The sequence below is a fragment of the Nesoenas mayeri genome (assembly GCF_963082525.1).
Source record: "Nesoenas mayeri genome assembly, chromosome: 20".
Classification (NCBI taxonomy): Eukaryota; Metazoa; Chordata; class Aves; order Columbiformes; family Columbidae; genus Nesoenas; species Nesoenas mayeri.
The window spans coordinates 274307-342731 of record NC_137569.1 but is presented as its reverse complement, the minus strand read 5'-3'; the positions used below and the strand labels follow the sequence as shown (position 1 = coordinate 342731).

Below are 68425 nucleotides of genomic sequence, written 5' to 3'. Positions count from 1 at the left end.
TGAGCTATTCGTGGCATTTGGGTTTTATTCTGCATTACAGATTGAACCTGTTGTTAATCAAAACACCGGTGACACTATCAGAAAGACAATGTGACATTTCCATGCCGTTCTACCAGTTTAAACAAGACTCCATGAAGAAGTTGACCTTTTCTCAGTCAAATTATGAATGCCAAAACTGCAGGAATCCATCTTTCAATTACTGTCACCTTGAAAGTGAAAAATGCTAGAGGGATTACACTTAAAACGTTACCAAGCCCGGATATATTTCAAATGCAATCTTCCCTTTCAGGATGGATTCATTTCTGAAATGCAATGAATCTTACGCACCTTTTCCACACAACGGTGACAACACTGCAGGTTAAGCCTAGCTTTAAAGAGGGGAGCACTGTGAGCATTTGGGGCACCAGCAGGAGCACGGGCGCCCGGCAGCGCACGCAGCACGGCCCGCGGCACCCGCGGCACAGCCTGGGGGCGGCAGCACCGGACACGGCCCCACAGCACGTGAGCACGGCGGGACGGGACAGGCGCAGGTCCCACGGGCAGCCCAGGCGTCCCCAGAGCGCACCAGGACGAGCCGCAGCGCGTCTGGACGAGCAGGGGACCAGGCTGGATGTGGCTGTACCTGCGGAGCCGCTTCCATGAGGACTGTGCAGAGGTTGCTGCTTGGGGCAATTAATGCCCCTTGCTCTGGCAAAGACAGACCAGACTAAGGGTTAACTGGGAACTCTCAATTAGCAGGATCTTCCCAGCTTAATAGAGAAGAAAAGATGCATGTTTTGGTCTAATCCTGTTCTTTTTAAGGGGAAATGCTGCAAGGAATAAATGATGCAGAGCTCTTGCTGCACTTTAAAGACAAGCTGCATTTTTCCTTTTGCTTTCTCACTCCTTTAAAAAGAACAAGACTGCAAATCCAGCTTGTCAAAAAGTAGCTAATATTTTTGTTCAAAGTACCTGTGCACACCAGGGTTCAAAGTCCACAAAAGCTCTACTTCTATTTCAGCTCCATTTTATATTTCAAAACAGGATCTCTCTCTGCAGAGGTGAATGTCAAGTGTTTAATCCATCTATCTGTGTCACTGTACACCTGTCCCACTATCCATACATCCACACAGTTAAAGGATGTTCGCAATCATAATATATACATATATACACCAAACAATCTGTGAAGACCCCTAAATTTCAGTTCTTGCATTCCATTTCCCAAGGCAGGCACATACTGCAGTGCTAAGTGACAGCATAGAGCCCTTAGATAGACACATAATCGTTTATCAGGTACCTCCTGGGCAGCCAGAAGCCCTTGGACACACATATCCTACAATTAAACTACTTCTTATGAATCATTAGCATGGTCTGCAGGTTTATTGAAAGCACCACCACGTATTAAGAAACACCTGTATTTTCTCTTCCTGTTCTTGCTTGTTTTATCCCACCTTTCTCATTTCTTATTCTTTCCTCTCATGGCAGCAACGCTGAATACTAACCAGACACATGCATTTAACCATGCTCAGTCATTTCCATGCTAGTTAATTCAGGTTCCAATATCTGCGTTTTGTGCAGGTTTGGTAAATCCCCCTTAAATCGGTAATTTAAGCCCAAATCATCTCCCCCAGCAGAGAGACCGTTTCTGCTCCTGCCCGCCGCTGCCTGCGACGCCAGCGCAGGGATCATTTTCATTAAAACGCCAGGTGAGAAAATCATTAGAAAGATAACAAACGGGCCAGATCACCCGTTACCCGAGGCTGGTAAATATATGGGATTCTAATCCAATTTATGAAGCTTTCAAGCCAGTAAAACAATTAGTTTTAAAATGCATTTCAGTCAAGATGAAAAACTACTTTGTTGTGTGCTTTTTTTTTTCTTTTTAAGGTGCAGGATGAATAAGTCACCGAAGACAACAGAAAAGCATTTTCTTCTCATTTTCATTTATTAATGACACAAATGCAGTGATTACTCCTAAATGAAATTCATCAGAAGTCTCCTGGCTGTTTACATACAACGAAGTTCAAATCAGGTCTAGTTTGGAGTCTGATGTCAGCACTCCGCATCCCGCTGCGCCGCACCAGCCCGGGACGGCCCGCAGGGCTCCGGATGGCCCGCACGCAGGGCTCTGGATGGCACGCAGGGCTCCGGGCGGCACGCAGGGCTCCGGGCGGCACGCAGGGCTCCGGGCGGCACGCACGCAGGGCTATGGATGGCCCACAGGGCTCCAGCAGCTCTCGAACCCTTCCGAGACTAGTTACTGACATTGGTCAATATGAGACCACTGTCCAAGTACATAAATATCATTACCTTACATTGTGCATTTCACTGAGGTCAAAGTTGTAATTATTATGTTGGGTTATGTTACTATTAAAAAAAAAAAAAAAAGGGAGGAAAAATAGAGTGATGCAGCAAAAACCCCTCTTTACTATACAGTATTAAGTGAAAGTATCAAAAAACAGGATAGCCTGTAATTAGACATAAAGTGTATCCAAGCAGATGTTTATGGTCTTCATTACAACTCAGGGTAGTAAGTCACTGACGGCAAAAAAACCCGCTCCAAATGCAACAAAAGTCACCGTCAATTTTGCAGGCCAGAGGAACCTTTAAAGGGAACAGAAAAAGATCATGTCTTTCTGCAAATAAACTTCATCACAAAAGGTTATCCAATTGCGATCTATTCCATTCTTCCGAGCAACTTTGCTGCGGTTTCTCAGCTTTCTTTCTCGGCAGGGCGCGCAGAGGGGAGAAGGAGCGGAAATGGAAACAAACTCCCCTTCACCCAGCACGAAAGGTGTTTCGTGGAAAAGGCAATTAGGGACAAGAGGACGAAAAAAAAGCCCTATTTTTATGCCAAAGCTATATCCTAAAATAATAGTTAAAGAACTCTGTATATTCGTAACCTCAGTTTCAGTACAAATGCTGTGTTCATTAAAAAGAAATACAGGGTAGCCGGGCTGGATTTATCACTGGAATTTGCACACTGCCATAAAGAATGTCCTCTATTAATGACAACAGCTGTTGGTTTAATAACCCTAGAAAAGATCATTAAATTCCTTCACATTTCCCAGAAACAGATGGAAGAAATGCAAAACTTAAAACATACGGGAGAACATATTGAAAGGCAGCGCGGCCCCGAGCCGCCGGATCCCCGGTTCGCGCTGCTCTCCCGGCCGGTGCCCGAGGGCTGCACCGTGGGGACCACAAGATTGCACTGGGTTTGTAAGTCTGACCTCAAACTGAGAACAGCAAAAATGTTGAGAGCAAAGTCCAAGTTTGTTCAAAAGCTAAAAGAGGGAACGAAAGAAGGGTGCTTGTCTGCGCAAGAGCCCATCAGAACCGCACTCTGCCCGCGCGGCAGCTGCCGGAACGCACCGCAGACACCGAGACGGCTCGCGCCAGGGAACCTCGCAGGGTAGACCTTGGACTCCAAACGACAGGCCCGAGTTACAGAAGATGCAGAGCCTGCAGGAATCTCCATTCCATTTATTCTTGTTTTAGGGGGCTGGTGGTGCTTGTTTTCCAGCTAATTTGAAGATTACAGTTTGCAACCCAGCAGGCAGCCAGTTGACAGAAGAAAATGAAGTGCAGACCGAAAACAGCCAGAGCCTCGGTGGTTTTCCTTTCAAGCATAGTCTGGAACGCATCGTGGGCCAGCAATCCCACAAAATAGATGATTTTTCCCCCCCGCTCTGAACATGGTACAGCAAACAGAGTTTTCCTTAGGGCATGAGAGACAAGCTTCAGAGTTCTGCTGCTGACAGCAGTGTAACTGAGAATTACGAGCTGATTTTGCCATATTTACCTCAAGGTATGATCAGTGAAACAATTTTTAATGCCTCCCCTGCAGAGGAAAGGCCTCTGTCCTCTGTCCTGCACCCCCCCGGGAGGCTGGGCTGCCCGGACACCTTTGCTGTGTGAGCAGAGCAGCTGCCCGCGCCACGCGGGCCCCACGTCCACGGCACCAGCGGGAGCCATGGGTCGGTTCAACGGGCCGAGAACGTTTTAAAGGAGGAACACACGCATAACAGCAGCACTTTCATTTTAAGGGGTACCAAAATACATAAAACAGGCCTTCTATTTGGGATAGAAAACACTATCGACAACACAGAGAAAGGCATTTTCCTCCCTCTGTGTTCCCCAGCAGGTCTAATATCAGTACACCATAGCCCTCTCAAATGATTCATTTAACCTTCACAGTTTAATCATGACAATATTTGTCCTTTTCTCACAGCACCTGATGATTGCTGTATTCATTACGCTAGAGCCGTACATCCTCTGAAAGGAAGCACTCAGACGCTACTCAACCACAAGGCATATATTTTCTCCCCAGGTGCTAGCCAAGTGTTTGGAAATAACGTTCGTAATATCCAGTAACCACTAGACTGTAACAGCTGTTGTTCAGCTGCCAAGAAAGGTTATACAGTTTGGCAGGGATTTGTTCTCAGCAGATCCCCCCAGTTCAGAGGACACTCGCTCTCGCTCCGCAGTGGAGCTCCGCGCAGCGCCCAGTGCTGGGCTGCGCCAGAGCTGCACCGGGCACGGCCCGGCCCCCGCGGGCTGCTCCCCGGACAGCGAGGGTGGCCCAGGCGCCTGTGAGGCGGCCAGGCCCCACCGTCCCCCGGCCCCGGGAGCACATCGCCTGCGTCCGGGTAGCCAAGAAACTGAAAGTGGCTTCTGGGCTGCGACTTTCTTGGAGTAGGTTCAGCATCTCATTTTGGAGATGTAAGGAGAGTAAGAGCTGAAGCCAGACCCTGTACCCATCCAGCGCCTCCGCAGGCTCCAGCGAGGAGCCCGGGTACTTGGTGTCATCAACGCCCCAAAGCAGCTGCTCAGTCGTTCCCATCCGCAGGGATGGGGAGGCTCCATTTTTCACATTCACAAAGTCCTCCCAAAACAGCACAAATAACCTGCAAGGCCACTCCATTTGTCCTCGGCAAGACCTCTTTTCTAAGGGGCAGCAGTAGGTGACAGGAGATGGGAACTAGCCGAAACTGATGTCTGACACACTGCCCTCTGCAATTACTGCGAATAATAACTTCTCCAAAGATGACATATTCCTAATAACAACGTGGGCGAGGGGGCGACTCAGAGGACCAAGCACGGAGCTGCAAGCAGCTGTGCCAGCAGCAGCCGTGCCGTTGATAAGGACGCTCAGTGACAGCCGGGTCCCCAGGCGGTTTGGCAGCGCTGCCATATGCCCAGCAGCGCGTGGCCACGGCAGAGCCCCCACGCAGCCAGAGCACCAGGACGGGACAGGACAGCGTCACCAACAGCCCCGCACCGCGGGCTGCGCCGTGCCCCGGCCGCCCAGCTGCACAGGGCCCTCTGAAACACCCTTTGTGGCGTCAGCCGCGCGGCCGCGGCCCTGCGTGGGACACAGGCGCCAGCGACACGCGCGCACACGCGTGTCCGAGAGCAGCCCCAGCCCTTCGCCAGCTGGGCCGCAGCTCACCGCGCCTCCCGACCGCGGCTCCCGTGTGCCTACACAGGAGCCTTCATAAACTTTTTATCTAATTTGCAATAGATCTTGTTCAATTTTGTATCTCCCCAGTAAGCTTGGCACTGAATGCGATTCCCACATGAACAGTCTGACAGGCACTTTATAAGCCATCTACAATACACTGCACCTTCTCTGTGCACACAGTTACAAGTTCACTCTTTCAAAAGACTTATTTTTCCTCAGAAAACCCAATTACAATATTAAACCATAAATCTAGGTCTTGTCTCATTGTTTATTTATGGTAATTTCAATAAACAAATTATTCCTGTCATCTCTAAATTGATAGCACAAAATGAGCAAGTTTATCAAAGTCATCCCAAACTATGTATAAAGTAATTGTGCTTTTGTAAATCCAACTCAGGTATGTAATTATCGCAAATAATATTTCCTGCATTACTCACTTGAGCAGAATGGCATTTTGGTGAAATTTTGGCTGGTAACTGATTGTTTCAAAACCACATTTCAGTTCGCAAGGATACACGCAAGTTTGCATGGTTTGTTTATATACGCACACTTACAGCTGCTCACACCAGACATCAGCAAAGCGGCTGCTATACACCACACCGCAGTGACCTGAGGCTTGACCTGTTTAGGAGTTTTATGCAACAACTTTCCTGCAATAATCTAAAAGTTGTGAGAGTAAGAAGAAAATGTAGACATCCAGCCACCATCACCATTAAACTGTTTAATACGCATGTCATCTTGGAGCATTGCCTATTTAATTATGTCCTAATTAAGAGCCCTCCCTACTCCCTTGCCTCACCATGCCCCGTGCTCAGAGAAGGCACGAGATGAGCTACACGAGCAGTAACAAAGCCCGCGAGCCGTTCCGCTCGCTCACGCACAGCACCACCCAGCACCAGGCACCCAGACCTCGGGGCCAGGCCTGGCTTACAGCACCAGCTACCGGTGCTTCCAGAGGCCCAGGAGAGTGTCACATCACACCGTGGGTTACACCCGTTCAGGATCTACCCCCAAAGAGGATTAAAAAGCAGAAGCTGTGAGGAAGCAATAGGTTTGCCTCCTTTTTCATTTTAATCCATTGTTGAAGGCTGAAAATTCTGCGAGTTTGAGAATTCCTTTAAACTACAAAGACTTGAAAAAGCATTAGAAAAAGGAATTATGAAAGTCTCAGATAACTCTGCAAGCTGGAGCTTTCAGAAGAAATATCAAGTATTGCAAGATTTTAATAAAAACGACAAGACATGGCACCACTGCTGCTTTGGTGTCTTCCCGTTCTCAGAACTGACCCGGGAGCGCGTCCCTCCCCGCGCTGTTCACTCGAGGACACAGAGTCACAGCCGGGCGCCAGCACCCAGCTCCTACAGACCCCGCCCGAGCCTTCCCCGCGCCGGTCTCTCCGCAGACAGGGGCGTTCCTTCCAAGGGCAGCCCCGGCCCCTTCCAGTTCACGTTCCCAGGGCGGAAATTCTTGCACAGGATTAAAAAAAAATAAAATAAAAAAATAAAGAAACCCCATAACCAAACTCCTCTAATAAAACCTGCATAATACAATCTTATAGTGCATGAAAATAATAATAAAGATCCGAGCTTTTGTAGAAATCAATGTATCTCCTATTTCAGAAGCTTTTGTGCAAACAATATTTCCTTGAACTTACACAATACGTTGAACTGAAAATGTTAACTTTAATGTAATTGCATCAATAGAGCAGTCATATCCCTCCAAACAGCTACTCTAAAGATGAGATTTTAAAGCATGGTTCATAAATATAGGGACAGAGAACAAAATAGCTCCTTTTTGATAATTAAACAGTTAGCAGCTAAATTGCATTGTAATTGATTGGAAAATTGCTTTTTTAATGAGATTTAGTCACTAGGAAATGGCTTTTTTCTTCAATATGCCCAATGTGCATTGGGTCATTTAAACAGCAAATTGCCTTACTAGCCTCCTATTTAGACCATCGAGATTCAGCCTTCTGTAAGACAAGATGCACCACCCAGCACTGAGTCGCAGCCGCTGCAGCGCTCGGAGCGGCCGGCAGCTCCGGGACTGCGGGGTCTGGGCAGCGGGCACAGCTCTGCGGGCCGAGACACAGCCGGTGCCCGAGCAGGAAATCGAACCCGCGTCCCGCAGATTTCGCACCGTTTTGCTGCAATATCAGCTAAATTCCCTCCCAAAGGCAGCGCTGCAGCCCCCAAAATGAGCTCCGCAGCGCCGCGGTGCCGGCGGCTCCCGCGGGCAGGGGACACCACTGCCGCCAGTCCCCTCGGGCGCCGCACCGACCTTCTCTCTCCTCCCTCGCTCTCAGCTTTGCTCCAAAGCTCAGCAGGTGATGTTCAGCAATCAAACACTGACACTACAGTTTATTAATGCTGTAGCTCACAGAAGCTCCTTTATGCAAGCACAACATACAGCCCTTCCTCAAAAAGCCTGTGTAACCTAAATTGACGAGACAGACAAAGTGTGGGAGAAAGTACTGAATTATCTTTTAGTATCTAAAATAATAGATCCTTAAAAAGACTACTACGACTAGTACAAGGTTAGAAAGAAGAGAGTAACCTTTCTTTGAAACTAGAAAGGCTGTTAAAATAATTGTTTTCAAGGATATACTCAGGAAACAGCGCAAAAGAAATATTGTCCAGCTGTGTGAAGAGCCCTGGGTGAGTATGAATTGAAAACAAATTATAATTTGACAACCCTTTAGTTAAAGGAATTTTCCAAATGTTTCAGAAACAAAATATTTGAATGAATTCTGATTATTGTGAACAATGTGTTATGTACAACAACAAATGCAGTATACAGTTAAGTCAGATTTTTATTGTTGAGGTTCCAAGCTCTCCATTGATGTGACTTGGATTGTAACATAAACAGCAGTGATTGCAATCATCTGCCGCTACCATAGCAACAGACAAAATTAAAAGGGCAAACTACAAAGCTGAAGTGGCATCATATTTGTAGCTTCTAATTGCACGACAGTAAGATGATGTGCACAGGGCGGCAGCCGCGCTTGCGGGTACCCATGAAGCAGGTTTGCTCGCAGAGATCAAAGCCATTTAGGTCAGGTTCTGAAATCAAGGACCAACAGCACCTCTTATGTTTCTACCAGTCTCCTCTGTCTCTCTCTGTCTACAGTTTTAAATATCTGGGGAATGAAAACAGACTTCAAAGCAATCTTAGGAGTTTTTGGTTATTTCTGCATCCTCCAGTTTTCAAATTTGAACTCAGTTTTGACTATTATTCGCTGGTTTCGTCCCTGATTTTGGAAAGCAGCAGAGAACCAATTTCCCTCCTACTTCCCTCTGCCCACCCCTCCCAAAAGAGCAAAGAAAAAAGGAAGAAACACGCTGCCCCGGCCCAACCTTGCGGCGGGCGCACGGGGGGTCCCTCCCGCAGAGGACAAGGCCCCCGGCCACCCTAAGTACCAGGAAGCTGCATTTGAGTCCATAATCGATTGTCACACACGTCCAGCTCTCAAGAACTGGCCAGGGGACCTTCAGCTTTGTGACTTATCGCCTCAAAGAAAACGCGACCTGTGAGCACACTTGACTAAAGCTTAGCTTAGCTGATATGGGTACACACCGCTTTATCTCAAAAATAAACGGAAGTACTCTCAAATACTTAAAAAGCAATTTTAAGCGGTCACAAAGAAGTTCCGCTTTACCTGCACGCCGGAATGGCGCGTCGCTGTGGTCCAGGGGACAGAAAACGTCAAAGCAGCGTCAGTGTCTCATCTGAACAAGCAAATCATGTTTTCTGAAATGACACTACAGCAGCTCTAACTGCAGCCTTTTCATTAGCCCTTCGTTAACGATGAGAATAAGAGGAAAATAATACCGCCTAAAGGTACCCCAGCCATGAGTGACAGCAGACACAGTAATGTGCATAATTACAATATTCATAAGCAAGTTTTCATTATAATTAACAAAGACAACTGTCTTATTTTGTTCTGATTACCTAAAGATATATTAAAAGTAAGTTTGCATAATTAATTACCAAAGGTAAGGTTCCTTACAAATCCTTGGAGGTTATTTCAGGGAGCTCGTTCAAGAAAGTCATCTCCATAATAAACATGATGTGTCACTTCTGAGCTTATAAATTAATCATGGTGACGTAACGAGAAACGCGCACCCGCCCCGTCCAGCGGAGGCAGCAGCACCCGGCCCGGCGGACGGAGCGCCACGAGCCCGGAGCCAGAGACACAGCTCCGGAGTCACCGCCGGTCAGCCCACGCGGTCACTTCTGACACACAGGGTACTTGCACATTTACTGAGCTTCCTTCTGAATTGCTGGGAAAAAGGTTCATATACTGTACCTATCCAATAGTTTGATCAGGTTTTGTGGGGTTTTTTTCTAAATAATAATTCAAAAAAATAGTTGGGCTCAAGTTCCTGACAAGTTTTATCCCAAAGTGACTCAATTCCAGCAACCCAGAAAGCCCTTCGACAGCAAATGAAGAGCTGCCCGTCATAAGGTACTTTGCAAGTTACATAGTTGGGTAGGGTTTGTAAAAACTATGCTGCTTATTCTTTCTCTAAACATGCTGAGTGGTGTGGGGCTGGCGCTGGCTCTTCGCTGATGACTTTTACCCTCCGGATTACTGAAAATCCGGACCCCATAAAAGCCAGCATTAAGTACCGAGAGCCCACATTGCCTTTTGCAACAGAACCACCGAGAAACAGCAGTGGGCAAATCCAGAAACAGGTCGCTCAGCGTCTCCCCATCAGCTCACCGCGGGCTGTACTGGCAGTTTAACTTCTTCACGTAGGTCCTTCTGCTTCCCGTAAGAATCACAACAGTATTTCAGAGCAGGTTCGTACACACAAAACTCTGCCTTCAAATGAGATTAACCTTCAAGCAAAACGAAGATACACAAAGCCCCAGTGTAGCAGAAGAGAAGCCACAAACATACAGCACCTGGAAAAGGACAAATACGAGGAGTGCTTCACCCTACTGTCTCGTAGAGTTGTATTAAATTTGCACTGTGACAAAAGATTGCTCACAAACGAAGTGCACGCAGAGGCAGTAGGTAAGCACGCAGAGGCAGTAGGTAAGCACGCAGAGGCAGTAGGTAAGCACGCAGAGGCAGTAGGTAAGCACGCAGAGGCAGTAGGTAAGCACGCAGAGGCAGTAGGTAAGCACGCAGAGGCAGTAGGTAAGCACGCAGAGGCAGTAGGTAAGCACGCAGAGGCAGTAGGTAAGCACGTAGCAGGGAAGCAGGGTCGCCCGGAATTGGATTGCCTCCTGATCGCGCTAAAGAATAAACATGTATCCTAAGATTCCGGGTAACAGACTGAAACCCCAGCGTATTGAAACATCAGCGCTCCGAGTACCTGCGCTAGCACGGCTGAGCTTCCTCTTCTTAATCAGAATTACACTTTTAATCTGATCATCGTTTTCTGCTTGATAAATCCAACCTATCTGATTTTTTTTAAGACACAGACAATAACAAAACAAATCCCAATTGCCAAGCAGAATGATTGCATACTTGTTTTCATGGTTTCTCTAGTATCTTCCAGGTCTTTCTCCCAGGGCAAATCCAGGCCAAGCGCCTACAAACTTTCCCTGTGGAACCGGGCAGACCACATTGATTCTTTATCGCCATCTAGCGACCACAGCTGTTCCCACTTCACTGTGGTGCACCCCAGCAGGCAGCCGGACAGCACACAGCCGTCCGGCCCCGCCTGGCCGGCGGCGAGGAGCGCACAGCACCACCGCTCTGCGCCGCCCGGCCGGCCCCGAGCGCGGACCCCGGGCACGGCCCCCCCCGCCCGGGCACGGGCCGCCCCCCCCAACCCGGGCACGGGCCGCCCCCCCCAACCCGGGCACGGGCCGCCCCCCTCAACCCGGGCACGGGCCGCCCCCCCCCAACCCGGGCACGGGCCGCCCCCCCCCAACCCGGGCACGGCCGCCCCCCCCCCGTTGCCGCGCGCCATGCCGCGTGCCCCGCCGCGTGCCCCGGGCAGCGCGGCCCAGCCGCCCCGGCCGCGTCCCCTCCCGCTCGCCGCAGGGCGCGGGGAGAGCCGAAGGGCCCTCGCCCGGCTGCAAACGCTGCTCAGCAACAACTAAACCATCGGTGTGTTACCCATGTTATTCTCACTTAAATCCAAAGCACAGCACTACACCCGCTACCAGAAGAAAGTCAGCTCTGTCCCAGATGAAACCAGGACACACTTTCACACCAAGTGGGATTACAAATCCGGGGAATTTTGAAATCAACATGAGGAAAAGGGAAGGAAGGCTTGTGTCTCACCCTTGGCTGCACGCCGCCCTGTCCGCATCCCTCGTGGCCCCTCAGATCTGCAGCGAGCGCTGGCCACTGCTGCTTTCATACAGTCCTGGGCAAATTAGTAAGTCCATTGCCCTCTAGAGCTCAGCAATTTAGAAAGAGATCATTCTGCAGAAAAGAACAGCTGTTTTCTCCCTGAAGAGCTGGTGGAGCGGCGAGCAGGGCGAGCACAGCACCGCCAGGACAGCCAGCGCCCCGCGGAGCTGCGAGCAGGGCGAGCACAGCACCGCCAGGACAGCCAGCGCCCCGCGGGGCGGCGAGCAGGGCGAGCACAGCACCGCCAGGACAGCCAGCGCCCCGCGGGGCGGCGAGCAGGGCGAGCACAGCACCGCCAGGACAGCCAGCGCCCCGCGGGGCGGCGAGCAGGGCGAGCACAGCACCGCCAGGACAGCCAGCGCCCCGTGGGGCTGCAGCCGCTTCTTCCTCAGCCCAGGAGGGGCCAGATTGTTCTCAGCTGTTTTCAAGAGACTTCAGAGAGGTGTTTTAATTTGGCCGGTATTTTCTGGGTGCCCACAAGTGGCTCTTGTCTTGATGAGACAAACTCTCCCCAGCTGCCTCTCCTGCCTGCTCACAGGCACCAAAGCAGCCCAGGAAAACCTGAGGAGCACCCCAGCCCTTGGGCACTTGCTGGTCCCGTTATCCAGATGCTGTTGCCTTCAGCCCAGCTGGGAGCCTCCGGTAATCAGTGCCCGGCGGTGGCAGTGTCGCGGGCGGTGTGGCCTGGAGCGCCGGAGCGGGCCCGGGGCGCGCTTCCCGCCATGGCGCGGCTGGGTGCGGCCGCAGCGCCCCCGGGCTGCAGGGGCAGCGCTGGACTTACGCTCTAACGCAAGTTTTGTGACACTTTCTGCTTAACAAGGCAGAAAGTTCAACAGTTCACAGCTTGCAGCCCAAGTAGACTTAATTACTTATGCTAAGAAGGTATGCTAAGCGAGTTCTCTAAGAAGCAGTGTAACAGGTAATTCAATAAGCTAAGGCAGTCTGTTCCTTAAGGTGCATGAGAGGAAAATGGCACCTTGTAGTAAAACTGTTAACATGTTGTAGTGTTTATTAACGTACGATGCCAAGCAGCAAAGGCTTCACCAACGTTCACGGGCGCTGGTAAACGCCTCCAGGCCCCTCGTGTCTCTTCCGCTGGGCTCCCCCCGCTCCATTTGTGTGTCAGACGAACACCCTGTCACCCCGGACGTGTCCGCAGCCCCCAAGGCCGCGCTGTTTGCGCCAGCCCTAGTTTCACGGGGTCACTGAAGTGGAGGAGAGCAGGATTTAATGGTTTTTTATTTAACTGGGCCATGCCCTGAAAAACACTAAGGCCTCAGCTCTCGGTGAGAGCAAGGGGAATTGGTGGCACTCGACATGACAAGGAATTCTGAATTCCTCATTTCCTTGTCTCCCTCAGAACAAACATTTTAAAATATGCTGCTCTCCTTGCTGAAACAGGTGAACAAATACATTCCTATGGCAGGCTTGCTCGGAAATATTTCAAATAACAGCTGTTGAGTCCCCATCACTTTTACAGTGATGACTTTTTCTGGTAAAACCTTTTGAATGCCTCTCTTGATAAAGAATAAAAGTCTGAGTCACTCTGTGTTCTTGATATAGAGTAGCAAGTCACTTTTATTTGTCGATAAAGCTATTGCACTTTCAGTGCCTTTTGCTAACGCTGAGTTGAAGCTTCAATCTGAAGACATGCCTTTACTTCCAGATTCCCAGGGTTAACGCTGCGTGCTGCAGAGTCTTCTGTAAAACAAGCCAAGCCCAGTTATGAGCATTTTTAAAGTTTCAGTTTTAGAGCCTTTTCATGTCATCACTCAGTTGAACGATATAAAAAGACCACAACGCAATCCAAATAATCCATGTAATTACCATGTGCTTACTTTTATTTCAAGACACAAGTCCTGTAATTCAAAACTAGACAACCCCCCTATTTATCACTTTGGTGCTTTCTCTCTTTAATTTACCAGGAGAAGAAGGTTTTACAGGCAGAAGTAATAACTTATTTACTGAAACAAGCAGGAAAAGGGAAGATTGAGAACAACTGCTTTTAGTTTCATTTAATTAATTGGGTGGGGCAGAAATGATGCTGCTGAGGAACTGAAAAGTGGAGGGGGATGTGAGCAAAGAAATAGTGTGAAGATTCACAGCCTGTTTGGGACAGGCTGAGGAAACGAGTTTATGTACTGACTATGGATCGGTGTAAGCTCAGCTGAAGGGATTGTCTGGCATAATTACATCAATGCTTCTTCTAACATGCAATTTTTACTATGGAAAAAAAATAATTGTACTTCTTGTCTTCTGAAATTATTCTTTGAGACTCCATTCAGTGTGGGCCAGACAGGCCGGGACACAGCGTCTGTTGTGTGCAATCCCCTGCGCTGGTCGCTGCCCCCAGCAGGGAGGGTACTGAGTTAAGACAGTGAACACGTCTAAAGCAACGCTTGCCTAATGCAACCTCTTGAACCAACCCTGTGTTGGAACATAAAGTGCTTTGTGATATTCTGAGTATTAGCTTTTCCAGACACACTTCCTCTGCAAAATATCCCATTGTTTCTATTAACCCAATGTAGATAATCCTGAATGACAAATTCTGTTCTAAATTTCTGAAATTCTGCAGTACCTTTTTCTCCATGGCTCTATTTTTTTTTCATCCCAGCATTTTTCAAAGATGTCAAACGTCGGCATTTGATCTAGAAAAATAAGAAAAAGTCATATCAGAGGAGAATTTAACATTATATTCAATATGTAATTATATTCAGCAGGGAGGCAACTGAGCCCCTCTATTGGAATGGTAAAGTATGCAGAACTCCTTCTGTGCAGCTGAGCGATGGTCACACTATTCGCTTAGCGGGAACAGCATCAGCCTTCAGCAATGACAGTTGCTGAAGACTTTTCAGGATTTGAGCTTAAAATTAATAGCTTGAATTATGGTTATTATTTTCCTAAAACTCAAGCAGCCCATAGGCAATGGATCTTGTTTGTATAGATGTGAGCATAAATAGTCAATGGAATTAATACATTCCATGCTTTAGAGAGAAAGTGTCCCTATGGCCAGTATTTCCAGCAGCTGTGAAACCCAGCGGCGGGCAGCGGGACCCCGGGCAGCGTGCAGACAGGGGCTGACTGTGGGCATGGCCCTTCGCGTCCAACCTGTCATCCTCACCTCGTGTCTCTGAAGGGTTGGAAGTGGCAGAAGAATGTTGCAATGGGCACAGGCCACCAGCATGTCAAAAGACTGGGTGTCTTTGAGAGCTTGAGGTGGTGTGGGAAGTCCGCCTCTTGTGGGAGAGGGAAAGCCAACCTTTTTGTTCTTTTTGGGTTTGAGCAAGGCTTTGGAGGTCAGTGGCTGGTCCCTTTTCCCCTTGGGACGGACATCCGTCCACGCCGTCGCGTTCTTGGAGCAGGGAGAGGCAGCCAGGGAGGAAGACGACTCTGGTGGATCACTGCTGAACTTTGAAGTTGACTGGTCAGCAAGAGCTTCTGTCAGCTTATGGGCTGCACTGCATTTGTTCTGTTAAAAGAGAGCATGCGTATTTGAGGTGAAGATTGGCATTACAGCCAACTGGGTAGGATGCTGTGATTTGCAGCAGACCTGAGTCACGGGGACGGTCAGTGGACACCACCTCACAGTGATGCTTCAGCTGGGTAAACTGTATCACAAAACTATAGTTTGAAGACCCAAGACATACAGTCCTTTCTTACCTAATATATAGCTTTTCAGAGAAATAACCTGGCTGGAAATCAAGCACAGGCCATTCTCTTGTCCAGTTTCAAATGTGCTTACCAGATGCTGGGAGTACTGGTCATCTGAGAAGGACTTATTGCACTTCTGACAAAGATTGCCACCAGTACCTTCGGAAACAGAGAGAGAAACACAGGCCTGATGCACGGACACTTGTCATCTAGACAGGCTGTCAGATCTACATCTGACCACTGGTTCTGCAGAAACAAAGAATGCTGATTGCACTGGCCAAGAAGGAATTAGAGCTGCGACTGCGGTTTGCTTTTGGCACCACTCAAAGCCAACCCACCATCCCTTCTCTCAGACTTCAGGATATTTGAAATTCCCCTCCAGCCCCGTGTTTTGTGGCTCGAGATGCTTCCCTCCCACCCTGGCCTGGCAGTGCGGTTTGCTCTGGGTTCTGCTCTCTGTCGTTCATTTTGCCAGTCACTGCTCTTTTCTGGAGTCAGTGACAGGATTTATGAATTTTTTGCCTTGGCATACTCTGTCCAGTACTTTAGGCCTAATAAAGCTGCTCTCAACTTCAAGAAATCAAGGTATGCTTCACTGCCCTTACATATGAAGTAGCTGGAAATTCTAAATCATATTTTCTCCTGTGTGACAAATAGAAAGAAGTTACACTCATTTTCTGACAGAAGGAGTTTCACTTCCAGGGTACAGGAGGCATAAAAGAATATGGCAAATCATCTACCTACCAGTCAGTGGAACCACTCTGGCTTTACAATAACCAGGATAATATAAAGCAACACTTGGACCTCTCACTGTGGCTGGTTAAAGAAAAACCCCCTCTAGCCTGGATTACTTGGAGTTGTAAAGCAGGCAGGAGAATTTTCACTGAGATTTAACAGAGCTGACGCAGTCCATGACAATGAGGTATTTTGCTTACCAGTGGGGCAAATAAATGTTGCATTAGTGGATGTGCCACTGTTTTGAAAGTCCACGTCCTTACGGTAGGACAGACCACCGTTCTGACAAGTATCTTTGTGTTTGTTCTGGTCTTTGTACATGATGTATTTGTTGCACGCCCAACACCACTCGGTTCGGCTGGCGCAGGCGTTCAGGTGCTCCTGCAGCTTGCTGAAGGGCATTTCAAGCGCACAGATCTCACACGCCATTGCCCGCTCCTGGCATTCCTCGGTCTGCACGTGAAGAGAAGAGATGATTACACGTTTTCTACCAATACTAAAAGAGGGCACTGGGCGACAGCAGTGAGGGGCTGTTTAAGAATGCTCTCGTTAAGGGATATCCACACAACCAAATGCAGGCTTAGCTGTATGAGGAGTTTGCCTGTCTTGGCCATCTTTAATTTAGGATAATTTCGGCAATATAAGGCAAAATGGGAATCGATAGCAGTGAAGATGTTCTGCGTCAGTACAGGTTAGCAACAGAGCATAAGCCCGCCTAGAATATTCCAACACCTCAGCTACCACCACGAGGGAAGCCTGCTTTGGTTCCTTGAAATGGTCAGAATACAGCTAGCACGGACAGGCTGCTCTCGCTTCCCCGCCTCTGCCAGTTCTGTTCTGTATCTCCTCCTACGCCGCTTCCCTGATTCTTGCTTTGTATAACCACTCCTTTGGAAAAGACGCTAATATGAGTGTGGGGACAGGATGGAAATGTCTTCAAGAAGCCTCAAAGAACATCAGCTTGAGGCACCAAGGATGAGAAAGTAATAGATTAGTACCTAGAACAAACTACCTCATCACAACTGGATGGGCAACCGCCGTCAGATATACTTATTTACAAAGAAGAAAAGGTATTCCAAAACACTGCAGCTGTTGAGAGGTTTAAGTTTCTTCATGGTCCAGGACAAGAGTCGAGATTTACCCATTTTTAGTGGTGAAGCCATTAGAGTGACTCTCGGTTGCTGGCCAAAGGGGTCAGCCTCGCAAGCTGCACGCCATACGTACCTCATGGTGCTCCAGCTGGCACTGCTGCATGCTTTGGTGACAAAGATTACACCTGACCTGCAAGCAAAACATACAGCTGGTCAGACAATTACGGAAGTTCAAATGTAGTTAATATAGAGCACAGTACCACTAACACACTACTCGAGGGTTGAACAAACCTTTTGCTGTTTGCAAAAAGATCACGTAGCATTCCTCACCTGCTTGTGTGCTTCTGTTTGATGGTCTTGCATATCCTTTTGGGCAACTGGTTCCTCACACTCTGGACAGAGACTGAGAAATCGCAAGCAGTGGGCCTCATGGAGGGAGAAATTGGCAGCAGACACATCTCGTTTACTACCAAGGGCACAAAGGGGAAGGAGAGAAGAGCAGATGAGCTGGTGTGGTGGGCTGACACTGGCCAGCAGCCACACGCACCGCGGGACGGCGGCGGGAACAGGCGAGCCAAAGTGAGAAAATGTGGAGGTTGACATACAGACAGTTTAATTCTTGAAGGAAAGAGGGACGGGAAAAAACAAGTGAAGCAAATAACATGACTCATGACCTCCCACAGACATACCTATGCCCAACCAGACTTTGAACAATAGCCACTTCAGAATAAAACAAACAAACAAAAAAGCACAAACAAAAAGTAAAAGAACACCGCACAAAAAACCCTCAGCCCTGCTCCTCTTCCTCTGATGCGGTCTCTGTTCCTGAGCATGAAGTCACAGAGCATGGAGCATCGCTTTGGGCAGTTTGGGCTCACTCTCCCGGCCTTGTTTCCTCACAGCTGCTTGTGCACCCTCAGCCTTCTGGCTGAAGAGTCCTTGGCTGGGTGTAAACACTGCCCGGCAGCAGCCACAACATCCGTGGGTATCAGCGTTCTCACACTAGGGCCACAACACTGCGCTGGATCCGTCACTGGGAAGAAAACCAGCTCTATCCCACGCGAAACCCAGACATGCAACTAGTTTGTCCCTAAAAACTAGAAATAGGGGCATTTTTGATTCATCTTAATGAGACATTTAAGAGACTGGATTCTATTACTCATTCTGTTGTGCCATATTACCAGGAATACTTCTGAAAGGGACGGGGTAGCTGCTGGAGGCGCCTGGTATATTTCTCCAACAGTTGTTCAGCAAAAGCTCCAGCTCTGGTTTACATTGTGTACAGATGTGGAAAGAAAAGGATGGTTCCTCCTCTGGGTGCCATCTAAGGCGTCACCAAGTTTCCAGCTCGGGCTCGTGGCAGAGCAGAGTAAGGCAGCCAGCTGAGCCCCCGCTCTGCTCAGACAAAGGCTTCTCGCGAGCAGACACGCAGACGGCACCGCGCTCGCTGGATCCAGGAACAACACTTATGTTTATCTGGGAAATCACTTACTTGATTTTAATAATGGACGTGTTCGCAACATTAGTGACAAGAACTCAGATACAGTTCAACAGGAATGGGTTTATTGTGGGAAGGTGTCATCTCTGTCACCAGAGGTTTTGAGCATTGGTTAGAGGCATCTAACAGAAGTTTTCGGCAAGGCAGGTCTGCCAAGGGGTCTGAGCAGCGTGCAGAAACTGCTTTGTTCGAAGCATCCCCTACAGCCTTCTAGAACATAATGCACAGGCTCTCTGTGCAAGGCTAAGCACGAGTTTGCCTTTGGGACCAAATCAAACTGAGGCTAAGCTCATGTTCAACCTTTCTACGTTTCACACTTTTTTAACTGCAGTGCTTCACCGTCTTCATATAATTTGCCCAATGGCTTAGCTACTAGTTGAGACACAGCAAGCAATGCTATCCTCATGGCCCCTCTCAGCCTTCTATTCTACGAGAAATGGCCAATTACCCTGAAAAAAATGAATGTATTATCACTTAACTGCAAATAGAGCAACAGAAACATCAGCCATGGGGGGAAACTGAGGCAGCTGCTGGTTTTGGCATGGTCCATGCACTGACTCCTCTGCCAGATACTGCAAAATTATCCACCGTGGTGTTATGTAGGAAGAGAACATACAGCACAGGGCTATGGAAGAAATCCCTCCACAGCAAAGCAGCAAGAAAGCAACAACCTGGAAATGTGAAAATGCATCCAAAATAATATTTTTGTTTCCTACTAGCACACACCCCTCCTGTGCCGTGGTTCTTCCTCTTCTCCCCCTGCTACAGGAGACCCAGATAACATCAAGGAAAATCCTAGAAAACTCTCAAAATCCCCACACTTGGTAAGGGCGGAGAGGAAGAAAGATCTCTTACCAGTTTTTGCAGAACCTGCTCTCTTCTGTCATTATTTTTCTTTTTATTTTCCTTGATATATTTTCTGCTAAAAGTAGAGAGAGAAAAAAAAAACGAAACTGAAAGCCTCTGTTGCAGTAACTCCACCCCAACCAGCTGCCTGGCCAAAGATTCTTTAAAGGAGAAACAGCAGCACTGCCGGACAAGTATGTGTTTGCAGAGTGAGTTTCACATATACGTTAGTTCACTAGTCCTTAGAGGAACTGCGGGGTGTCCGTTTCCTTCTTGCCCAGACAAGCTGATCTGCAGCAGGCAGGTTTCTGCCCGCAGCCGCCCAGGGCTGGCTGCCCCTGCCCCGCAGCACTGCTGGCTGTCCCCTGCCCCGCAGCACTGCTGGCTGTCCCCTGCCCCGCAGCACGGCTGGCTGTCCCCTGCCCCGCAGCACGGCTGGCTGTCCCCTGCCCCGCAGCACTGCTGGCTGTCCCCTGCCCCGCAGCACTGCTGGCTGTCCCCTGCCCCGCAGCACAGCTGGCTGTCTCCTGCCCCGCAGCACTGCTGGCTGCCCCCTGCCCCACAGCAGGGCTGGCTGCCCCCTGCCCCGCAGCACTGCTGGCTGCCCCCTGCCCCACAGCAGGGCTGGCTGCCCCCTGCCCCGCAGCAGGGCTGGCTGTCCCCTGCCCCACAGCAGGGCTGGCTGCCCCCTGCCCCGCAGCACTGCTGGCTGCCCCCTGCCCCACAGCAGGGCTGGCTGCCCCCTGCCCCACAGCACGGCTGGCTGTCCCCTGCCCCACAGCACGGCTGGCTGGCTGTCTCCTGCCCCGCAGCAGGGCTGGCTGTCCCCTGCCCCGCAGCACAGCTGGCTGTCCCCTGCCCCGCAGCACGGCTGGCTGTCCCCTGCCCCGCAGCAGAGCTGGCTGTCCCCTGCCCCGCAGCACAGCTGGCTGTCCCCTGCCCCGCAGCACGGCTGGCTGTCCCCTGCCCCGCAGCACTGCTGGCTGTCCCCTGCCCCGCAGCACGGCTGGCTGTCCCCTGCCCCACAGCACGGCTGGCTGGCTGTCCCCCTGCCCCACAGCAGGGCTGGCTGTCCCCTGCCCCGCAGCACGGCTGGCTGCCCCCTGCCCCGCAGCACGGCTGGCTGGCCCGCCGGCCTCTGCCCCAGCACCCGCGCACGCAGGGCTGGATGGGGCTCCGAGCAACCTGTTTTAGTTGAAGATATCCCTGCTCATCGCTGGGGCCTTGGACTAGGTGACCTTTACAGGTCCTGTCCAACCCAACCCATTCTATCATTCCATGATTCTCTGTCCGCACTCTCCCACTGCAGACACTGCCAAGGAGCCGGGTGAGCCCCTGGATCCCTGAGGGAGGTAGCACGCCGTGGCAGGGGGGCAGCACGCCGTGGCAGGGGGGCAGCACGCCGTGGCAGGGGGGCAGCACGCCGCGGCAGGGGGCAGCACGCCGTGGCAGGGGTCAGCACGCTGTGGCAGGGGGGCAGCACGCCGTGGCAGGGGGGCAGCACGCTGTGGCAGGGCGGCAGCACGCCGTGGCAGGGGGTCAGCACGCCGTGGCAGGGGGCAGCACGCTGTGGCAGGGGTCAGCACGCCGTGGCAGGGGGGCAGCACGCTGTGGCAGGGGGTCAGCACGCTGTGGCAGGGGGGCAGCACGCCGTGGCAGGCCGGCCGCCAGCGCGCCTGGCACGGGAGAGGCAGCAGGACACCATCGTCGTCAGCGCTTCCCCGAGAGGGCAGGAGCCCTCCGGCCACCATCTGCCCCCCACGCCTGGAGCCGCAGTGGCTCAGGGAGCCCTCGGGCCCGTCCTGCCCAGCATCTGTGCTGTGTTGTGCAGGTGTAGCACCAGCACCTACCCACAGAGGAACCCGCAGGGAGCATGACAGCCCACCTGTGAACTCACCTTTAATGGGGTTTCACTGTTAACCATAACATTGCAGTCTACCGGATCACAGTCTGGGCAGGAGCCAGCGGAGAGGGAGAGGCAGCACCATGAAACAAGCCCCCAGGTGCTGCGGTCCGGACCCGGGAGGCTGCCTGCGGGCAGCGGGCTCTGCTGGCGGCTGCCCCGTGCGCGGCCGCAGCCCTTGCCCGGCTGATGTCACCGCAGCCATTGTTGTCTCAGCGTGCACGGGCTGGCGGGCGCAGGGCTGGTTTGCAGCCAGCAGGGAGGGCGGTGAGTGGTGAGTGGTGGTCATGGTCATATCTAGCCTCACAAAACCACCCTGGCATCCCTGGGGCAATGCTGTCACACTCAGACAAAACCAGCCAGCTGGTGCTGAGGAAATATCTGCCTGCCGTCACCATGGGTGGGAAACGCAGCACCAGCCCTCCAGCCGCCTCCCCACAGCCCGGAGCGCGGCTGCTCAGCCCCGCCGCAGCAGAGTCCCGGCCCCGCTGTCCCCAGCAGCCCTCAGACCGTCCCAGTGTTCCTAGGGACGGGCAAGGTGGCACCTCCGGGGTGCACTAACCAGCTCTCCATTCCCCGGTGACGCCGTCTGGTGGTGGCACTGACGGACAGCACCAGAGGCCCCGCGCGCAGCACGTCCTGCCTGCCGCGGGACCTCAGCTGGGGGTCACACAGCTCTACATTTTTACACAGACAACTTTAGAAGAGATAGAAGTTGGAGAGAAAAAGGAACAGAACTTTACCTTTTCATTTCAATGCTAATACCAGTGTCTGCAGGATTTTCTGATGGAAGGCCTTGCGTTTCTTGTACCAGTATGATGGACCAGCCATCAGTGTTGGTCATTTTTTAAGCACCACGTACTAAAGGCACAGGACCAGGCAATGCCAAAAAGCCCCTTCTGTCTCCCATTTTTCTCTGTGAAAAAATGAAGAAAAATAAGAAAAAGGAAGCCCTGTAGGCCATTATTTAGACCTGGCAATAATGAGTGTTTATCTGGATTTTGTAACACAAATTATGTAATGAAGCAGAGAAAAGGCTTTTGAACAAATATGTTAATGAGATGGCAGCTGAGGGAGAGGTTACAGAGTTGCCAATTCCGAATCAAATTTTTTAAGGTTATTTTCTTCTTTTTTTTTTTTTCCTCTTTTGTAGTCACTACCCTGCACAGCATTCAAATGTACTTCAGGGCTTCTTGCAAAGTAGACAGGAAATACCAATTCTAGGTCAAGAAATCCTGATCAGCCACACACACTGAGAAAACTCCACAGACTCAAAATTCATAATGAGGGCTTTTATGTAGAAAGTTGTTGGGCTGAAAGGACTGTTGGTTCAGCATCTCAAAAGCATTTCTTGGAAAAATATCAGATGCTCCACTGGGAACTGAGCTGCAAGATACTCCTAAAGCTACGGAGGGGACTGGCACTGGTTGGAGAAGAGAAAGTAATGAAACAGTGATTTTCTCTAAATGCCGGTAATAACTCTTTCCATTTAATTTCTGTGTGAACCTTCCAGTGCACAACGTGATTGTATGAGACCTCTTCTATGCATCTTTTTAAGTTGAGCATCACACAGAGGTAAGTTCTGAGAAGGTTGTTTTTTAAATGTGGTTTTCAGAAGCCTGGGTAGAAGACGCTTCTTTTTCTGCCAAGTCCTACAATGTGTCAGGGTCGGTTTTTTCATTTTTGTTTTTCATTGTCAAGTATGATAGGTCTTATAGTCCTTGTTTGATACAACTTCATTAAAAGGTTTGTACCTCTGGGTGTTGCATGGAACCTGCAACATAAAAGAACTTTGAAAAGAATGTAAGGATTTTGTCTTGAGAGGTAAGAGCAGTTATCTAGGTCAAATGGACTGCTCTTAACAGGCAAAGTGTACTCGTGTGTTTGGACAGCAGTTGAATTAGAGGCAGAATGTATGTATATCTACCAAGAAGAACAAGAGGAGCTTATTATTCAACATTAGGGTATTAAATTCAGCCCAAAGGCTGCTACAATCTCCTGCTTCTAAATGGTGTCTGCAAGCAAAAGCTAATTTTACCTATTCGTCCTGGTGTCATCTGGGAAAGAGTTAATTTTCTTCCGGTAGCTGGTATGGTGCTGTGCTCGGGAACTGGCCGGGCATCCGGCAGCGGGTGGATAGCAACTGCGCCGTGCACCGCTTGCTTCGCGTTATCATCATCGTCACCATATTATCATTATTATTATTATGATTATTACTTTCCCTTCCTTTCCTGTCCTATTAAACCATCTTTATCTAAACCCACAAATTTTACCTTTTATTTTTCATTTTCTCCCCCATCCCACAGCCGGGAGGGGAGTGAGTGAATGGCTGTGTGGTCTTCAGCTGCCTGCTTGGTTAAACCACACTACTACTGTCTTTAAAGCAGCAGTTAAAGACCATGAAGCCACAAATCTCCCATACGTATTTGTAAATCCTGCTCTGGTGTCTGCGATGTTCAGATCTGACTGGAGGAAAGGACGCTTTCTTCTCGAAGGCCTGCAGTTAGCGCTCAATTAGGATGAGCTGAATTCTTGCTGAGGGAGGTTTTTGTTTGAATGCTCTCTTTGAAACATCTAAAACTTCTCTTGGTGGAGGTTTTGCAAGCACGGTGGGCTCTATGCAGCTTCTTTTTGTCCGGCTGTCAGACTAGTTCTGTAAAAGCAGCCAAAGCTTTGTCCACCTTCTCTTTGGCACAATGAAGAGGAAGCTTAGGGGCAAATTACGTGAAAGAGCTGTCACTCCTGTAGCACTCTCATATCCAGGCAGTACCAAATGTGTCTGAGTTGTAAGCATAGGCTGAGCGAGACAGGGAACAGCTGTAAAACTTGCCGAATCGAACATGCTCCTCTGCGCTTCTCTCTGGTGGCACACGCTGGCCCCTTGAGAGCGGCGCCCAGCCTTGCACGCGCTGTAAACCGATTTCGTCCGGCCATGCTCTCCTCTTCCTGCGTCCTGACTATGCATTGCACAGCTTTTCCACGCGCTATCTGAATGCAGGTGTCTTCTCTCTTGTCCTCACCGTGTTACTGTTCCTGCCTGTGGTGTTGCTGGTTGTGATGGTATGTGAATATGCAGTTCTAACATCTGGATTCAGTCAACTTCTCAGCCTCCTGATGCCTATGGTAAAGCATGAACTGACGTGTAAACCTCCAATTGTTCATAAAATAGTGATGGAAATATCTTAAATATGAAGTGTGCAGCGGCAGGATGGCTTGAGCAAGGGGGTGACACGCTCAGAATTTACCTTTCAGAATTACAGGTTCAGATCTGTGCAGGACTTTGTCCTTGCTGCTTTGCAACAACCATCTGCTCTCCTTGTTTTTTTCATTGGCGACAGTCCGTAGGAATGCAAGTTCTGGCCGATTCCCCACTTTCTGCTAGGCTTTGCTCCGGTGTGAGGTTTCCTCTGTGTTGGTAAGTTACCCACAGGGACAGCTACTAAAGACTTGGAGATTTGGACTCTGTACAGATCCGGTTGGCTGCTATTTTTCTTAGTGGGCATTCACAGCTTTTGCAAACAGAACACTAACATTGGAGTGTCTTGTTTTGTACTTTTGTCACTGAAGTTCCTCTGGTCAGCAGAGGACAAATAGTGCAAGCTGTAGTCAGAGTTCCCTCATTACTTGCTGTGGAATCTGAAATTCTTTATTTCTGTGAGTAACTGCTTGGTAAGACTGTACTAAGAGACTACAGGATCAAATTTTCAAGATACAATTTATGCTGCCTTCAGTTTCGGGTGGCTGTTGACATCACAGAAGCAGAACATAAAATACCAACACATTATTTGTCTTCAGTCTAGCTTCTGCCGTTTTGACAGTGCTTGCCGCCCTTTCCGGAGTGCCACCACTCTCATCCTGATTCTGTAGCTACACTGTAGACCAAATTGCTGAAGTGAATGACATTACAAACAACCTTTCAAGTTAACCTTTCTGGGTTGTTTTTAACCCAGGTTGCAGACACAAAATCCCTCACAAAGTAACAGGCAGCGAAACACGGCCACGCGTGCCTGCTCAGACCTTTGTCTGGGGAGAGCCCCGCCGTGGTTTAACTCTCCATCTCCCCGGGGCAGCTCGGTCCTTCTCACCAGCCCCGGGCCCCACCCGCACCCCGCGAGCGCAGCGCCGGCAGCAGCCGTGCCCGCACGGTGGTCCCTGCACGCAGCGCGCCTGAGGAGGGTCTGTGCTTACCGGCAGCCCTCTGCAGGCACTATGAGGATGGAGCTTTTTCTGAACGTTCTCACAGCCGGTGTGACAGCGCGACACAGAGCCACCGGGCACCTTCCCTGTGCACGGCGGGGCTGCCGGAGCACAGGGGTGGCCGCAAGGGCTGGGGAGACGGGAAGCGCCGGAGTCAGGTGCCAGCGCGCACATGAGGGCGCAGGCCGGCGGGCCCTTCCCGGGACAGGGCCCGGCCCGGGCCGCTCCCGGCGCCGCTCGGCTGCCGGCGCACGCGGCCCGCGCGCACGCACACCGCCCAGCGCGCGGCGGCTCGCGGCTCTCGATCCGCGGCTGCGCCGCTACCCGGGGGCGCGGCCCCGGCGGGGCGGGAGCGCTCGGGCGGGGCGGGAGCGCTCGGGCGGGGCGGGAGCGCCCGGCCCCCGGCAGGGAGCGGGCGGGCCGGTGCCCCGGCGGGGCGCGGGCGGGTCATGTCGCCCCCCGCCATGTCCCTCCCGCCGCGGCCCCGCCGCCCCGTACTTAAGGCGGCAACAGCCGGCGCTGCTCTTGCTCGCACCCTGACCGTTTGTCCCCGCAGGACATGGCCTCGACGTGCCTGCGGCCGCTGCTGAGGTACCGGTCCTTCGCCACCCTCTTCCTCACACCGCTGCTGCTGCTGCCGCTGCCCATCGCTGTGCCGACGCGGGTAAGTGCCCGCGGGCCCAGGCGGGGAACAGGCCCCGCCGGTGCAGCCGCTGCTGCCCCCAGAGCGCACCCCCCGACCCCCGGTCCCGCTGCTGCTGCCCAGGAGCCCCGGTCCCGGCAGCCACGCTGGGCCCTGCCGGGGCTTCCTGCCCGCGCCGCCCGGTTGCCCACCTCGGCGCAGACACTGGCACCCGGCGCGTCCCCGCCACAGCATCTCGTTGGCCACCTGGGGAGCGGTGCCTCATCCCTGCGGGCAGGTCCCGGAGCGCTGTGTCAGCTCCGCCAGCTGCTCGGCCCCGCACCTCGGGAGCACGTGCTGCACGGTCCCCTCCCCGGTGATCTGCGGGCGCTGGTGCCGGGCAGCTCCGTGCCAGGCTCCGCTCATCCTGCGGGCTGTGCCGCTGCTGGAACACGGAGCTCCCGCGGACCAAGCGTCTTGTAAATTAGACGCATTTCTTTTGGAGTCAAAGATAAACATATGCATAACTGGCCTGCACCGTTATAACTCAGTAATGATGGCAGTGGACTGAAAGACAGGACTTCTGGGTTGTCCAGCTCATTCTGCTGCTCAGGCTCTGGGGTGCGCCACGAGCGCTGACCGGCGCAGTCAGAAGCTGTGTGTTGTGTGTTATGCCGTGATCGGAACGGGGTTTCAAATCCAATATCCTCCAATTCACATCCATCTGACTCCAGCGATGGCACAACTCCTTTGCTTTCGATGGAGTTATACCAGCATTCATCTGGAATAACATAGTGAAGAGTTTGGTCTTTAATGTCTTGTAGCCTTTTTGACAAAATGTGAAAGCTCAGTTTACAGTATTTTAGCCTAGTAGAGCTTTAAAGTCTATTCTAATGCTAAAAACGGTCTTTCTTCTGAGCGCCCTGTATTGCTCCATGTATTTTACAGTGCAGGAAGACGTCATGCATATTTATAAAGAAAATTGCCAGCCCTTCTCGTTTACTTGTCTGAGTAATATCAGCCCTGCCTTTCAGCTGAATGCTGATGCTTTATAGAAAGAGAAATTCCTGACTGTTAGGCACTACTTTGGTCAATACTAAGAATGATAATTTCCTTTAAAAATTAAGTATGTCTTCAGTTTTCCGATATTTGTAGGAATATTGTGTCATCGCTCTAATCTGGGAAATCACAGTGTTTCACAATGGGAGAGTAACATTTCCGTCTGTCCCTGCTTTTTCAACAGATCACTGTGTTTTCTGTCAGCTGTCCAGAGACACCAAGGAAACATTTTGTGACTGTTCCCATGAGTCACAGATAGATATACATGTAGATGAAGACATATATTTAATTCTTTGGTAGTTGTTTGAGTTAATTTATAAGTGTGCTTGTATTTTTGAACTCCACAAAGCCAGTGTTTCTTCTGGATTGTGTATTTTGTTCACTTAGGGTTGTTTATCTATCTATCTGCCGTATTTGCAACAGGTTAACCACAGTCGGTTCCAGCACTTGGTTGCTGTGGTACAGCATTAATTGTATCATGAGCTCACCTCATCTTTACTAAGGGAAGAGACTTAAATAATATTAAATAAATTTAATAATATTTGCCTGATATCTCCTAGGCTCTGAAGAAATACTGTTTTCAAAACTTGTGCTGTTATTAATCTCCTGGAAACCTAAAGAAAAAGAAATCAGATTTCTTACAAAGGCTGTTTTCTGGTTCTTAAACTTCTCAACAAAATTAAGGAAAACACACCCCTATTTATAAATATCACCTTACAGCAATTTTTAAATGTCACTGTAGCACCATTTATTTTTGCAATAAAGTCACATTTGTATTAGAATAAAATCCTATAAACACATACTCTAAATATGAGCAAATTCTGGACTACAGAGCACTGACTTAAGCTTTAAACCACTGTTTGCTGTTGGCTAATGAACGCTTGCTCCTCCTGACGATTCTGAAAGTACAAACCGAGGAATGCTGAGTTACAGAAATGCCTGATCAACAGTGTAAAAAGACATTGCAACATTTCTAATCTAGAGAAGCCCCCTAGTAGGTAAATACAGTATTATTATTTGTAAAAGTAACTAAATACCTGTAACGAGCTTAGTTACACACACACACACACACACACACACACAAAACCAAGAAACCAACAGTAGAAGGGTTTTACTTTAAGAATTACTTTTAAAAGTTAAGAATATTTGAATTATTCAGTTATATAGTTTCTGGCTCATGTATGTTACTGGACACACCTCTAAGACCTGTGAGTATCAGATGGACTACTCCACACTGGGAAATTTGGCCATCCATTTTAAAATAATTAACTCAAAATACAAATGCCAAAATCTACAACCACTACTAAAATTCTTGGCTCCTAGCTGCGAAATCTGCTTCGCTCAGCTGCCAAGAGGTGTGTGCACAATGCAGACCCTGTACTTACCTGTTTGTGGAAGGTTTGTTTTTCTCACACCTCACATTTTGGGGGGTGCATTAGAAAAAACACTGTGGTCAAAAAAGGTCTTTCTATGCAAGTGACTTCAGAACAAGGTTTAAAAGTAGCAGTTCAAATCCTCATGTCTCTGCTACCTATTTCAGCACAACTTGTTCAACCACAGGCAATTAAGTGCTCAGCTCCCTTATAAGAGCGACCGATATGTTTCTTATCTTTAATAACAGCTTTCTGTGCTTGAATGTGTCTTGCATTATGTTGCAGGAGGCCAAATGTGCATATATCATCATCGTCATGGCTGTGTACTGGTGCACTGAGGTGATCCCCCTGGCTGTTACCTCCCTCATACCTGTGGTATTTTTCCCGCTGCTTGGAGTTCGGAGCTCTAAATCAGTAAGGAACTTGCTCAGGGACGCAGTGATATCCTTTACTCTGATCCCCCATCAATATCTTGCAAACAAGTCTGACAGGATAGCGCTCCAATTCAGTGGTGCTGGTTTTGAACATGTCGAGCAATGTTCAGGGTCCCTGTCTGGGAAGTTTCTGAGCTGAATACACATTTGCCCAAAACGTTAAGGGGGTGTTGTGGGGCTTGAGGTGGCAGAGGGGAAGATCCATGTCTGGACGTGGGTCCTGCTGGAGAGCATCCCACTAGTGCCAGCCCGTGCACGCTCATACTCGCCCCATGAGAGCGCAGGGCTGACACCTGCACTGTGGGATTTCAGAACGCGCGGGACAAGCCTCTGACGGGATGGGCAGCGTGGTGCCGGTGGGCGCACCGTGTCCCCTCCCGGGCTCATCCCGGCCGTTGGCGCGAGCGCTTCGGCCCGAGGGCGCGGGCTGCGCTCAGGTGCTGCAGCCCAGCTCCGCTGCCGGCCAGCCGGCTGGAGAGGCCGGGGTGGTTGCTGAAGGTGCTGAGAAATCAGTTTTGGAGCTCAGCATTTCTGGTACCTACACAATACTTTGCACCTTTGTTTTAGGTAATTGCTGTCATTTTGTACTTTATTACCTTCCAAAAAGAAGGTTCGTGATGCTCTGAAGAGTTCAGCACTTAACCGGGGGATCAAGGGTTCAGAAACCTGCAGGTGGCTCCGAGGCGGCAGCTGCCCCTCTGCTGGGATGGGCCCTGGCGCAGAAAATGGCTTCGGGAGGATGGAAGGCAAAATGTGCTGGTGCAGCTAGCACGTGGCAACATTAGGGCCCTGACCTCCTGTCTGTGTTTCAGGTGTGCTTGCAGTACCTAAATGACACAACCATGCTCTTCTTTGGAGGGCTGATCGTTGCAATTTCTGTTGAACAGTGGAATCTTCACAAAAGGATTGCTCTGAGGGTCCTGCTGATTCTTGGGGTGAAACCTGCACTGTAAGAGTATTACATTACTTCTTTGCCTGTGTCAATTTAGCAGAGGCCTAGGGCTGGTGTTTAACAGTCAGCAGGGAAGGGAACCTTCAAAAAATCTCTTTAGCTGCACCGATACAGATTTTCCAGAGGTGAAGTCTGGCAGCAGGAACAGTTTCTTTATCCTTTAGCCAAAAGAAGCATCTGGCTAAATTCTAGATGCTTGCTTGCCATTGGGGACAAAATGATGACCAGCTTAATCATGTGCAGACTAAGGAGCTGAAGGACTTTCTGGGATTCCTCAGTGAAGGGGTAGAGCTGTCCTAGAAGGGAACCTGGCCCTGCTTTTTATTCCTGGATGCTCCACACACCCCTGTCTGGGCTCTGCTCTCTAAGTGACAGTGACTACCAAGTCTGTCAGCATCTGCTTTCTTTCCTCCTTCTCCTCTGCCCGCTTCTCTCTTTCAGCCTCATGCTGGGATTTATGGCAGTCACTGCCTTCCTGTCCATGTGGATAAGCAACACAGCCACCACCGCCATGATGGTTCCCATTGTCCAGGCTGTCCTGGATCAAATGGACAACACAGAGCATGATGTGACCATGATGGAACAAGCAGCCGGGCAAACAAATACAGTGATTGAGCTGGAGGAAAAGAACGCATCAGATCCCGCTTCAGTGCATGGTAAGGGCCTGCTCAGCAGTGAGTTGATCCTGCTGAACTTGCTATGCTCTGAGCTCCCTGCCCTAGGAGAGCTCTGTACCTTTTCCAAGGAAAGAGGACGGTAACCTGACTGGAAATCCCTAAATGCATGGCATTTGGGTTTTGCAAAATGCCTTCCAGTTTTGGGGGCTGCCATTGTGTTGTGCTTAGTGATAGATCCCATGCAGATTCTTCTGTTCTTTCCTTCAAGCTTGGGTCATCCTCCCATAGCTTCCCTGGACTTAACCGCCTGCTCAGAGCAGTGGAAAGCATATCCTGTGGGAAACACCATCCAAACCCCAGCATCCCGCTTTCTAAATCTTGTCATTATCAGCGGGGATTCAGCTTCCAAGCCATGTAGGAATGTTTGAAAAATTTTGAACCAACGCAAACTATTTTGGTTCTGTGGCAATAAATATCTCTTTATTGACCAGGAGGTGGGGAGAAGAAAGACGGATACTTTAAAAGCTACTTGGAAAATAGGAGCTGGTGTCACTTGACTCACAGTAGACAAACTACTCCTTGGCACACTTGAAAGTGTGATCTTACCCCGGTGCTTGACACCACAAGTCCTTCTGTCAGTGCTTCTGCAGTAGGTGGACCAAGCACCAAAATGTCATGGTTGGTATAAACTGACAAAACATATTGGTCTTAACAGTTATGCCAGGCAGGAATTTGGCTTTGGGTGGGTTTTTTTCTGCCCGTGTTCGTAGCTGTTGGGTTCTTGCTGCGGTATTGTGATGTTTCCAGTGACTACGATATCTTGCTTGTGGCAACGTCTCTGTGAGACAGGAATTACTGCTGAGGAGCCGTGGCAGCGGTGTGGACAACAGCGTCCCTGGATCGCGCAGACCCGGGCTGTCAGCCTCTCCAGCTTCTCACGGACATGAGTCTAAAGTATTTAGGGACTGTCTGTGTTTTGTTGAGTTAAAATAAATGGCATACACAGACTGGAAGCGCGAAGCCTGCCGACCCCATCCGGAGCTCTCTGCCTCCCTGGCTTTACCTGAGCCGAGTCTTGTGCTTTGTTTCTAGTCATAAGCAATGGACAAGTCCCTGATGACCCCAGGTCTTCTGAGGAAAAGAAAATGAGGAAGCGTATATGTAAGGGAATGACACTTTGTATATGCTATGCTGCCAGCATTGGAGGAACCGCAACACTCACTGGAACGGGACCGAACATGGTCCTGAAAGGCCAGATGAATCAGTAAGTCACCCGCGCTGTTTCTTTTACTTACACTGTCACTGTGTCGGAGACCAGCCGACAAGTCTTAGGTGACGGTTTCAGTTGCAAACTACGGGCAATAACCAGTTGATGAACTGAGTGAGGGATGTGTATGAAGTGATGGGCCTCATTTTCCTGCTTCAGCCTTTTTTTAGGCAGCTGTGCACTGGGATTATAGGTCTTCTGAGAAACTTGGAAATAGTTGGTGGTAACCGGCAGATGGCTGGTTGATCGTGAGGTACTGCTTCTTCTGCCCCCTCTTTTTCAGGTGAAATGCAGCACATCAGCAAGGGAACTGCAATGAAGAGCACCAGAAGAGTGTATGATTAACTCTTCTTATAAGCACACTTAAGAGAGCTAAAAATAGCTTAGCCTCTCCTATAATATTATTCTTCTGTGCTGTGGAAACTGTATAGATACTGTTGTAAAGGAAAAGAGTTATCCACAAAATACTGTCTTGCTAAACTGAGTTTGGGAATTGATTTCAATGCAACCTGATGTAACAGTGGAAATTTCACAGGCTCCACAACAGTCCCTCTATGTTGCTTCCTTCTGCTGGGAGCCCTTCGGCCTCAGCTGCCGCACTGACACACAGCTGAAAAATTGCTATTGATATTTCTCCTCCAGTCACTATTGCTGGATGCGGGGAGGAACAAGAATTGCTGTTCTTAAAACACTGGCTTCATTCTTTTAAGCCAACTAGCAACTTTGTCTTCTGTTGATGTGAGCAGAGGTACGGGTATAATTTCAGGAAAGACAATTCTTACTCTCTTATTAGAGCACATTGGAAGTGAAAGGTACCTGAAACGCCTGGGAGATCTTTCAGCAGTGCTTGACTTAATGGGACCTAAAATATCAACATGAGCTCCTATGGGCATTGAAGTAAAACACGGGGGAACGGAGGATCATTTAAGTTCTGCTCTGATATCCAAGCTGCTTTCCTGCTGACTTCAGTTAGGCTATGGATGTTGCTTAGGATTACTTGTAATGGTTGTCCTAGATTTACAGGTATTATTGTCACTAGCTCATGTTAAAGAGAGAGTAGGTCACTAAATGTTGTGACATTCACACAGAAAGCATTTTTCTTTTCAGGTTATATCCCAACAACAATGATATTGTGAATTTTGCTTCCTGGTTTGGGTTTGCATTCCCAAACATGATTCTGATGTTGGTACTGGCTTGGCTTTGGCTACAGTGCTCCTTCGTGGGACTGAAGTGAGTATTTAACTACATGATATTGTGTAAACCCCTCAGCTAATGCAGATCAGCTTATTGAGAAATCTGGTTAAAACAAATGCGCTGACCAGTTATCGGTTTTGTAGCAGAGAGCAGTTCCATTTCATAGCAACTTTTCAGGTCTGGAAACCTTTTGTGTTCATGGGAGTTGCAGTAAGGCGGAAGCTTTATTGATTCGTAATGTTCAGACAGAATTGCCTTTTATTTTTCAATTTCACATCTGAAGATTTCCGCCCTAGGAGAGCTGGCATATCTGGTTTGCTACCCTTGATTCAAAGCCGGAGTTTTCATCCCAGATTGCTCCAAATTGGACAGAGACTTAGATCCATTCATTGACCCCATTCTTCTGTGGGAGCTGGCGCGCCCCATGAAGTACTTTGCCGCTGCTGCCGTGTCTTTGTTCCCGCCTGTGCTGCAGTCTGTCTGTCCCGGGAGCCACAGCTTCCGCCTGGCAAGTTCGTTAAATCCTTCTAGGACGTTAATATTTACAGTCTTTTCTTCTCCCTTTTTCTTAAAGCTTTAAAAAGAGCTGGGGCTGTGGCACAGAGAGAACTGCTAAAGAAAAAGCTGCATACAACGTGCTGAAGACAGAAATGAAGAAATTAGGCCCTATGTCTTATGCTGAATCCAATGTCCTCGTAATGTTTGTTTTGCTGGTTCTCTTGTGGTTTTCCAGACACCCAGGCTTTGTAAAAGGCTGGGCCTCCATGCTCTTCCCAGGAGGAGAAAAGTAAGTTTTTAGGGTTTTTTTCATCCTGTACCCTCTTATTTGTGAAGCAGATTGTCTTGCTCTTACATTCCATTTTGAGTGCGGGGTAATTCATTCCAGCCTTATCTGAATTCCCGTGCGCTGGGTTTGGTCCTGTTGCTTGTGCGGGAGATGCCAGCAGGTCTGTTGTTTGACGGTTTGGGCTGGGACACGGGGCAAGCTGAGCTCAGGAACAGCCCGTTCCGCAGGGCGTCTCAGTCACGCCGACCTGCACCTCCGTGTTTGTTTGTATGAGCTCCTATCAGTTGCAGTGTTATTTGAATATTTGGTAACATCACCCCTGAACAATAGCTTAGAACTCACTGGGAAACTGATTTGGTGCTTTGCATGGCTTTTTCACATAATGTCAGTGGCACATTAACATAAAATGCACAGTGGGACAATAATTTAGGCCCTTTCTTTACACATCTTTCTTTGAGATAAAACTGTTGAATCGTGGTGTCACCACAGAGCAGGAGCCCTGCTCCCAGGAGCCATGGTCACCTGTGCCTGGTCATTAATGTGTAGAGCAGCTGGTTTCTTTTATCCGTGTGTTTGTGTTGTGGTGGGACTGAGAGACCTCAGTCGTGAACTAATGTCCCGTTTCACTAATATACAAACCCCCATAGGGGGACAGAGAGCAGTGACTGCAGTGCTGGAAGGCAGCCACCTTCCAGGAGAGCCATGTCTGTTTTCTAAGCTATATTCTCTTTTCTTCTGTAGGTATATCACTGACTCTGCTCCCGCTGTGTTTATTGCCCTGCTGCTGTTCATCCTTCCTGCCAATAAACCCAAATTCAAAGGCTGGAACCCAAGCATATCTGACCCTGAACAGGCTGAGGAAGGTATTTAAAAGGGGAATTGTAAGGCTTGGAACAGTTAGTCAGCTCCAGGTAACATGGCAGAAGTCTGTCCTGGGTTTGGATGCAGCTCCTGGGGATGCTCAGCTCCCTCGTTCTTCCGCAGGGCTGGGTCGTGCTCCCTGCTGCTGTTCTACCCTTACCCTGTGCAGGTTTCTCAGTAACAGGCACCTGTCTGCTGGGCTTTTCCCCGATGTCTTATAGAACAGCAGACAAAATGTGTTCACTCTCCTAAAATATGTTCTGCTTTTCGTTTCTCACTTCAGATATAAAAAAGCCATTTTTATCAGCCCCGCTGCTAGACTGGAACATGGTTCAGAGGAAGATGCCCTGGAGCATCGTGCTGCTGCTGGGAGGAGGTTTTGCTCTGGCTGATGCAAGCGCAGTATGTCCTGACATCTGTTGTTTTCTGACTCAAAGGCGAACTCCCCTGGTTTGTTATCTAGTCTTGTGTTCCTGGGCACGCACCCAAAGCCAACCCCAGCAGAGATGTTGAGGTCTAAAGGCAGATCCAAATTAGCAAAAGTTAGGAGGAGAGGTGAACGTTTGTGCATCTTTTTCAGGAATTTGTGTGCTCTGACCAAGTTTCTTCAATTTATCTCACCTCTTGGAGGCTGCCGAGTAGTTTGAGACCTTCACTGGCTGGAACACCAGAAAACCAGCCTTTCTTATTTCTGTTACCGTCCCAGTGCTGGCCCTGACTAGGAAAACAGAAATACAGATAATACTTGTCAGATCTTCAGAACCACTTGAGATGTGTTTAAAGAATATTTATCATTAGATTGAAACCAAACTGCTACTGAAGTGGTCAGGAAGAAAATAATTGTGGGTAGATACCTGCCACAATTGTGTACAGTGGGCTTTCTTGAACTCCTCGTCAGTGGCTGTTGCCCGGCAATGTGCTGCGTTCCGTCAGCCCATGGTGTGATCCCAGGTTCATAAACTCACAGAAAAGGCAGCTGCATTCCCAAAGCAGGAAAGAATCTCGAACCAGATTGTTTCCTGCATCACAGCTAAGATGCATCTAAATCAAAGCAAGCCTTAGTTATCAACAGTGCCATGCTGTGGGGAAATTCATATTAGATCTAAGTTTTGTGGCTAGGTAGTTTGAAACCATGGGGCAAATGAAAGCTCTAGGGCCTTAGGTTCATCTACATGCATTGTACATACATTATTAAAGCTCCGGAGCATCAGAAGCCATCAAGTCAAAGGTTTTGTAAGTTGTTTTGAGTCAATCACTGCTTATGTTCCTACAATAGGGCATTCATGCAGCATCAGTATCTTCAGAAACGTTATAAAACATGCCAGAAAACTTCTGAGTGGTACGTTAATTATTTGCCATAGTCTCAGCAATAATTGTTTCTGTTTAGCCAAAAAGTATTATTTTGTAACCAAAGTCTGAGCAAGTATTTGAGTTCCAGAAGAATCAGGAAAGTAAGACTCAGTGTTATGTCTAGTAGGCAAGGAGCGTCTTTTGGTGCTTGCGACATGTCATTGTACTTTCCTAGATAGTATTCATATAATTCGGGAGTCGTTTCGGGTTACTCGGTAGGACACACGAGTTCCCTGTTTGTGAACTGTGGATTCTAAGCCTCACTGGAAAACACTGTTTTTTTTCTCGTCAGAGCTCTGGGCTCTCGACTTGGCTGGGTCGTCAAATGACCCCATTAGGATCCATCCCACCGTGGGCCATTGCAACAATAATTTCGCTGATTATAGCTGTCTTCACTGAATGCACCAGTAATGTTGCCACAGCCACCCTCTTCATACCTGTCTTTTCTACTTTGGTAAGATTACTTCCATCCTGTTATCCTATCAGCTGGGAAATCAGAGTTAAACTGACAGTCTCTAGTGGCAAAGCAATATGGTATTTATTGTCTTGAATGTTGCTCCAATGTTAATCTGGAAGCCAGTGACGTGAGAGTCCACCTGACAGTCTGCCACAATGGGTAGTGACTATGGCCGGTGTTCACTGCTATGTTTGTAGCACCATATGGAGATAGAAGGGGGGATGCAGACTTTCTCCAGCCTGCCCTACCTGTGTGCCTGAGCCCCGAGAACCAGCTTCCTGGGGAAAGAAGCTGTTTGGGGCTGCGTTCCCTGCGGCGCCCCCGCGGGACAGGGCGCCCGTGCCCGTGCGCTGTGAGGGTGTCCCGTGGCCCTGGAGAAACTGAGGTGGGGTCTGGTGTTTTAAAATAGACCAACAAACATCCGTTACTTCTGGTCATTCTGTATTTGAACCACCAGCCAGGAACTGGAGAAACACAGAAACCCCAGAGCAAAACCCAGCACTTTTTAGTCGTCCCCTTGAATGGTTCCTTCGTGGTTTTATGCTAGTATACAGAAGGTGGCAGGCCTGATTATTAGAAATGTTTAATTTTCCATAGGAAACCAGAACAATTTTGAAACTTACTGAGGAAAACCTGGTAAGTTTTGCTGCCTTTTCTGAGCAGAACTGAAATTGTAACATAAAGGAAAAAACAGATTACTCTGTTCTTTAATTTGGAAAGCACAACCACTTTATTCTAGACCATTTCATCAAAGTAAAATTATCCCAGTCAAGGTGCTGCATTATTAGTGACTTAAATTTGCACTTAAGTTCTGAGTCCCATGGAGTTTGTGTAATGTTTATGAGCGTTAGGCCACATGCCTAGTAATTATAATCCCGTCCCTGTGTTACCCTGCAAAAGTGTGGTCCGAGGTCAAAGAAAAGATCGTTGGATAAACTTGCCCAGAACTCCAAATTATACCATAGAGCAAACCAAGGAAAGAATCAAGCATTTTTTTTTTAAGGATTGTGGGATAGGAAACAAGAGCAAAGTTATCTTTAAGCACATGTGGATTTTGGAATAAAACGCCAGTAAATTACCCTGGTGATACAGTACCACGACGCGAAATGAGCCGGTGTGTCTCGGTGGTCTGGGAAACGCTCCTTGTGCTTTTCCTTCAGAACACCTCCGGTGTGACGTTCTCTCCGCTTCGTTGCAGGCTGCATCTGTCAGGATCCACCCCTTGTATGTCATGCTGCCCGGCACTCTCAGCGCTTCCTTCGCCTTCATGCTGCCTGTTGCAACACCGCCAAATGCAATAGTGTTTTCCTATGGCCACATCCGTGTTTTGGATATGGTAAGATGATAATTGCCTGGTCTCTTATCTGGAGCTCTCCGTTGCCTTTATCCTGAAATATCATGAGAGTTTAATTTTATTAGCCAAGTATTTGCAAGTACTAGGAAGCTCTTGTGGGCTGTAACTACCACCCTGTGCCCCTCTCTTCTGCTGTGCTAATATTGCAATAAAGGTTTGCATCTCTGAAGTAACAGGACCTTTCTCGCAGGCTTTGGCAGGCAGACATCCCAACCCAATTGAAATTAAGAACTGACAGGCCATAAGTCCCATAAACACTGAAGGGTTGAAATCGAGTCGGCACTTTCCAGCGCTGTGGGGCTGGCGGGTTTGCTGAGGCCCCATTCCCAGCGCAGCGGGAGGCAGAAGGCGGCGCTCAGTTGCCCGGGCTCCGGTCCCCGGGCTCCGGTCCCCGGGCTCCGGTCCCCGGGTCGCCTGCCCCGCCGCACCGTGCCAGGTCCTGTGCCGAGCACCCCAACATTACCGGCTTTCTAACTGGAGACCTGAACCAGGCAGAAGCTGTTCTTTAACTAATAAGAGCACCTTGTTGTACATGCCTTAAAGCTCCCACACTAGTTATAGAGCAAAGTATTCAAAGGCTTCGCACAGTGTGTTCCCTGGTATTTCTATCTAGGCAAGAACATAGGGCAGTAGGTACAATGGCTGTTTATGTGATTTATTTGACCACGTGTCTTTCTTGCGTGTATACAAATAGGCCTTGCTGCAGTTTACTGTGCTGATGTTTGGTTATTGTTGTTGGTTTGGACTTTTGTCCCCACAGGTTAAAACTGGAATAGTGTTGAACATCATTGGAGTCTTCTGTGTCACACTGGCCATCAACACATGGGGAAAGCTGTTGTTTGAGCTGGACACATTCCCGACCTGGGCAAACAGCACGACTAGCCAGTGAGCAGTGAAGAATTCATGTGTTAAACAAATAAAGGACCCTTAATACCACTCCCTATTGCCTGAATCCCTATGTAGAGTCTCATCATTTCAGATCAAGTGTCAGGGGTTTGTTGCCTTCCAGGAGTCACATCAGGCATGAACCAACTTAAATTTATTCCAGTTGTGCTGGAGCCAAAAGTCCTTTGTAATTACGGAACCCTACGGGTCGTGTGTCTGGATCATAAGTATGATCAAGTGATCTGTTGTACCTTCAGTCAAGATCAAGATTTAGAATTTATAGAACTTTAAATAAAGAGAAGGCAAGCTGTTTTCTGAAATGGTGTGAACATTCATATCACTGGTATGTACTTGTAAATCATTAGCATTGACCACTGCATTCAGGTAGGGGCTGGAAATTCATCAGCTATTACTTATATCCATGAGTCAGTGACTGTACAGAGAAATCCCTGTTGTCACTTGGCTGGCGAAGGAAGGCGTGTGCTGCGGTACCTGGCGTGGCATTACCTTCCTTTACATGATGTTATGTTTCAGTCGGGCCGTAGCCGTGTGGTGCAATCCTTCCAAGCCGACATCCAACACATTTTCCATTGCCGTGTTTCACTCCCAAATTCCGTGCTGGTCACGATTCAGCTGGTGTCTTGGGCAGCGATGAGTTAAGGCTGGCTCTGCGCTCCCCGCTGCGGCACTGGCAGCGCTGGGAGCCGTTCCCTGTTGGCCGCAGGATGCGGTTTCACGTGCCAAGCGGCGTTCCGTTAGTGCCAGCCTGGAAATGACCAGTGGCCTATAGGACTTCACACCTATTGTGAAAGTTCCTGGCTAGCCCCGATGTGCCTTATTAATTAACTCTGGAATTCTGGAGTGCAGACAAGGCATGAGAAAGGCTCTAATTGAAGGTCTTGTAAAAATTCAAGGGCCCGGATATCAGGGCTTGTGCTGGCTGGCAGCAACGGGAGTTGTCCCGTGTCCCTTGGAATTCAGGTCCTGCAAGAAAAGTGTTGGTAGCACCTGTGTGTGTCAGCTCTGAAGCAGGAGGAGTTTGCGGAAAGATGGATGCTGGACCAGGTGTGCCTTGTCAGGGGCGCGCAGGTGCTGCTCGTTGAGCTCTGGAGCGCAGCGGGGCCTGGCAGTGACCCAGTTCTGCTCCCAGACTTGCCATGCAGTCTCATGCGAGTCAGTTCACCTCTTTTTGCCTCAGTTTCCCCTTCTGAAGAAGATGTCAAGGTACCTATCTACCTCACAAGGGTGCTGTGAGAACCGAAGGGTCTAATTCTGCATCCATGGTGATTCCCTGCCTCATGATGAGCGGTGCAAAGTAGAGGTTACAAAACATAGAATGAGAGAATCCCGGTCAGATGATCTGTCCTCTAGCATAGTAGTGTGTGTAGGATATTTAACAGGTTTTATATTAATGTGAATGTTCTTTATAGAACTGGAAAAATATTCACACTTTTGCTGTTAACCGCGAGGGAAGTTATTTATCCACAAAATGACAAGGTGCTTTTCTGAGCAGAAAACAACTTCAAGAATGATTTTTCACGCCTTTGTCTTCTGTGCTGTTTCAGAGCGCTGGGCCCCGTGAGCTCCCACTGACTGTCCCCGCGCAGCCGGCCGCGGGCACGGCGCGGCCCCGTCCCGCCCGCAGAGCCTGCGCAGCGCGAGGTGAGTTCCAGCGCCAAGAAGTGTCTGGGTCAGACATTTGTCACCACCTGAAGCTCATCACAGGATTTGTCTGAAGAAACTGAAAGCAGGAACAATTAAGCACCTTCTGTGCTCTGGCAGTCACCTGATGCTGATTTGCACCTGTAAGTACCTAAATGCATTTGAGAAAGGGACTTGTTCTGCCTTCTGATGGACTACAGTCTGAGGACGCTTCACCCCGCCAGGTACTTCATGGTGCTTGCTTTTCACCATTGCGAGTAGCAGAGCAGAGCCCACGCGGACGGCAGCACAGAGCTCGCCTGTCTGGGTTCCTGCAGATCAAAGCTCCTCTAACAGCCTCTGGGCTGAAAGCCGTGGGACAGACGCTCCCCTGTCCCGTTTGCAGGAAGGAATGTTCTGAAAAGGTGCCTTCCTCTGGGCTAGGGAAGAGCTGGGCTCTGTTGCTGTGCAAGCAGAAAACAAATGTCACCTTCATCAGTGGTCACACAGGGCGATTTATTGACTGGAGGCCCAAGGCAGGGGAACGAACATATGGGTAATGAAGAACACTGGTTTTATTACAACTGTGGTACCTTTGATTTGTCATCTCTCTGTCCTTTTAATAGCAAATGTTTCTTTCTGAGACGCTTTTATGACATCCTGTCATTGATTTGTATTTAATTTAAATGGTGAGTTGTAGAATTAGAGCCTGGCAAATAAAAAATGACCACAAGTGCCTCGGCTCTGGCGTGGATTGCCTCCCGTGTAACACGGCGGGCCGCCCGTTCCTGCGTCAGCTGCCACTGCAGCGCGGTATTGCTCCCGTAAGGTGCGGGAGGGTGCGCCCCACAGCGAATCGGTGCAAGGCAGAGGTTTGGGTACCACTTGGAGTTCTTTCAGATCTACGGAGCAGTTCCTCTTTCCTCAGCTAAGTGATGACTCAAGTTTCCACCTTCACAAATGCTCAGGTGGGACCCTGTCTGGTGGCACACCCCACAGGCTGCCCCACGCGTTTCAGAGTAAAAGCTTCTAAGACCCCTCAGGCGCCGCGGGACCCCACGCGCGGAGCCCCCGCCCCTCGGGTGCTGCGGGACCCCACGTGTGGAGCCCCCGCCCCTCGGGCGCCACGGGACCCCACGCGCGGAGCCCCCGCCCCTCGGGCGCCGCGAGCCGGGCCGGGGCTGCGGCCGCATGGGAGCCGAGTCTTCGAATGGCAGCTCTGAAGCCTCAAAAAGCAGAAGATAAGTAATAGGAGCTCCCTGTCGCAGTTCGGAATTGCTGAGTTTTAGATGCAGACTGGCAATTTTGAGGGTGTGGCTTGTGATTCGGTGCAACAATTCCCAGCGCACAGCAGCACCGAGTCCACGCGGGCACAATGTGGCATTTGTTTTGTGTCTGCTGCTCCCCGCTGTTCCCCTTGTCATGGATCCCTGTGCCACTTGCTGTACAGGAATGTAAGCCTAAAAAGTAATATATCAACAGGCAGTTTCTTGATCTCTTTGTGGCAGATTTCCGCAGGTTTGTGGTGTAGCATCTCAGTGCAGTAACTGTGAACTCCATATGCTGGAAGCGATGCAGTAATTTATGCCGTGCTTTCGCGTGGCTGGTTACCGCCCGTGGCTGCGTTTCCCGGCGAGGCGCCCCCGGGAAGGCATGTCCCGCGTGTCCCGCGTGTCCCGGGGGACACGTGTCCCTATTTCTGGCCATTTGGCTTTCCCTGGGCCACCAAGTCAATAGCTGTCCATTCATTATGGGGTAAATGTGGACTGGGAATTCTGGTCATAAGAAAGACTGTTTCTTCTGTAAGTGAAAAGGTGTTATCCTCCCTGTGTTTACTTCAGTACTTTATTTACCCACGTGAAATTACTCTCTAGCCTTATTTGGCACAAAGATCTTCAATTAATGTTCATAAGCTGTTTCAGGTCAGAAAGTGAGCCTCATTACAGGGCTCATAAAACATTGCTTTTATAGACAAACCACACTCTTAAAAGAACTGAATGTTTCAGACACTGAAACGAGTTTGTTGTAGTTTCATTTGTGAACTGTTCTTTGTGAACAATAACATGGGTTGGGTCTTAGCAAATATTTTAGCAAGCCAGTTGAAGATCAAATTTTCCACCAGAAACAAAGTTAACAAAATCTGCCAGTTAAACAAAGATTATTTCTGTTTCGCTGCACTGTTTTGTGCCAATTACAAAAGGAGCCGACCTGGCGGCTGGTACGGACAGACCCAGACCCCAGCGAGCTGCGCGCAGACGCCCAGAGGGCGCGCCCCCCACCGCGGCTGCGGGAAGGGGCTGCTCCCAGGCCCCGTTCTCAGCGGCACTGGCAGCAAACTTCCCTGTTTTTTAGTTAAAGCCAAGCACGCCAGCGCGGAGCAGCCTCGCGGGAGGAACACGCTGCCACGCCGGCTGGCACAGCTGTTGGGCTGTTCTTACCATTCCCAGGAAAAACGTCCTCACCTGCAGCCGTGTGAGCGTGCCCAGTAGCTTCAGGGGTACCACAGTCACGTAAGTGCACGCGCCAGCAACGGCACGAAGTTGCAGCCTTTGAGGTGTTTTTACACCACCGGAGCCAGCCTGCAGCTCCTCACCTGGTGTTCGCGAGGAGGGCGGCTCTGCTGGGGCTGCCGGGGGCGCTGGAACGCGCGGCACCTGCCAGCTCCCGGACCTCGGAAAATAGAACTCGGTGAACAGTTAAGCCTTTAATTAAATATGTTCTGACAACTGTTTCAGTCTCTGATAACTATGATCTTGTTTCTATTTAATTACAATTATAACATTGGAGTAAAAAAATTGCAGACTTTGTACTGGCTTGTTATAAATATAACATAATGCATACTTTGTTCTCTGTTATTTAACCATATTTGAAGCAGGATGCTCTCCAGTCTGCAGAATTCTGTCTTGCGTTCTATGGGTAGAATCCTTTAAGGTGTCATTATCCATGTCAGTACAAGTTTGCAGTCTATTCTAAAGCAGATGGGTAAGTGTATGAACAAAAAGGGATGTCTTGGGTTCCAATCATTGGGTATAAAATACTTACCGTTTCTCTTGCAGTTTTCCATCGTGGAGCCTTTCTGGGTCTCCTCCTCCCTCTGAGGCCAACGCTCCGCACCCCGATGTCACAGACAGACCCTTTGCAACGTGTCCCCGCCCTGGGGTCCGCCCTGAGGTCTAACAGCACTTAGACACGGCTTTGCCGCCTCCCGTGTCCCACGCCCCCGCGCCCCAGACGCGCTCCGCTCGGCGGCTGCGTCTCTGCGCACTGAGGGTGCTATTTTGTATTTTCACCATAAACCATCCCATGGCCTGAAAAGCGTCACGGTCAGCACAGTACTGATCAGCACAACTAAACGTGCCAGAACCTGGCCTGCAGCTTCTCATGTTCTCTGAAACCCACGGGTGTAAATTTTAAGCTTAAATAAGTGGAAGGCATATCTAGCTAAGGTTTTATTTCTGTCAGGGACAAGTGGGTGGTGTGGCCAATGCTGCAGGTGACCGAGAATGACAAGGCTCGCTAGGAGATAATGGTTTCCACCCCCAAGCCCTCAGGAGCAACTCTGAATGAAGTTATAGACGTGAACATGCAAGATCTTTATCTACCTGAGACATCTTCGTATCCGTTTGAAATGGAATCTCCAAGGCCTCCGAAGAAGCAAGTGCGTTTATGATATCTCATCTGTTGAAGGAGAGACCTTTTTTGGAAAGATGGGAGATACTTCATTGAATATTAAAAAGAGTCCGAAGTTCTGTGTGGCAGCTGGAAAAAGAGGCTGAAACCCCCGATGCCGAACACCGGTGCTGGGAGGAGCGCCGCGTCCTCCGTGCGAGGGGAAAGACCTTTCAGTATCCTGGTGTCTGTGATTTTCCTAAATATAGAACTTGCTACTATTATTATATAGAATTTAAAATTCTTTGTCACTTAGTTACCATCTGTAATTACTACTGCAGCCACGTGTTATTTTTTAATGCAGTTTTCAATTTTCAACACCTTAATTTGCTTAAGGTAGTAAATATCTCATCTATTTCTATTAGTTAGATAAGTTTTCTCTTTTATATATAAATCTGCTATAATTTTAGCAAACTTTTCAAAATGTCTCAGGAAAATAAGGTTCCAGACGCAGTTATTTGACCAGCACGAGGCAGTTCAGCCCGGCGAGGGGCAAAGCGGGTTCCACGCGCACGGCGGTTCCTGCGCGCACGGCGGTTCCTGCACGAGCGGCGGTTCCTGCGCGCGCGGCGGTTCCTGCACGAGCGGCGGTTCCTGCGCGCGCGGCGGTTCCTGCACGAGCGGCGGTTCCTGCGCGCGCGGCGGTTCCTGCGCGGGCGGGTGTGCCAGCGCGCCCCAGAGCTCGGCTGAACCGGCCACTGGAGCGGGACAGGATCCCACCGTTCCTAGAGAATGTTCTTAGTTATTATAATGTGGTCCTGACTTTCAATTTTGTTCCTAGTTTTGATGGCCAAGGATTGAGATGTTTGACTTAACTCTAGCAAACCTACATAGTAATTTATTCCTTTCTTAGGATTCGCTCTCTGAATTCAGCCTTGGGATGGAAATCGCATTCCAGAATAGCAACGCGGGCACACGGAGCTGTTTGATCTCCGCTTTTAGCCCAAACTCTGTGTTTACTGGGGAGGGACTTGTGTTTTGGTGCAGCAGTGGTGGTATTCCACAACCACTAAACCTCGTCTAAAAAAAACCAACCCTATTTTATTAAGGAAAAGTATGCATAAATCCTTTTTAGATGGTTTTTATAACCCAATTTCCAGGAAAAAAAACATCACACTGCATAGGAAAAAATAGTATTATATTACAGAAAATTGCTAACTAAGATGCGGAAAATAGTTCAAGTGAAAATAGTAAATCACTTTAAAAAAAAGTGGGGGGGGAGAAAGGGAAAACAACAAGGAAAAACATCAGTGGCGTTTCGGGTGGGTCTGTGTGCGGGGCCGCACGAGCGCCTGGTGACACGGCCGCACGAGTGACACGGCCGCACGAGTGACACGGCCGCACGAGTGCCTGGTGACACGGCCGCACGAGTGACACGGCCGCACGAGTGACACGGCCGCACGAGCGCCTGGTGACACGGCCGCACGAGTGACACGGCCGCACGAGTGACACGGCCGCACGAGCGCCTGGTGACACGGCCGCACGAGTGACACGGCCGCACGAGTGACACGGCCGCATGAGCGCCTGGTGACACGGCCGCACGAGTGCCTGGGACACGCTGCTGTAGCTGCTGTAGCGGTGAGCCCGAACTGCCTTGACAGAGCTAAACCAGCGGGACTCTCGTTTCAGCCCCGTTTTGAAAGTCTCGCATGTGACACAGGGCAGAGCTGCAGCTTGTGGACCGGCCTCGCGGCCCCGGAGCCTCCCCGGCCCGCGGGTGCAGCCGCGCGGCCCCGCTCTGCTGCGCCGAGCACTCGTGTAGCTGCTTCCGCTCTCACAGGAGCCTCTCGGGAGTGAGGAACGCAGTGCGGACGGTGACTGAAATCTACTCGGCTCACCGTGAAGTTGCTGTGAAAAACAGAACAAAGTCCAAGCTCAAATCTCCGTCCAATATGCGGAAAGGAAAAAACCAAAACCAACCAAACACACACAAAAAACCCAACCAAAGCAAACAAAGAAACCCACAACCAACATAGTTTAGTATTTTGGAGCTGAATCTCTCAATTTCCTCCTGCTCTGGAAGTGATCGACAGCGGCTTGCCCAGCAGAAAGTTAAAATGAATGTTCTGGAAATACAAACACAAGATCATACATTTTTATCCTTCACAGTTCAAGCTTTTATCGATATGGGGAAAAAACACGACTAGAACATTGACGCTAAAGATACATTTTAATGGGTTTGGAAACAAATTGCCTATAGAGTGAAAGCTTCCTCATGTGACAGAACAAACAATCACTCCAACATTAATTTTGTTCAAAAGGCTGTTTACTCACATTGTGCATCACTAAATCTGCGATGTTCAAGCACGAGCCATTCGGGCCTGGGCCGCAGGGTCTCCCTGCAAAACCTGCAGGAATGGTGAAGCCCCGAGCCCCGCGCGGGCAGGAGCCGCACGGAGAGCAGGTTCGTCAGTCCTGCTGCTCAGGGGTCTACTTGGCTTATTTCCATTTGTCAGCACAGCCTAGCTCTAATAAAGCGGTTTTAAAATCACTTATATTGAATTCTAAACTAAAATATTTCATCGTTAGAAAAGCAATAGCCTCTTACTATGGATCATACAGAGATCAAAATGGCAAATAATCATTTTTGTCTGATTTTTAAGTACAGAGCACTTGTTTTATATGAAATTAGTAGTTCTTAAAGCTTTTCTTCCAGCCAGCTTTGCAGTGTCTCCGTGCTGCACGTGTGATGCTCGTTGCAGCTGAAATCCAAATTCCTGTGTGTCTCATCGAGATTTTTCTGTTTAATATTGTTATGGGGAAAAAACCTCCCCTGAGCAGTGCGCATGTCCCGCGCGGAATAACCAGCGCTCGACACGGGACTCACATCAGTATGCAGAACTGACGAGAAACGCTGTCAGGACGGTGAACGGGAGCTCCCCCGGAGCGCTGAGCCGAGGGGCGGCGCCCGCGCCCCCGCGCTCTGCGGACGAGCACGGGCCCCGCCCGCCCCGGCTCCGCCCCCCAGCGGCTCCTTCCGCCTTCGGCTCCTCCCCCGCGCGGCTCCTCCCCCGCGCGACTCCTCCCCCGCGCGGCTCCTCCCCCTCGCGACTCCTCCCCACCGCGGCTCCTCCCCACCGCGGCTCCTCCCCACCGCGGCTCCTCCCACCAGTGGCTCCTCCACCCCCGGCTCCCACCCCCCCAGCGGCTCCTCCCCGCCGCGGCTCCTCCCCCCAGCGGCTCCTCCCCCCCGGCTCCTCCCCCCCGGCTCCTCCCCCCGCGGCTCCTCCCCCCCCGGCTCCTCCGCCCCGCGGCTCCTCCCCCCCCGGCTCCTCCCCCCCGCGGCTCCTCCCCCCCGACTCCTCCCCCCTGGCTCCTCCCCACCGCGACTCCTCCCCCCCCGGCTCCTCCCCCCCGGCTCCTCCCCACCGCGACTCCTCCCCCCCGGCTCCTCCCCCCCGCGGCTCCTCCCCCCCGCGGCTCCTCCCCACCGCGACTCCTCCCCACCGCGGCTCCTCCCCCCCGCGGCTCCTCCCCCCCGCGGCTCCTCCCCTTCGAGGCTCCCCGCCCAGCGGCTCCTCCCCGCCTGGCTCCTCCTCCCCCGCGGCTCCTCCTCCCTCGCGGCACCTCCTCTCCCCCGCGGTTCCTGCCCCCGGCTCTTCCCCCGCCATTCCCCCCACCGCGGCTCTTCCCCCCCCGAGGCTCCTCCCCACCGCGACTCCTCCCCCCGCGGCTCCTCCCCCCTGCGGCTCGTCCCCGCCTGGCTCCTCCCCCTCCGCGGCTCCTCCCCCCCGCGCCTCCTCCCCACCGCGACTCCTCCCCCCCGCGGCTCCTCCCCCCCGCGACTCCTCCCCCCCCGCGGCTCCTCCCCCCCGCACCTCCTCCCCACCGCGACTCCTCCCCCCCTCGTCTCCTCCCCCTGCGGCTCCTCCCCCCCGCGCCTCCTCCCCCCCGCGGCTCCTCCCCCCCGCGACTCCTCCCCTCGGGGGCTCCTCCCCTCCGGGGCCCCTCCTCCCCCGCGGCTCCTCCTCCCTGCGGCTCCTCCCCCCCGCGGCTCCTCCCCTTCGGGGCTGCTCCCCTCCGGGGCCCCTCCTCCCCCGCGGCTCCTCCTCCCTGCGGCTCCTCCCCCCCGCGGCTCCTCCCCTCCGGGGCTCCTCCCCTCCGGGGCCCCTCCTCCCCCGCGGCTCCTCCTCCCTGCGGCTCCTCCCCCCCGCGGCTCCTCCCCTCCGGGGCTGCTCCCCTCCGGGGCCCCTCCTCCCCCGCGGCTCCTCCTCCCTGCGGCTCCTCCCCCCCGCGGCTCCTCCCCTCCGGGGCTGCTCCCCTCCGGGGCCCCTCCTCCCCCGCGGCTCCTCCTCCCTGCGGCTCCTCCCCCCCGCGGCTCCTCCCCTCCGGGGCTGCTCCCCTCCGGGGCCCCTCCTCCCCCGCGGCTCCTCCTCCCTGCGGCTCCTCCCCCTCCCCGCGCGGCCCGGCCTGTTGCCGGGCAACCGCCGCCTTCCCAGCGTGCCTCGGTGCCGCGCTCCGCCGGTTTCCGTCCGCCGCCATCTTGCCGCCATGGACGCAGGTGAGCGGTGCGCCGCGCGGGGCGCGGGGGGTCCTGCGCGCGGGCCCGGGCCGTTCTTCCGTCCTTTGCGTTGCTTGGCTTGAGAAAAGCCAACGGAACAACGGCACACCAAACAAAAGCCACACACCGCGGTGTTTAGTAGTGCGGGCCCGGTGCTGATCCGCGTGATGAAGGCTTTGCTAAATGAACCTGTATTTATTATGCAGAGGTACTGCTTTTTCTCCTGTTTAAACATGTTATCTCTATTTGTCTGGCTCAAACCGAGAAAATTACTTTCCGATCTGTTGTGTGGGTCCGATTCTGACTAATTCTGTCATGTGTCAGATGATACAGGAAATCGGCTGCGGTTCCAGCTGGAGTTGGAGTTTGTGCAGTGCCTGGCAAACCCCAACTACCTCAACTGTGAGTACTTCAGATAGCGCGATCCTCAGTTAAATGTAGCTGGATGGTGTTTATTGTTACCGGTAACGTTAGAAAGGGAGAGGGCTAAACGAAGAAAGGGCCCGGGTGTCTCAGCCTGGAGCTGCCGGGAGTGCGTCCGTGTGCCCGGGTCTCACGGGCGGGACTTGCACCGTGTGCAAAGTTTTGCCGGTGGAAATGGGAAAGTTTTGCCGGTGGAAATGGGAAAGTTTTGCCGGTGGAAACGGGAAAGTTTTGCCGGTGGAAATGGGAAAGTTTTGCCGGTGGAAACGGGAAAGTTTTGCCGGTGGAAATGGGAAAGACACGTCTGTCTGGTGCAGAAAAAAATAAGCGAAGGTCTGCAGTTAAAAAGTAATGTCAAGGTAACAGTATTTGTTTACCTGAAAACAGAATTTTACTAATGTTAATAGTAGTTTCAGGTATTTAATTCCCTGCCAATTTTGATGCTACAGTCAAAATTTCATATTTAAGAAGCTGTTCTCTTCTTTGCAGTTGAATGAAAGACACCTACTATAAGGGAGAGGAGACCAGTCTATTATGCCTAATATCTTGACATAGTATATTCTTCTGTGTTTTGTTCATTTTGAATTATCAAGATTTGATTGCAGTGATGTGGTTCTAACCGAAGTGCCTCTTTGAATAGTTTTGTGATCATATGTTCTCCAAGTTTGGCAGATTTTTTTCACACATCTGTAACTGACAATTCCTTTGTGATTTTATTTCAGTTCTTGCACAAAGAGGCTACTTCAAAGACAAAGCTTTTGTAAATTATCTTAAATATTTACTTTATTGGAAAGAGCCTGAATATGCAAAATACCTGAAGTAAGTGTGAAAGTCACTTAGTTTTCTGCATGTTAATGATTTGATGTTCACTTTCTCTTGTGTGTTGTACTGTAGCCTGTCTGTATTTGACTTCTGCCTGTACCCTTCCCTTTGTCCTCCCCGCTGTGCTTGTCTGCAACACAGATTTTCCTGTTTCCAGCGCCAGATGTAGCAAGAATAGAAAAAATTATAAAACTCGTCTTTCATGAGTCGTGCATGGAATCTTCCTTTTGCAGCCTGTATCTGCGCTTTAGCATTTGTTCAAAATAAAGCTATTGAACATTATGGTACAAAACTGCTTCAGTTAGGCCCAGTGAGTACATTGTTAGAGTGACTTTGCATGTTTGTGAGTGTGCAAACTCCTTCAGATTTTAGGAAAACAGTTCTTGCTTATGCTCTTTAAATGAGCTCTCAAACAGGTATTGTTATGTATTTGTTTTAGTAAAATCTAGCCATTAGAAAAGCTACTCCAAGCAAGCGTGTATATCCATTTATAAACTGCTCTTGGGCTCCTTGTTTCCTAGCCTAATACTGAAGTTGTTAAGGTGCAGCCTGTGGAATATGTGCAGCCTTACATGATTCAATACTTGAGTAAAACACATACATGACAAAACTAAAATAAAACTGAAGAATTATTGAAGACTCCAGTTTTAGTGTACCTTTTAAAGTATGTTTATTTTTAATCCAGGTATCCTCAATGTTTGCATATGCTAGAGCTGCTCCAGTATGAACATTTCCGCAAAGAACTGGTAAATGCCCAGTGTGCTAAATTTATTGACGAGCAACAGATTCTTCACTGGCAGCACTATTCGCGGAAGAGAATGCGCCTCCAGCAAGCACTTGCAGAGCAGCAGCAGCAGAACAACGCCTCTGTGAAGTGAGAAGTGACCCAAGGCGCCCTTTGTGTCTGCTGAAGTATTTACCGGCGGGGAAGGAGCTCCTGTGGGTTCCACTCTGGGTGTGTGTACATGTAATTTCTATCAGGTGATGGGTGGGCTTTTTTTCCTTTCATCAACTTTTTTAAAGAGACGAGACTGATAAATACGTACTTCTGCAGTTTATTTTGTAGCGTGGAAAATGTTGTAAGAGGATTACTTACTGTACTTATTGGCTCATCTTGATTTTGAAAACAAAACATAGTTTTGTGGACACTGCCATTTAGGTATCTAACAAAACGTGTAGCTCTGAAGTCTGTTTTTAGGAGGCATTTTCCCTGGAGAATAAATGTCTTAAGGTGCAGCTAAGAGCTCCCTCATGTACTGCTTCTGCAACTGCAGGATGAGCAAAGTCAGAGTGATGCTATTGTACAAAATCTAAAATGTGGATTTTTTGCCTTGGAACCAAGCTGTGTTATTATCATTTCTGTTCACCTGGTAATGATTGTCGCTGGGAGCCTCACGCAGTCGTCCTTACAGCATGCTTTAGCGATAGAAATCGGTGTGAGCAGACAAGGATCGCAGGATTGGAGCAGAGATAAGTAGTAATGAACTTTGCAGATACACAGCAGAAGGAAAGAGGCTGTAGCCGTATCTATCCCATTAAAGCGAGCGAGCTTTAATATTGGTTTTCTGCCAGTGAAGTAGTGGCTCTTTGGCTTCTCTAAAGTACATGTAGTGAAAACAATTTGTGGTACAAAAAAGGTGTAAATGCTTGCAGTATTGGAGAAGCATTTGACATTTATTCCTGTATAGTTTTTATTGTAAGAACACTGATTTCTAGCTGGCAGGGATTTAATTTTCATATTTTGGATTGTATTTGTGCTGCATTCAGCAGCTGGCAGGGATTTAATTTTCATATTTTAGATTGTATTTATGCAGCATTCTTGTTACATTTATCCTTGTAGGAGCAGGTACTGCAATTGTTAACCCTTAACGTGATCAGTGACACCAGGACTGTCAGCATTTACCATACTTAGGCTGAACAGATAAACCATTAAACATCTCTGGTGCTGAAATTTTATCTTAACGGATTCAGTAGCTATGTGAAGTCAGATTTAGGAAGAATAAGCAGATTTTTCTGTATCTCCTGCTCTCACACCTCCCTTTCTCACTATTAAAGATATAATTTAGCACTTAAGTCTTACTCTTCAGTAACTGTAGGGTGCTCTCTCAGTTCAGAACATGAGCTCAGCATCTTCGAAAAGAGACTGTTTGCAAAGTTACATTTATTTGAACATGGAAGGAAAGATACAGGTTTTTTTGTTGGAGGATTTTACTGGAAGGTTTGGACCTAGAATTTAATAACATCTTGACCAGTCTGAAGTAATTAACCATTAAAGTTTTTAAAAGGTTTGGGATTCCTTGAAAGGACATTGCAAATTGCTTGAGTTTAACGTCTTTGTAAATGATTGACTACTGGAGGATTTAGTCTTCAGTAAACAACATGCGCACCAGATCTGCTTTGAAACATTCTTCTTCAACCAGCTTCTGAGGCTGAAAGAGAAGTTAAAATGTTTCAGGGGCGATTCAAAAAATGTTACCCCCTGGATCCACTGGCACATACCAGCATGAGCCACGCGAGCATTGTTTGCCCAGGGAGGGTGGGGTGGAGCAGACAGGGTAGAGTGACTCAGAAATGCCTGAGGGTTTTCTGGCCTTGGAAGAGGCATTGCAAAGAAAGTAACGGCTAATTTAAATAATATGCACGAGTTAGAACTTGAGCTGTAGTCTGTCTGAATCAAGAGAACGCTGCATATAACCTTATTTCACTCCCACAATTCAGCATTTGGATTTTTTAAAATTTGAGGAGCTGCAAGTCAGGGAGGTAACAATACGTGGTTAAGTATCTTCTCTTCCCCTTGACCACTATGCGCTAAGGGTACACATTTTCTTTACTATATTATAGACAACATTATACAGAAAGCAGAGTGATTCTCTCTGAGCCAGAAAGAGTGCATGGGTGGGAGCAGAACAGCTGTTCCAGCTGTCTGCTCTTGTCAAAGGAGAGGGTATGGGAAAACATGCATGAGTGATTAATTTACAGCTGTAAGTTCCTGCTGCTTTCCCATCCGAATGCCTGTAGATCCAGAACATAAAATAAACCACTTACTGTTCCATATTTAAGTAGTGTAGGCACTCCTGTTAATTTCAGGTTCTTCCTGAATTCATTGTTGGGATCTTTCCAGCTGTTCAGGAGGAAGGAGTTTAGTACAGTTCGTAGAGGTGGGGTTTGAAGTTAGCCTGTTAAAATTCCTTCAAAAGGATAATTCAAAGGCCTTTGCTCACACTTGCCCAACCCCCTTATCAGAACAAGCACGCGTGCAGGCAGCTCACGTGAGGGATAGTGTAGACCTCAAAACTCAAATATTTGCTTCATTCCTTGCAGAAAAGGGCAGTTCAGCAAGTTGTTCTGACAGTTTAGTTAACTTCCAGTCCATGAACAGCAAAGTTATATCAGCTGTTGCTATTAAAACAGTTACTTACTAGGCTCTGTCTCCTACTAGGCAGTAGATGAATACAGACTCATCAGGCATGTTGTGAAGTTCCTTCCTCACAACCGGTTCAGCTAGGGAGTAATTTTAAAAACCTGTTAGTAGTCAGTACTGTTACTGTGCTACAGAATCACACGGATCTACTTTGACCAGCAAGATCGACAATTAATGGGATTAATTAACCACCTGGTTATCCAAAAGCTTTCTCCATGTTCAGTGTTGAGGAGCCTGGCCTTGGAGCAAAGGTCAATTTCTGTTTTAACAAGTAAGAAACCCGAATCTGCTGTTTGTATGACGCCCGCCCGAACGGCGGCGCGCGGCGGCCGTGCGCGCGCGGGCACACACGGTGGGAAAGCTCGGTGGGTGCTCTGTGCGGCCGGCGGGCCGCCTCTGCCGGGGCGCGTCCCGCGGGGAGGGAGGAACCGATCCCGAGATGCACGTCTACTCGCTCGCCGGCCGCCGCACAGCCCCGCGCTCCGTGCGCTCCGTGCGCGCGGCTCGGGCAGCCGGCACCCGGGCACCCGCGATCCCCGGTACCGGCGGCGGGAGGTTGTGAGGCCGCTCTGCCCCGGGAGCACGTCCCGGCGGCCCAGGGAGCGCACCGGGCCCGCTCCAGCTGCCTCCGGCAAGCGGGAAGGAGGCAGCCCGGCCGGGCCGAGCGGCGTGGGGCGAGGAGCCCGCGGCGCTGGGACTCCAGGGCCACCGAGCCCGCCCTGCCGGGCGCGGGGAGAACGGCGCTCTCCGCCGCGGGACTCACCGGTCACGCAGTCCGGGCACCAGCTCCTGCCCTCGGCATCCTTGTCGCCGCAGAAGAGCGCGAAGATGGGCCGGCCGTGGTAGCGCTGCGCCGTCTGCACGAACTCGGCGTACCCGCGGACCTGCTTCTCCTCCCAGCCCATGGCGGCGGCGCGGAGGGGCGGGCCCGCGCCGGCCACCGTAGTTCCGCGGCCGCCCCGCCGCTTCCCGGCGGCCCCTGCGGCGGCGGTTGCCAGGAGCGGGTTTGAACCGCGTCCCGGGAGGCCCAGGCCCGCCGCCGCTCCCCAGCGGCCCGCCGGTGCCGGGCCCGCCCGCCCGGGATGCCGTGAGGCGAGGCGGAGCGGGAGCAGGAGGCGGCACCGCGGGGTCCCGCCGGCAGACGCGGCCGAGCGCGCCGGGCGCTGCGCGGGCCTGCAGGGGGTGAGGAGCTGCGACAGCGCTGCGTGTCGGAGCCTGCTCGTCTTTTAGTTCTCAGAGGCGGAGGAAGGAGACATCAGTTTCTGCCAGTCCCCACACATCACATTTTAAATCCTTCTCTGTGAAGAAGTTCAGGTGTGAGCAGGTCCCTGATTTCCTTTGGCACTACCGCTCTCCGTGCAGACCGGGTGCCCTCGGCGTGGCCTTAGGCCGCCTTGCTCAGTTCCCTTACCGTGGCAGCGTGCCGCTTCCCTTTCGGGTCACCAATAGCTACCGAAGTTCTGCGTCGGTCTTATGGTCCACAGTGTGAACCTCATTGAGTATTTTACCCCCCTCATTGTAAAAAATTTCTTCCTCATGTCTTGCCTGAATCTCCCCTTCTTATGCTCGTAGTTGTAAGCAAAGGACAAAAAACTGGATTTTCAGCATCAAGCCAATGCGATGGGACCCAGCGAGCCAACTACGTCTGGTGCTGCGTTTGCATTCCCTACCCAGCTATGCAGGAATGAAGCAAAAGCTTTACAAACACAGGTATTGATGCTGAATTGGTTTTCATTTGAGATCGTTACAAAAAAGTTATTATGACCAACTTCTTGGAACAGCCAACTAGTGAGTATCAAATCTTCATACTTGCTTTCATGATGCTGTCATACATGATCTTGACACTGCCCTTTTGTAAGGGTATAGACCAGAAACTACACCTGTAAATATTATTTACCTGAAGAAATTTAACTCTATCCCGGTCTAAACCATTACACTATCTTAACCTCTTACTTTACTACATGGAAACTGAACCTGGAAACTTCATTCTGGTACCATGTTTCAGCTTTCCATTTCTTCTTCATCATGCATCTTCATAATTTCTCCTCAGTTACCTTTGTAAGTTTAGTAATGCCTTACTAAATCACTATGATATCATCATACCCCACCCAATTAACCAACTGTTAATTGTTGTTATAAATCATTAAATTTATTGTTAGAACTCTTAAAAAAATATTTGTGAGAGCATTCATTGTCCATTGCCCGGTCGCTTTGGAGCAGATTTTTCAGCGTGTGTACCCACCCTAAGTTGCAGATAAGTGCGTTATGTTATTTGCAGGGTGATCTAAAAGCTCAGTTCAAAATAACTTTGAACACTGGTGTTTGTCTGAGTGGATGGGGTGCCTTGCATGCATTGAGGAGGTACCAGCATGACAGAATGCATTCTGATATGAGGTGCAGTAGAGGTACGTCACCTGTGTAGAGTGTTCCATGTAACATCAGCTTTTTTTACACTTCGGAACAGCTCCAGTTTAATAGGAACGTTCCTGCGCTTCCAGAGAACTTGGCTCTCCGATTCTCTAACCCCCGCCCAATTATAATAGAAAAACTGAAGGCATCCAACGATCAGAGAAATCTGGCTGGAAGTGAGGACCCCAGTGCAAGAAGCACTAGCATGTTTTCAGTGGTATCTGAAGAGAGACTAAAATTGGCTATTGAGCTTGCCAAAAGGGACGTAAAACGAAGACATCTTGAAGAGCAAGTGAAACAGCGAGTGTCTGGAGGTGCCATCAGTAAAGCGCTGTTGGCCCAGAAGTCACAGCAGCAGAAGACTGAAGTATTTGAAAGCCCAGAAAATAAAAATGCACTGAAGTCTCAAACTTGCTTGAAACCTCAGCAGATCCTCAGTCCGCCTTCCCGAACGGAGAGCGCCGCCTCTGGCGCTGAGGTTTATCTCCGCACACCGAGTGAGGGGCAGCGCGTCCCGGCTGGCCTGGCTGCGCCCCCCACCCGCACCTCGGGGCCGGACCCTGCGCCAAACGGGAACGGAAAGGAACATAGAAATCTGCAGGAAGTCCGACGGCTGCAGAAGGAATTGAGGAGCTGTGTCCAGAAAATTGAAGAACTGACTAAAAAAGGTGTAAGATTGAGCAATAATAATGTTATAAAAGTCTATGGCAGTTTGTTGATTTGTTTTCCTTTCTGTTTTTTTTGGCTTAGATTAGAATCTGTGTTTAGTTCTGGATTTTTGAGAACTTTCTACTTCTTTCAAAAGTAGATTAAAGCTAGAATGCGTAGCCAGTTTAGGCAATAGCAGGGTTTAATATCTCTGTTTGTGGGGAGTTCCAATCCACCCTGCAATACAGGGTATTAGTGGTAGGCTATTTAATGTGGGTGAAAAAATATTTGTGTCTGTCGGCCTATTGGCGATGTAGAGTTAAAATATCTACCTTGCATCACTGCCCAGGGGAGCCTTGCAAAGTGTATATTGTGTATTGGTTCTGCACGAAGGCGGCTTTTGGCTAAATTATGTTTGTTATTGTGGCTTAAACGGGACTTTCACACATTAAATTAAGACATAGAACTTTACATTTAATGCTTTTTAGGGGGAGAGAGAGAAATTTTAGATCCTGATAAAGAGCAACAACTTTGTGCTAGGAGACAGAAACAAGCTGCACGATCAGCTCGGATGCTGTACGTACTGCGGCAGCAGGTAGGAAACACCATTTTAAATTGGGATGTATAGTAGCGAGTTTATTGTGATGAGTTTGTCAGCAATGAATTGAAACAAGAAATTTGATCAGGTTATCTCTGAACTTGCATGGCATTCTAGTTTAGATGTGAATGGCGTGACTGGACAGAGAGATAAGCATCGCTGTTGGAAAATTTGGACTTTCACTCAGATGTTACAGTGAAGATAAATTGTTCATTTATAGATATAGAGCTAATTCTGACTGACTTTCTCCTCTCTCCCTCCTTTCTTGATAAACAGGTAAAAGAAATTCAGGATGATTTAGAGAAACTGAGTCCTCATAAAATCAAACATACTAAAAAGGTAAGATGTGGTTATTCTTCAGGCTGTGAGTAACTTGTTGACAGAAAGTTCTCTAGCAAATTGCTTTGGTTGTCTAGGGCACACCTGAGCCCTGTCCAGAAGGGAGATTTTCTTTGCATCTTGCACCTTTCCTCTCCTCCTCACAGAAGTTTGTCTCGCGTGGTCTGGTACTGCCTCTGCTGCTTCCCTTTCTCCTCAGTTCTTACCGGTCACAGAAACTGTAGCTGTTGAGCGTTTTGTTTCATTCCTCCAGTCTCGAGCAGTGTGCAGGTTGGCAGCAGCACACAGGGGAGCCGTACGAGCCTTGCAGGCGTTTGCCAGTCAGTTCACAGACCAAACGGAGCAGCAGATTCCTGCCCACTACAAGGAGCTGGGCTGTCTCATTCGGCAGCTGTCTCTCTGTTCCGCCAAGCTGGAAGTGGATTCTTCTGTTTCTGACATTATCATAGATATTTTGCTGCAAGTTGAGGTAGGAAAAAGCACTTTGTTATACACTGGTATAAGTTAAGGTGGTTATTGTTTTGCAGTGCATGTTTAGTCATCAGGACTGGTGGTGAGCGTCTGGGTGGTGGTGGGTACAGAATTGTTCTGGCAGAAGATAAAGTTGTAGCTACAAGAGTTCCTTAAACTCTGTGCCCTTCCAGTGGTTCTTGTTGGTGGTATCTGATGTCTTAAAACGTGTTGTTGGTGTAATAGACAAGTTCTGCTTTACATTTCCTGCTGCAGTTCCTATCTACAGGATTATTTCTTTTAAATAAGAACCTATGCAACCTGAACTATTACGAAACCAGTATTCAATAATTTGACTATAAGCAACCGATACAATAGTCATATTTTATTTTCCTTAAAATATTGTTCTAACTGTAAGAGCTGTGTTTTCATTTTTACTATTCTGAACTGCTTATGAGAACAGGAGCAGCGCTGGCTGCCCGGCAACAGGAAAGGAGGTAGAACTGTTTAATTTTGGACTTAGCACTGGAAGAAGTTTCTGTCTGTCTTACCATAGTCTGGTTGGCTTTTTTTTTTAATGTCTGTGGCCTTTGTGTCCATTTCTTTTTGAACATGCTGTAAGCAGTTAATTGCTGGAGTCAATTGTAAATACAAAATGCAAGCCTTTTCTGTAAGATTTAAGTTAATAATCTGAAGAAACTTCTGCATGAGCAAGCTATCAGGAATAATCACTACCACAAAAACCAAAACCACACCAAAAAGTTCCAGCTACTTAGAATCTCTTGAATTTGCTTCTCATTATTACATTGGGTTTTTGAGAGAGTAATTACAATTCTAAATACTTGGTGCAGGATCTGGATTCACTGCTGGAAAAGAAACAAGCACCCCAAAAAGTGAAGAAGTGTATTTCAGCCTCTCAGGGCAAATCTCCAAGGAACAGTGACACATTTCCACCCCTAAAGGAGCTTATACCTCCAAAAAGAGAAAACAAACGTCTCATCTTAAAGGGACAGCATGGACAAGAACCTAGAAAGCTTCCAGCCGCCAGGGATCTCTTGGCTGGTTTGTATTTTGAATTATTCAATACGCATTTGACACAGTCTCCCCCAGTGTCAGGAGGATGGAGCCAGGCTCTTCTGGTGACAACCAGGGACAGCACAAGGGGCAATGGGTGCAAACTGGAACACAGGAGGTTCCACTTAAATATGAGAAGCAACTTGTTTGGGGTGAGGGTGTCAGAGCCTGGCCCAGGCTGCCCAGGGGGGTGTGGAGTCTCCTTCTGTGCAGACATTCCAACCCGCCTGGACACCTTCCCGTGTAACCTCATCTGGGTGTTCCTGCTCCATGGGGGGATTGCACTGGATGAGCTTTCCAGGGCCCTCCAACCCTGACACCCTGGCATGCTGTGATTATTGTTGCCTAGATGTCCCAAGGCAATTACTACCAGAAGGCTTTCCCTTTATTTTCATATATGTGTGTATTTTCAAATATATTTATATAAATATGTATATGCACACGAACCCCCAAATCTTCTGTTCATTCAAACAGTGTAATAAAGCCTATTTAATAGTTGTCGGGAAATACAAGGGGTTTTAAAATTATTTAATTTTTTTAAATTACGCTAGAGCTTAAAAGTTCATGATTTGCTATACCTAGCGTAACAGAGCTATCAAATGTAGAAATGAAGATGATTCTTGCCCCTTTCAGCTTACAGTTGAAAGTTCATTTACTATTTTTGATCCAGATACACATCGGTATGTTACAAACATTTCAGCAGTTCAGAAGGCAAACAGCTGTGCTCATGTATTGCACAATGAATTCAGAGAAGAGAACGACCCACCCACTCCCGAGCGAAGCGCCGCTCTACAGGGAAGCACGGAAGCGCTGGTGAGAGCCAGAGCTGTGAACGGAGATCCCGCCCTTGAGAGGGGCCCTTTGAAGAAGAAAAGTGTGTTAGTACCTGCAAAGTCACAGGTATGGAAGTGATAAAAGGATTTATGCTTGGTTCTACTTGTCCTCTGGGATTTGTTATATAATGTAAGACACTGTTAAGATTTGCACTTCCTCATAATTTTTTTATTTTGAGCTAGGAGGCGTAGGGGATAAACTATGTCATCTACTACATGATTTCTTGTGATTATGACTGTTTTATCAAATGCTTTTGGAAAGTAGTGTTATTATTCCTGTACAACTTGAAACAATGAATAACAGAATTAGCAAGGAGAACTTTCACCTAACCTAGTTTCATGTTTGAAATTAGCACAGTTATTTTTCAACTTGAAATCAAAGCTGAAATATTTTCCTCTTATTGGTCATCTTCTGCCATGAAGAATGCATTCAGCAGTCATATTGTGCTAATGCTAATCATTGGTAGGAGGTTATGTTGAGCATGTTCATGTTAGGATGTGTTCATTGATTACAGAAATTGTCAAACTTCACAATACCAATTCTGGCTTCTGGTTAAGTCCTTCCTGCAACCAGCGAGAGGCTTCTGTAATGCAAACAAATGAGTTCCTTAAAGAGTATTTCGAACTGCTCAATTTTACGGATAGTTGGCATTTTATATTAAATGCCTTTTTAAACAAATCTTCCTCAGAGTATCACTCTCAGCTTGAAAAATCAGATCTGATACAGTAACACAGATGTACACATATGTAACTTTTACTGCTTCCCATATCTATCTGTCAGCCAGGATTTTGGGCAAGAAGGTTAAGCATTTCAGTAATTCATGCTGAGGGGACTAGTCGAAGTGTCTGTGTAGCAAATACAAATGTGGCAATAGTAGTTTCATGGCTGAATAAAATGTTACCTTGGCAACCTTCTAAATTTCAAAATAAGTTTTTCCCCAGGAAGCGCAACATTGGACAAATTTGAACTGTATACAAAGCAATAGCTGCAGGATTAAGCATGTTCTGTTCAGGCACAGCTGTGCTTCCTGTTAGATCAGTTGTACAACCTCCGCATACGCTGACTGTGCAACACAGCCAGCCGGCGTGGCTTCAGACAAATTCTGAACCAGAATGCTTCAGAATACTTGAAAAATTCAACAGCTGGAATATATGTTTTTAATGTGATTGTGTTAATTTTGAGGGAATGCAGAAATCTCTAAAATCAAGGCGGGTGCGGCCTCGCGGAAAGCATGCCCGATTTCAAGAGACAACTATAGCTTTCCAGCTAAAAGAGAACAAATGCCTTGTTAAGGAGACCAGAACAGCCTCCACGCCTCCAAACCCTCCGTCTCCACGTGCTCCAGCTAAGCGGTACGTGCACAGCCTGGGGGAACCTTGTTCTCCCTGCTTTGCTGTGGAAACGCGGCAGCATCTGTGCTGGTGAGCAGGATGGATCTGGCCTGGCGGTCGGACCCTGAAGGCGAGTGGCGCAGCACAGCCACTGGCTGGTTGTGTTCCTCTCCCACTCAGCACGAAGCGGCCTTGTTCGTACAGCCTCGCTTTGTGCTTTTTCTTGGGTCGGGTCCAAGTACTGTCTGGGAGTCAGAGGCTAAACTGTGCAGGGCAAGGCATTGACACAACACACAGCATGCAGAACGGATGTTCACTGCACTGCATTAAGAGGGTAAATAATTATTTCCCTGTTCCAGAAACACAAAATATATATCTTTGTCCTAGCCAGTAACAGTGCAGGTTTGTCTATTTTAAACTATATTCAGCATCCGGTAGACCAGGGCTCCCCAAATTTAGTTTGCTTTGGGACTGCTGTCTGTGGCAGTTGAAGCAGGAGGTGCAGCTGCTGCAGGATCAGTAGTAGGCAGCGTGCACGGTGAGATACGGAGCCTGTCTCTGCGCACCGTGTGTGGGTAGCCATGAAGTTGCTTGTTTGCCAGTAGCAGAAACATAATTGAAGATCAGGTTCCCAACAGCATTTCTTGGCTTATGTGGTCTTAACATCAGTATTAATTTTCTCTGTGAAGTTTTCTGCAAGTTTTCTAAACTAATACTCAGAATCATGGGCCCAGAGAGTGCTGGTGAATGAAGCCGCATCCAGCTGGCGGCCAGTCACTAGTGGTGTCCCCAGGGGTCAGTGTTGGGTCCAGTCCTGTTTAACATCTTTATTGATGATTTAGATGAGGGGATTGAGACCATCATCAGCAAATGTGCTGATGACACCAAGTTGGGAGGGAGTGTGGAGCTGCTGGGAGGCAGGAGGCTCTGCAGAGGGATCTGGAGAGACTGGAAAAATGGGCTGATTCCAATGGGATGAAGTTTAACAACCCTCTATGTTACCGTTTTATTTTTAAGACTAGTGTGGCCTGAAGCAGAAGCTTCAAGAAGAGCGAAGGTTCTAACTGACCTTAGCAGAGGAGAAATGAGAAAACCACAGAAGTTAAGGTAATGGCTTACTTTCAGCAACTAATAAATGGTGTCAGATCTGATAGGGTTTTCTCCCCACTCCCACCAGTCCCCTAAAAAGTACATTTATTTGTTTGTTTGTTTGAAATTATTGTAGTCACGCCAGGTTTAAGAATGGCATTTTCATTTGTTCTTTTTTGTGTAGGTCTCGAAGTGCTTCTCCACCCCGGTGTGCAGACAAAGTTGAGAAGGCAGCACGGGAGCGCTCAGAACCTCTGTTAGATGGGACACAGGTAGTACGGTCAAGTTCATGCCACTGTCTGAATGAGGCCTTTGGGTCTGTAAAACATTTGTGAAGGGGCAACACACAGTTTCTTTTCAACTTAATGCAAGTCATGTTTATTTAGTCAGCACAGTTTTGGGCGTTTGGAGAGTGCATTTCCATTTCAGTAGGTGGGTCTTGAATGATTGTAATTAACTTTGGCAAAGCTGCATTTTTTTTTGTTAGCTTCTTGTCAAGCAGATGCATTTTTAAGTTGTTGAATGGTCATAACAGTTCCAAGGTGATTGTGACCGGACTTGGCAAGATTATTTTAATCATTCTTACAATACCAGTAATATTAATGACTAATAATACAGAAAGCTTGATTATTATGAGAGGATTTACATTTTATTTATAAGATCAGTCTCTCCTTGGAAAACAAACTGTTGTTTGAAGAATTCTTCATTTATACCCTACCTTTTAACTCATGCTGCTGAGAAGGTGTATTCTATCTGTATGGCACAGAGTAAAGCTGTTTGACATTTAAGATGAATTTTTATCTTTGCCATATAGCAGAATGCATCTGCAAAAGTAGTACTGATTTCATGAACTTAGCAATTTCAACTTACATAAGCCACATCATTAAAACGGTGTCATTGAATGGGGATGTGTGCCTCTAAAGTATTGTTCCGTAGCCAATAGGAAACAATGAGGAAGCTCTTTCTAACATCATCTCTTTTGTATATTTTTTTTCTTGATGTGACCATGAACGTAGGAAATTGCTTAAGGGGAAAAGTGTTTTAATATAAAATAATACAGGTAAATAAACAGTGATAATGTACAATGGCTAACTGGTAAAACTGGACACAACTGAAAGCTGCAGGCGTGGCCTGGATCCTGTCTGTTTACTCATCAGCACCTGGAGCAGCTGTGGGACAGTTCCTGTGTAGGTTAAATGTGTGCGATGTTTGTAAGGTGGGAGCCGTCACTTTCTTGAATTCCTGGGTGATCTCTGAACCGGTGACAATTTGTCTTCAACTTGGGAGCGCAGTTGTGTAGCAAGCTCTTTCCATAATCACTGGTTTGGCTGGTGGGAACACACTAAGCTGTTTTTATTGATTTGGCCTATTGTGTGGGTAGAAGGACAACAGGAATTTATTTGCGTTTTCATTGAAGGGAAAAGTTGAAATGACAGTTGGACTATTCCATGTCAGAAGTGTTTGATTTGTAAGCATTCTTCCCCTAGCTGTTTGGTTTGGTTTGTTTTCTGGCATTGGCTGTGTGGTGGGGGGATTTTTGTTTATTTTCTGATTTTTTTTAAAACAGCACGTTGCGGCAAATGCAGATACTCTGAGTGAAAAGCCATTGGACGATCTTTTGGAAGATGCTGCTGAGGAGCTGCGGAGCATGGAGCCGCGTGAGGGGCTCCAGACCAAGGCTCTGCCTCTGGCTGGCACCTACAGTCTGGAGTCGATGTTGCGAAGGATGGAAGAAATTGAAGTAAGATTTTCTTTGTTGGCTGGTCTCATTAGTGCCAGTTTCCTGTTCACTGCCCATACCCTGTCATAGCTGTAAGTATCTACGTTCTCAAATGAAGCAAGGTCTGACTAGACCAGTGTGTGAATTAAGGACTTGGATGGAGTTTGCACTTCAGGCAAACATAGTGTAGGAATGGAAGAACGTTTGCCCTGACGGTTTTGCTGCTAATGTTAGAGCCGGTAGACCTGAGTTTGCTTCCCACTTCAAGACTTTGTGGCTTATATCATCATATGTCAATGGGACAACCAGTATGGCGATTATGTTGATTGTCTCACAGATTTTGAAGTATTTGAATATCTATGATTTTTTTTTCCTTTTTTAAAATATAGAATCCTGGATTCTAGTAGCATGAGCATCTCAAGGAAATATGCACTTGCAATCCAAAACATTTTACAGGGCAACATGGAGAAGTCAGACAAACACATGGTTGTCTGTCCCTGTATTTATCCATCTTTCTCTGTAAATGCCGGTGAGATCTGTTCACAGGCTGGAAGTGTAAGGCTTGCACTGTGCGGTGTCCCCGTCCCTTTGGGGAATTCGCTGTGGATACGGCAGGAGCAGCAGCGCGGGCTCCGCAGTTGCTCTGCTCATGGCTGCTGCTCTGCAATGGGAGGAGCTGACATGGCGCTGACAACTTGCCGAGTCTCTAAGTGTGGCAATTTGAACAAGATGATTAGCATTATTTCACCTCCCTGCCCCTTTTCTGTGTTAACTAGGCAAAATAAGCCTCCTTTGAGCAAAGAGCATCATGACCTGCTTTCTTGTTGAGTGATAACTAGTACAGCTGCACAGCTGGGCATGTGTTGATTAATTGATTTTATATGTTCAAAACCAGAAATACCAGGAGGCTGTACGCAGGAGATTTACCCAGATTGTGTACTGTGATTCGGAGTTCTGGGCCCAGGAAGGCAAAATGGGTAAGTGTCTTTTTGAAGCAATTTGTTTTTCCTGCAATCTGTGTCTTCAAATTCAGATATTTTGAAATCAAAATAATTTTAAATGTTATTTTCTTCCTTCTAGAACAACAAATTGAATCAGTAGCTAGACGACCTACATCTCCTCATCCAATTCAGATAACCAAATTGATTGGACACACAGAGCCAGAAATGGACATTTTGTCTGAAAAACGTTTTGATGGCAAGTAAGTAGAATATTCAGCCTTACGCTGAACTGTAGTGCATGTGAGGTGTGTGTCTTCATTATAGTGTTTTAATTACAGAAAAGTATGGGTACTATTTGAAGAAATTTTCTGATCCTTCAAAAAGATACTTGAAAATCACGTTCTGGCTTAATGACAATGTTATGTTTCCAGTGATATTGATGAAAACAAAGAAGCAGAGGAGAAATTGCAGCCTGGAAATGACATTCTGCAGCCCTTGACTCAGAACCCTCTACAAAAAGAGCGCTATGTATGTCTCTCTGTGCCAAAGCATATGCTTCAGAGCATCTTGGATTACAACAGCAGATACGAGCATCACTTAAAGCTCATTTCCCATGAGGCGGTGGGCAGTTTCGATCCATGGCAGATCGCTGAGAGGTATACAAACTCTTCTTGTGGCTTTGAAGTGAGTGTGTCAGCTGATGAGCAGGTTTTTCTGTCTTTATTCAGGAAAGGAGTGGGGAAGGGGACATTTAAATTCCAAATGAAAAGGCAGAAGCAGTCTGTGAGTGATTGCCTACAACTGCTTGGAAATATGATGTACTTCAGAAATCACCTCTTGGTCTTGTAAAGTCCCAGCCCCCCAAAAAGCATGGAAACACAGGCTGAACTTGGACCTTGCCAGTCCTGTTCTTTCAGAATTGAAGAAATACTGGCACAACATGAGTTGACATAGAGGGACATTAATTCCCTGCAGAGTGGAAATCAGAACAATTCTGAGTATCGGAGGAGATAAATGGAAGTAGAAAACTCTGGCATATTAAGAATTACAAAATCTAACTTCAGTGATTGTAGATGGAGTGGTTTGCCATAATTGTCCGTATTGGCAGATTGGACATCAGGCTTAATTGCCAAGAGTTTTCAAACTTCTGCTCACATTTTTAATGCAGTAGCATCGAAATCAGTGATACAGCTCATTTGAGTAACATTGGGCATCTGCATCAGTGTTTCCAGGAACAGGTCCTGCAATATTTGAGATGACTTGCATGTATGAAATTAATCGTGTGTTGACGGTTTGCCCAACTCTGGATAAGCAGGCACATTTGCAATAACTGTGGTTACACTGCTGTATTTGAATCTACTGAACTGAACCACTGAAATGCGCCTTGTCCGTCCTCAGAGCTGCCACCCCGCTCCGAGCTGCGCTCCCTGCGTGGCCGCCGTGCGCCGCGGGTCCCGCGTGGCCGCCGTGCGCCGCGGGTCCTGCCGTGAGCCGCCCCTCCTGGCCGCCCAGCTCCACTGCTGCCCTTTCCTGACACGCATTGTTATCCCAAACCAAACCACAAAGCAATCCGATGTCCAGCATGCCTCCTTGACTTACTCTTACCACCAGAGGGCATTAGAAGTAGTTTTATATAGAATAGTATCACAATGTTTAAAAGAAACACTCCCATCCTGTGCTCAAAAGGCCTTAGAAAGACTAACTTTATGATATTTTAGAACATATGCAAAACTGAAAAGTTGTCAAGAGGCCAGTAAACGATCGTGTTCTTACACTAAAATAGTTTTCCCTTCTGTAACATCTGCTACCGTCTAGAGATCAGTGAAAACTGAAAATTCTGGTCTCGCTTTTCCTTGGACGTCGCTGCGCTCAGTAGGGCCGGTTCAGGGGCAGCTAAATCAAGAAGGTGCTTCCCATTGACTTCAGCGGCCTTTGGATGAGCACCGTGCGATGGCAACTCTTATTCCAAAGGCAGGATTAGTATCTAAGAGTTCGAAACAAGGAAGCAACTGGGATCTCTCAGCACTTTTGAGCCTCAACTATGTTCTCTGCTATGGAGCAGACTGAGGAAGGAATTCCTGATATCTTATTGAACACATATCAGATCTTTTCTTGGGCTAAGCAGTAAAAATAATGAAAAAACATGAGTATTGGCCTTTTAAAATCAGATCATTGATATCAATGGAATGAATGACTGGAATTTGAAATCTGACTGTGAACTTTTTCCTTGTCCCAATTTCCCGCCCTGTGCACCAGCCTTGCGGAGCAGCTAGCGGAAGCAGCGCTGTGTGACGTGGCCGCCGAGCTGCAGGACGCCTGCGAGGATTACGCAGAAGCTGTGTTTACGTCAGAGTTTTTGCAGCCGGTGCAGTAAATGCCCTCAAACCTGCCCCATTATCAAATGCATCGTCAGCCGCAGTCCAACAGTCTTATCAGATGATCTCATTTTTCATGGTTTTTTAAAAGTCTATGAGATTCTGTTCATCAAATAAATTAAGTCCATCAAGGATTCATCTCAGATTTTTATAAAACCATTATCACAATATTTTCCTTTTCGGACTTTATTACACTATGCTTATCAGGATTTTTTTTTTTGGTAGCCAGTGTTTCAAATAGAATGAACTGTTACAAGTAAAGTTTATATATTTTGGTAGAAATGCTGATCCATTTGTATACCTGTATTACTTCGTTTGTTTTTACATGTGATCTTCTTACTAGAATAACATGCTGAGAGCAGGACTGCGTTCAAACAGTGCCGTGGACTCAGCTGGACTGTGCCTCAGTTTTCTGCTTAAAAACTGAGAGAATCTGACTTATCTACCTCATAACAGAGCTATGGGTTTTAGTTTATTCTTCTTGGTAAATATATGTGACGGTTGTGTCAGAAGAAGGGAGCATTTCTAAAGCCAAGATGGAACAATCTAGAGTAAAATCTGTTTTGTTTGCTGTACAGCCCATTCAGTACCACGGCAGAAGGATGCTGTCTGACCTCCGTGCTCGGGTGGTTCTTTCGGGAGGTGGCGTCCGAAGGAGGGGTTCTTGGCGCAGCACTCGGCAGATGTGAGCGCGCACGGGGCAGCAGCCTGCTGGGCATCCCGCGCCCCCTGCGCGCAGGGCCCGGCCCGCGTGCCCGCCCGGCACTGCCTGCGTCCTGCGGCGAGTTCCTCCAGTAGAGCTCACCCTATGACAGAAGAATTTTTAACCTAAGGTTTATTTAATTTCCTCCAACTAGAACATGCATTTTAAAACTAATTTTGTTTTTAGTGAAACCTGGTTTACCAATTTGTTCATCTTGAAATTTACACCAAATGTAATGATGTAAACGATGTGAGCCTGGTTTTAAATCCGAAAGGTTAGATAGAGCCATAGTGTCTCTATGTGTGCGTATATATGCCTGTGAATGTATTTTCAAGACATTTTATTTTTTAGTAAACAACACTTGTTTCTTAGGACGGAACATAGTTTTAATGTAAGATAACTTCCATCTGAACCCATTTGGAATAGCCAGCACCCAGCGCTGTCATGCATCTGCGTCCATACTTTAAAGCTGAGTCATGGGGGACTACCAGAAGCAGCCTCAGATTTACAAGTATTTTTTGGCATAGATAGTGAAGAAT

At 48.7% G+C, this 68425-nt stretch overlaps 5 protein-coding genes and 1 long non-coding RNA gene across 12 annotated transcripts in view; 3 read left to right on the top strand and 3 right to left on the bottom strand.

Annotated features, from left to right (window-relative positions):
* XAF1 (XIAP associated factor 1) overlaps nt 1-19631 on the bottom strand; it is a gene marked incomplete at its 3' end in the record, with an annotated part of 28354 nt that extends 8723 nt beyond the window's left edge. Inside the window, exons 1-8 of the mRNA XM_080356821.1 lie at nt 19596-19631; nt 17573-17708; nt 17376-17432; nt 16352-16604; nt 15508-15575; nt 14874-15234; nt 11906-12183; nt 10444-10693 (exon numbers count right to left, since the gene is read on the bottom strand). Coding sequence (XP_080212947.1) covers nt 10444-10693; nt 11906-12183; nt 14874-15234; nt 15508-15575; nt 16352-16604; nt 17376-17432; nt 17573-17708; nt 19596-19627 — 1435 coding nt within the window. The 5' untranslated portion in view covers nt 19628-19631. The remainder of the gene's footprint in view (nt 1-10443; nt 10694-11905; nt 12184-14873; nt 15235-15507; nt 15576-16351; nt 16605-17375; nt 17433-17572; nt 17709-19595) is intronic.
* A 5184-nt stretch (nt 19632-24815) lies between these two features.
* SLC13A5 (solute carrier family 13 member 5) lies at nt 24816-38902 on the top strand (the record flags this gene model as incomplete). Its single annotated transcript, XM_080356919.1, has 13 exons — nt 24816-24904; nt 26243-26350; nt 29026-29154; nt 29987-30123; nt 30568-30782; nt 31836-32007; nt 33118-33240; nt 33779-33991; nt 34733-34854; nt 35136-35254; nt 36495-36656; nt 37858-37995; nt 38774-38902. Exons 2-13 carry the CDS (start codon nt 26246-26248, stop codon nt 38900-38902), a joined length of 1764 nt encoding a protein of 587 aa, XP_080213045.1. The 5' UTR covers nt 24816-24904; nt 26243-26245.
* Nucleotides 38903-45466: 6564 nt separating this feature from the next.
* Nucleotides 45467-47130, bottom strand: LOC308048061. Its single transcript, XR_013923083.1, has 3 exons — nt 46483-47130; nt 46181-46274; nt 45467-46056 (listed from the first exon to the last, which is right to left on the bottom strand). It is a non-coding gene; the product is annotated as an uncharacterized lncRNA (long non-coding RNA).
* Nucleotides 47131-48638: 1508 nt separating this feature from the next.
* MED31 (mediator complex subunit 31) lies at nt 48639-51197 on the top strand. 2 transcript variants are annotated; one of them, XM_080356923.1, is made up of 4 exons: nt 48639-48709; nt 49034-49111; nt 49855-49951; nt 50640-51197. In XM_080356923.1, exons 1-4 carry the CDS (start codon nt 48700-48702, stop codon nt 50830-50832), a joined length of 378 nt encoding a protein of 125 aa, XP_080213049.1. In that variant the 5' UTR covers nt 48639-48699; the 3' UTR covers nt 50833-51197. The 2 variants fall into 2 exon arrangements, with proteins under 2 accessions (XP_080213049.1, XP_080213048.1); XM_080356922.1 differs by lacking the exon at nt 48639-48709 and adding an exon at nt 48716-48917.
* Nucleotides 51198-51353: 156 nt separating this feature from the next.
* Nucleotides 51354-54321, bottom strand: TXNDC17 (thioredoxin domain containing 17). Its single transcript, XM_080356924.1, has 4 exons — nt 54139-54321; nt 53374-53455; nt 53000-53075; nt 51354-52383 (listed from the first exon to the last, which is right to left on the bottom strand). The coding sequence occupies exons 1-4, from the start codon at nt 54278-54280 to the stop codon at nt 52315-52317; spliced, it is 369 nt and encodes a 122-aa protein (XP_080213050.1). The 5' UTR covers nt 54281-54321; the 3' UTR covers nt 51354-52314.
* Nucleotides 54322-54472: 151 nt separating this feature from the next.
* Nucleotides 54473-67315, top strand: KIAA0753. Of its 6 annotated transcripts, none has more exons than XM_080356917.1 (16): nt 54473-54689; nt 54948-55085; nt 55840-56452; nt 56921-57027; nt 57307-57369; nt 57623-57838; nt 58671-58881; nt 59594-59793; nt 60919-61079; nt 62076-62165; nt 62332-62419; nt 63715-63888; nt 64763-64844; nt 64948-65068; nt 65240-65464; nt 67065-67315. In XM_080356917.1, the coding sequence occupies exons 2-16, from the start codon at nt 54996-54998 to the stop codon at nt 67180-67182; spliced, it is 2559 nt and encodes an 852-aa protein (XP_080213043.1). In that variant the 5' UTR covers nt 54473-54689; nt 54948-54995; the 3' UTR covers nt 67183-67315. The 6 variants fall into 6 exon arrangements, with proteins under 6 accessions (XP_080213043.1, XP_080213041.1, XP_080213042.1 ...); XM_080356915.1 differs by having other exon boundaries at nt 59564-59793; XM_080356916.1 differs by having other exon boundaries at nt 59564-59793; nt 65240-65492.
* Nucleotides 67316-68425: the final 1110 nt, after the last annotated feature.

Excerpts from the sequence above, each read along its gene's own strand:
- MED31 (XM_080356922.1), top strand. The coding sequence starts at position 48,893 with ATGAACCTGTATTTATTATGCAGAG. Across the intron at positions 48,918-49,033 it reads CCTGTATTTATTATGCAGAG|ATGATACAGGAAATCGGCTG; the intron begins GTACTGCTTTTT and ends GTCATGTGTCAG. Across the intron at positions 49,952-50,639 it reads GAATATGCAAAATACCTGAA|GTATCCTCAATGTTTGCATA; the intron begins GTAAGTGTGAAA and ends TTTTTAATCCAG.
- TXNDC17 (XM_080356924.1), bottom strand. The coding sequence starts at position 54,280 with ATGGGCTGGGAGGAGAAGCAGGTCCGCGGGTACGCCGAGTTCGTGCAG. Across the intron at positions 53,456-54,138 it reads GTGCCCGGACTGCGTGACCG|CTGAACCGGTTGTGAGGAAG; the intron begins GTGAGTCCCGCG and ends ATTACTCCCTAG. Across the intron at positions 53,076-53,373 it reads CTAGTAGGAGACAGAGCCTA|CTGGAAAGATCCCAACAATG; the intron begins GTAAGTAACTGT and ends CCTCCTGAACAG.
- KIAA0753 (XM_080356912.1), top strand. The coding sequence starts at position 54,996 with ATGGGACCCAGCGAGCCAACTACGTCTGGTGCTGCGTTTGCATTCCCT. Across the intron at positions 59,794-60,918 it reads TAGTACCTGCAAAGTCACAG|AAATCTCTAAAATCAAGGCG; the intron begins GTATGGAAGTGA and ends GAGGGAATGCAG. Across the intron at positions 64,845-64,947 it reads GGCCCAGGAAGGCAAAATGG|AACAACAAATTGAATCAGTA; the intron begins GTAAGTGTCTTT and ends TCTTCCTTCTAG.